Genomic DNA, 70,484 nt, shown 5'->3' with positions numbered 1-70,484 from the left:
GGTCTGTGGTCTCACATTTCTGTTGCGCCATTTGATTGTGATGCATTTATATACAGGAGGTGCTTGGCTGTCTTACACTGTCTTAACTGTTTGTATTTTAACTTTCTTCCAGCTTTTCCCCACAGTCCACATTCTTAACATCTAGTCCTTAATCTTAATCATAGGAGTGTTTCTCTGATAAGCTCAGTTGGTTAAAAACCAAAACTGAGCCTGAGGGGCTCAGGCAGTGAAGTGTCTGCCTTCAGTTCCGGTCATGATCCCAGGATCCTGGGATCAAGCCCCACACTGGGCTCCCTGCTGAGGGAGTTTTTCCCTCTCCCTCTGCCTGTACCCCTACCTCCCTGTGCTCGCTTATGCTCCTTCTCTCTCTCTCAAATAAATAAAATCTTTTTTAAAAAGCCAAAATTAGGGCAATTCCACTCCCAGATGCTTATTTCCAAGAGAATTGAAAGCAGATCGAACAGATACTTGGACACCAACGTGCACGGTAGCATTATTCACAATAGCCAAAAAGTGGAAACAGCCCAAATATCCATCAACAGATGAATGAATAAATAAAATATAGTCCGTCCATGAAATGGAATGTTATTCAGCCATTAAAAAGAAAGAGATTCAGGATGCCTGGATGGCTCAGCAGTTGAGCGTCTGCCTTTGGCTCAGGGCCTGATCCCAGAATCCGGGATCGAGTCTCACATCAGGCTCACTGTGAGGTGCCTGCTTCTCCCTCTGCCTATGTCTCTGCCTCTCTCTGTGTCTCTCATGAATAAATAACTCAATCTTAAAAAAAAAAAAAGAAAGAAAGAGATTCTGGTACATACTGCAACATAGATGAACCTTGAAAATGTTAGGCTAAGTGAAGTAAGCCAGACTCAAAAGGACAAATATTGTATGGTTCCACTTATATGAGTTATCTAGAACAGGCAAATTTCTTCCTTTTGTAAAGATTTATTTATTTGTTCATGAGAGACTCTGAGAGAGAGAGAGAGAAAGAGAAAGAAAGAGAGAGAGAGGCAGAGACCTAGGCAGAGGGAGAAACAGGCTCCCCACAGGGAGCCCGATGTGGGAGGACTCGGTCCAGGATCCTGAGATCATGCCCTGAGCTGAAGGCAGACACTCAACCACTGAACCACCCAGGGGTCCCGAGAACAGGCAAATTTCTAAAGAGAGAAAGTAGAAAAGAGATTCCCTGGGACTGAGAAAAGGAATAAAGGAGAAGTTATTGTTTAATGGGTACAGAGTTTCTGTTTGGGATGGTGCAAAAGTTCCAGAGATGGATGGTGGTGATGGTTGCACAACTTTGGGAATGTACTTAATGCCACTGAATTGGACACTTGAAATGGTTAAAATGATAAATTTTGTATTATGTATGTTTTACTACAATTAAAAAATTTTAAGTCAAAGTTAGGGGCAAAATCTAAGTAGGGGTCTGTTAGCTTCATTCTGTCTCATAAATCCCCTCAGCCCTTTCCCAAACCCAACTGATATTTAGAAATTAGTGCCTTTAGGGGCCCCTGGATGGCTTAGTTGGTTAAGTGTCTGCCTTTGGCTCAGGTTATGATCTCAGGGTCCTGGGATTGAGCCCCCGTCAGGCTCCCTGCTCAGTAGGGAGTCTGCTTCTCCCTCTCCCTCTGCCTGCCACTCCCCCTGCTTGTTCTCTCTCTCTCTCTCTCTCTCTCTGTCAAATGAATGAATTAGATCTTGAAAAAAAAATCAGTGCCTTTGGCCAGTAGAAAGTTTGACGCAGAGCAATATCTTCCAGTTGATAAGAATACGATTCATCTGGTACTTTACTAGTGGGTTAGGAAAGTTGGCCATGACACTGAAGGTTACACCCAGAGATGTAAAAAAACAAGACATCCATATTATTCAAACATTAAAAATAAAAGGCAGTAAAAAGTCTTCCTCTTACACTTTTCCCATCCACTTAGTTCCTTCCAACTGATGAGTCTGTTTTTAGTTTCTTGTTTATCCTTCTGAAAAGATGTTATGCATACACAAGCTATTATGGATATGTTATTTTTCCCCTCTATTTTTTGTTTATTTCCAGTATAGGGAGGCCTGGGCGGCTCAGTTGGTTATGCATCCTTCTCTTGATTTCAACTTGAGTCAGGATCTCAGAGTTGTGAGATCAAGCCCCAAGCTGGGCTTTGCACTGTGTGTAGAGCTGCTTTGGGATTCTCTCTCTTTCCCTCTGCCCTTCCCCCCCCCCCAATTTAAAAAAAAGAATTATAGTATAGTTAGTATACAGTATTATATTAATTTCAGGTGTACAATACATGATTCAACAATTCTATACATTATTCAGTGCTCATCACGATAAGTACCCTGCTTAATCTCCATCACCTACTTCCTCTGTCCCCCTACCCACCTCCCCTTTGATAACCAGTGTGTTCTCTATAATTAAAAATCTGTTTCTTGGTTTCTCTCTCTCTCTCTTTCCTTTGCTTATTTGTCTTGTTTCTTAAATTCCACTTGTAATTGAAATAATATGGTATTTGTCTTTCTCTGATTTACTTATTTGCTTAGCATTGTACTCTCTAGTTCCATCCATGTCATTGCAAATGGCAAGATTTTATTCTTTTTTTCTGGCTGAATAATATTCCATTGCATACAATACATTTATTACTACATATACATATATATTGTATATATAAATATAGTATGTGTATGTACATATTACCTCTTCTTTATTCATTCAACTATCAATGGACACTAGGGCTGCTTTTATAATCTGGCTATTGTAAATAATGCTGCAATAAACATAGGAGTGCACGTATTCTTTTGAATTAATGTTTTTGTATTCTTTGGGCAAATACCAAGTATTGTGATTGCTAGATCATAGGGTAGTTCTATTTTTAATTTTTTGAGGAATCTCCATACTGTTTTCTACACCAACAGTGCATGAGGGTTCCTTTTTCTCCACATCCACATCCAATCCACATCCACATCCACACTTATTGTTTCTTATGTTTTTGATTTTGGCTATTCTGACCAGTGTGAAGTGGAGTCTTTATGGTTTCCCCTCTTTTTTTTTTTTTTTTTTCCACACAAATGGTAACACTCTGTTCTGAACCTTGACTTTTTTTTTTTTTTAAGATTTTACTTATTTATTCATGAGAGACACAGAGGCACAGAGGCAGAGACACAGGCAGAGGGTCAATTCCATGCAGGGAGCCCGACATGGGACTCGATCCTGGGTCTCCAGGATCACTCCCTGTACCAAAGGTGGTACGAAACCGCCAAGCCACCCAGGGATCCCCTGAACCTTGACTTTTTAAAATTAGAATGTATCTTGCTGAGATTTCCATAAAATATGTAAGGAGATTCCTTAGTCACTTTTTACAGCTGTATAATATTCCAACATATGAAAGTAACATAATTTATTTAACCAACGTTTTGTTATTGAACATTTAGCTGTTTCTTATCTTTTGCCATTACAATTAGAATGAATAACCTGATATGAATGCTATTTATACACATGTAAGGATATTGGTAGAAAAGAATTCTGAAAGTAGGTACTGGATCAGAGGATATAATGCATTTGTAATTTTGATAAATACTAACAAATTGCCCTTGATATAGGGTGTCAGTTTACCAGGAATGTATGAGAATGTTTGTTTAGTAGTCCACAGAGTGTGATACCAAATGTTGGGATTTTTACTAGCATAATGAGTGAAAGATGACATCTCAGTGTGGTTTTAGTTTGCATTTATCATGACTAGGGTTGAGCATCTTTTCATAATAAGAATCGTGTCTCTTTTCTGTAGACCATCTGTTTATATCCTTTGCCCATTTTTCTCTTGAGCTATAATCTTTTTCCCATCAATTTTCAGGAGCTCTTTAAATATTAGGAAAATTAACCCTTTGCATGTAATATAAGTTGAAAATACATTTCCAAGGTTGTCATTTGTCTTATGACTTTGTTTATGTTTTTTGCCTTGCAGAATTTTTTATACAGCCAGATTTATCAATGTGTTTTTAGTAGCTTTTAGATTTTGTGATATAATGAGAAAAGCCTTACTGCCTTCAGAGTTTATAAGAGAATCCTCATACTTTCTTCTATTACTTTCATGATTTTATTTTTCCCCATTTTAAATTTTAATCCAATTGGAATTTATTCTTATATGAAGTGTAAAGTATGGAACCAACTTTGTTTTTCCAGGGGCTACCCAGTTGTTCCAATACTATATATTGAGAAATGAGTCTACTCCCCCAGAGGTTTTAGATCCTATCCGAATTAAATACTATAGGATTGGGGTGCCTGGGTGACTCCCATCAATTAGGCATCTGCCTTCAGCTCATGATCTTGGGGTCCTGGGATCAAGCCCTGAGTCAGGCTTCCTGCTTAGTGGGGCATCTGCTTCTCCCTTTCTCTCTGCTCCTCCCCCCAGCTTAACAGGTTCTCTCTCTAGCTAAAATAAATAAATAAAATCTTTAAAAAAAAGTTAAAATAAAATAAATACTATACGATGGAGTAGTTTGCCAGAGTCCCTCCTCTAAATGGATTCCATCTTTTGTCCCCCATCCCTGTTGGACTGTCCAGGGTACGCTTTAGACTCTCAGCAAATGTTTCTGGAAAAAGTGACCCCAGTGCTTTGCTCACCAGTCTGCATTCCTGCTTCTCTCAGATCTCATCCAGTAATTATTCCCTACTTTGTTAACTCTTTGATGTTTTTAAAAAATTTTATTGTACTTTGTCCAGCTTACAGTTTTTTCTTTGTGAAGAGGAGTGTTCTAAATTACCCAGTCCACTACTACCCAAAGAGGACATTCTGGGTTTTAGTAGTAGCATTTATATGCTGAACCCGACTTGAATTCCTGGAATAAACCCCATATGGTCATGACATATTGATTTAATATGCTATATTTTATTTACTAAAGTTGCATTTAGACTTTTTGCACTAACATTATTGAGATACATGTATCTATTTAGTGAAGTCTTTTACTGGTTTGGCATCAGTCTTGTGATCATATTTTTTTAAAGATTTTGGAAATTTTTCTTCTTTTTCTATAATATGTAACAGTGTAAACAGCTCTGTGATTATCTTCTTTTTTTAAGGTTTGGTAGGATTCCCCTATGAAACCATGTAGTGCAGTGGTTTTAATTGTAGTCATTGGGACTCTTGCTGAGCAGCTATGGAGGGGACAAGTGTAATCTAAATGACAGACAGTATTTGATTCACACCAGCGCACACAGCTGGAGCTGGAGCAATTGTGTGATTTAAAACATTATAATTCTAGTAAACTTTAATACTATGAAAGTATAAATATTAAAATCTTTGTTTTTGTTGTTGCAAGAGTCAGAAAGCTTTAAAGTTTTTTCTTTTACTCATTTCATGCTCTAGCCTTTTTCAGAGATCAAAATGTATTTAACCACTTCCCAAACATTTATTCTGCTTTTCTTGGCTATCAGAGCTCTAGAGATGCGTCTGGTTGCTCCAGGCCATAATGATAACCCTCCCTCCAATCCCCAAAGTTAATCTCCTATAAAATTTGACATTTGCTCCTCAAAAACCATTCCTCTTTCTGGGCTGCTTATCTGTGCTGTTTTCTCCCAAAGGGAGAGGGTTTCATCTCTTTGATTAATCCGATAAGTGGAGTAAATGTGATAATTAGGAATAAAGATGAAAGCAATATGGAGAGGTGGAGCATCAAATCTACACTCTGAAACAGAATCAGAACAAAATAAACAAAATCCCAATAACAGTAAGAGCTCAAAACCCCTTTAGGAAACAATGTGCTATTTATTAATAGGCTTTTTTCTCATTTCCCCTTCTGAGGGAAAACTCATATAGAGAGACCCTGATGCAGAGCCAAAGGGCCTCAGGTCAAAAGTGACCTTTCTGAGGTGGCCTAGTTTCATAGGAAGTATAGGATGTAGAATGTAATTTAGGGCTTTGAAGTAATAGGAGACTGAGGGCATCTGAATTGGAACCCTGCCCTGCCCTCACAACCCTGGAAAAGAAGGTGGGAGTCCATTCACAAGATCAAGAAGTGCTTGAATTTCAGGATATTGCCATGTTCAGTGAATATGTATATCAACTATGGGACTGATGTGATTTTGCCGGCTAAATGAAGTTAGTTAGCTACTAATTAGAGGAAGCTACAAATTGTTGTTGCCCACTCTCATGTCTATCTTGTGTGCATATTGTAATCTCCTTGAAAACAGGGATTTTATATATATATATATCATAAAATATATATATATAAAAATATATATTTTTTATGATAGTCACACAGAGAGAGAGAGAGAAAAGCAAAGACATAGGCAGAGGGAGAAGCAGGCTCCATGCACTGGGAGCCCGACGTGGGATTCGATCCCGGGTCTCCAGGATTGTGCCCTGGGCCAAAGGCAGGCGCTAAACCGCTGCGCCACCCAGGGATCCCTGGATTATATTTTTAATCTCTGATTTCCCAATGCCTGGCAGAGTATATGCTCAGTACATAAAGAGAGAATAAATTTATTTATTTAAAAGGTTTTATTTATCCACTCATGAGAGACAGAGAGGCAGAGACACAGGCAAACTCCATGCAGGGAGCCGGACGCAAGACTCGATCCTAGGTCTCCAGGATTACACCTTGGGCTGAAGGCAGGCTCTAAACCGCTGAGCCACCCAGGCTGCCTGAGAATAAAATAATTTAAATAATGGTTTACATGAATTCATTCATTCGTTCGTTCGTTCATTCTCATTCATTCTTGCGTATGTGGGTGGGTTAGGCCCTATGCTGGGTGTTGGTAACAGATCAGAGGACATCTCTGGTCTCCGCCCTAATGGGGTTTGTGGTCCAATGGCACAAGATGTCCAAGCGCCAGAGATGGTCAGAGGAGGACCGGTGAATGTGGGCTCAACCCATGTTCTAGAAAGGTTTCCCACTCGCTGTCCACGGGATCCGCGGGGCGCAAGGCAAAGGCGTCTTGGGAGAGAGGACTCAGATGCTGGGGGCCTCTCGCTGCCTCCGCCCCTGTGCAGTGAATAGCGATGCTCTCCTAGAGCAGGAAGAAAGGCAGGGCGCCCACCTCGACTGCCGTCACAGCCCGAGGCCATAGGCGCCGAGACCGTAACCTGCACCCGGCTGTTACAGGAAAAGGAAGACCCTGGAAGAAAGACTGCCGCCTTGCGCAGATGGTGGGGGTGCGGTTTCCCGAGGCAAGCTCTCAAATCCGGCGGCGGCGCGCCCCCTGCTGGATCCAAGGCCGTACTGCAACTAGCGCAGGATCAACCCAGCCAGGTGAGAGGAAGGCCGCTCAGACTCAAAGTCAGAACAGGGAACTTTCCTTGTTCCTTCTAAAGGCGGAAAGCAAATCCCCAAAGGGAGAAAATCAAGGCTGATTCAGGGACCCCCATCTCCCCTACCTCCTGGGAGAATCAGAAAGAAATCAGGACTGGACAAGTGGTGGTAAAAAAAAAAACTCCATCTGTAGCCCTGGCTACCCACTCTACCGACCAACTCATTACCACTTCAATTCCATTTTAGGCTCACCCTGAGAAAAGTTACATGAATTGTTATAAAACATCTGTCCCCCTCCTTTTCTGCAAATAAAAGGACCCTGGGTGTGGGTAATGATACAGATAGCACCACTTGTAAGAGGTATGTGTAGCTTACTGGCATCCCCCGCCAAACCCCCCAACAGTATATAATTTGAGGATTTTCTTAAAAGAAAGACTTTAACGCCCCCAACTAATCTTTTCCAAACAGCGATAATTATAAATTCCAAACAAAATTTCAAGGCATGTGAGCCTCTCTCAGGCTTTTCATTTCAATAGATCTGCTAATTAAAAGCTATAATTTAACAAATAATGACCTAACCATCTCACATTGAAACCAAACAAAAACCTACCACTAAAACGTTGGACTAGATAAAGATAATGATTCCAGGCGCAATTCAGACTCCTGCTGGGCCCATGCTGGCCTCCTTCCAGCAACAGGCCTGACGCCTTTGATTAGAAGCAATAGTTTTCCAAACCATTTGGAGCAAACTCACTACAGGGAGGATAAATGAGCAATTTGTGAGGCTAAGTGTTTTTTTGGACCAACTCCCACTGCTGATAGGGCAGGATGGAATATTTATCCCTTCCTTGCCCTCATTCATTGTCACTTCTCTTCTCCCTGACCCTTCTCCAGCCCTTGGGGGAGAAGGTTGTTTCTGATGTAACAAGCAGGAAGGAATTGGGGGAAATGGAAACCTAGCGGTGAAACCGGGTGATGCTCACTGCACACAGCATCCTCAGTGGTTAATCAAATAATAAACGATGAAAGCAAGATCGCTTCCCACCTACCACGCCCCCTCCCTCGCTGGGAATTGGGCATCTGTGCCAGCCTAAAAATAGCCTACTGTTCTGGAACCTCCCCCGCAGCCCAAGCCCACATCAGTCACCCGCGTGTGCCACGCGTCTGCTCTGGGGAGCGCTCCTTCTCCATCCTTCTCCAGGACAGGAGGGCCACAAACACTGGCCCCTTCCTGGAGTCCCGGAAAAGGGCAAGCTTGGACACTGAATCTATCTGTAGATGTATGGGGGACGGTGTGGTCAGGTGTATGCACATCACACTCCCACCTCCAGGACCTCATCCGGGACTGTTATACCCCTAGGAACTGCTCCTGCTTTGAAACCTTAAACCTAATGTCCCTCTCTCTTGAGCACAACTCCTGTCCATGTTCTCCCTCTCCCATGATTCTACCTGTAGTTCGTGAGCCTTACGTAGACCTGATAACGGCTGTCACCCTCTCCCTCTTCCTCCTCAAGGCTATATCATACATTGAAGGCTTACAATATATCTAGTATTTAGGCCAAGTCCTGTATGTGGATTGATTCAATTAATTCTCACAAAAACCCTATAGCAATAGTAATAGATTGTTTTAATCCTTTATTGCTGCATTTTCTTCCTCTATTGTCTTTCTGTTCAAACCAATGTTATTGAATGAATCAAACAGTTCTGCATGTCAACTACTGCCAGAGTCCTGCTCTGAGGAATGTGGTGACTTTCTGGGGATTTCTTGCTTTGCTCTAGGTCATGTGACTGAACTACTCCTCTGGCACTCATAGGTTGGTTCTGGAAATGGGGCCCAAGCTCAAAGTGGCTATAGACAGGCTGGACACAGAACAACCACCCCCCACATATGAGCCTGTGATAGTCTGTCCAACAGGGATGCTGCATCCCTGCATCATAAGGGGTTGATGCATCGTACATTGATGCATCGTAACAACATCAGCCAATCAGATTTCTCTTGGAACTTGCAATGTCAGGTGCACGCCGGGACAAGGGAGGCTACTTGCTCGGAGGTGACAATAACCACAGTGACAGTGTGTACTCGGATATGTGCTTACCAAGTGCCAGGGGCTCTGCCCAATACTTCTCAAGTTTTACCTGATTTAATCTTCCAGCAGTCTTATAACATAGACACTATGTGCAGCCCCAACTTTAGAATTAGAAAACAGAGGCTTGAGCAGGTTAATCAACTTGCCATGGGTCATCCAGCCCTGGTAGGGAGGAGATTCAAACCCAGACATTATGGCTTAAGAAACTGTGTTCCAGGGGCAGCCCAGGTGGTGCAGTGGTTTAGCACCACCTTCAGCTCAGGGCGTGGTCCTGGAGAACTGGGATCGAGTCCCACGTCAGGCTCCCTGCATGGAGCCTGCTTCTCCCTCTGCCTGTGTCTCTGCCAATCTCTCTCTCTCTCTCTCTCTCTCTCTCTCTCTCTCTCTCTCTCTCCGTTTCTCCCATGAATAAATAAATTCTTTAAAAAAAAAAAAAAGAAACTGTGTTCCATTCTTTAAAATAATGTAAAAATTTTAATGTAGGGGCACCTGGGTAGCTCAGTTGGTTGGACGTCTGCCTTTGGCTTAGGTCATGATCCTGGGGTTCTGGTGCTGAGCTCCAGAGTCAGGCTCCCTGCTCAGCAGGGAACTTGCTTCTCCCTCTTCCTCTCCCTGCTGCTCCCCCTGCTTGTGCTCAATCTCTCTCTGTGTCAAATGAATAAATAAAATCTTTACAATTTTTTTTTAATTTAAAAAAGGTGGTTGCCAGGGGCTGGGGGGTAGGGGATGAATAGGCAGAGCAAAGAGGATTTTTAGGACAATGAGACTGCTCTCTGTGTGATACTATGATGATGGCTACATGTCATTATACGTTTGTCCAAACCTGTAGAATGTACAACACCAAGAATGAACACTAATGTAAATTGTGGACTTCGGGTGATTATTGCTCTATCAGCCTAGGTGCGTTGACTACAACAAATGTTATCGCTTCGGTGAGGGATGGTGTTAATGGGGGAGGCACTGCATATATAGGGGCAGGGGTATATGGAAAATCTCTGTACCTTCTGCTCAATTTTGCTGTGAATCTAAAACTGCTCTAAGAAAATAGTCTGTTAAAAAAAGATAATAGAGTCACATGATCCAAATGTTTTTGATTTTTTAAAAAGATTTTTTAAAAATTTATTCATTTGAGAGAGGGGAGGATTAGAGGGAGAGGGAGAAGCAGACTACCCACTGAGTATGGAGCCCAACACGGGGCTCGATCCCAGGACCCTGGGATCATGACCTGAGCCAAAGGCAGTCACTTGACTGACTGAGCCACCCAGGTGCCCTGATCTGGATGTTTTTTACAAAGCATAAGCAAGGGGGCTCCTGGGTGGCCCGGTGAGTGAGCATCTATCTGCCTTTGGCTCAGGTCCTGATCCTGGGGTCCTAGGATCTAGTCCGCATCAGGCTCCCTGCATGGAGCCCACTTCTCCCTCTGCCTATGTCTCTGCCTCTCTCTCTCTCTGCATCTCCATGAATAAATAAATAAAACCTTTAAAAAAAAAAGCATAAATAAGTATTCAATAAAAGTTTGCCTCCTACCACTGTTTTCCAACCTTCTAGTCCTATCCCATCCCTGCCTCTGAAACCACTCATATTAATTTCTCATGTATCTTTCGAGTACTTCTTTATACTTGCAAATAAATGCAAGTATGTGCAAATATATATTCTTCTTTTCCACCTTTTACACAAAAGGTACATACTCTACACCCTGTTCTGTGCCTTGCTGCTTTCACTTAACAAAATGTCTTGGAGAAACTTCTACATTGGTTTGGTCTTTCTCTTTTTTATTTATTTTTTATTATTTATTTATTTTTATGATAGTCACAGAGAGAGAGAGAGAGAGAGAGGCAGAGACAAAGGCAGAGGGAGAAGCAGGCTCCATGTTCCGGGAGCCTGACGTGGGATTCGATCCCAGGTCTCCAGGATCGCTCCCTGGGCCAAAGGCAGGTGCCAAACCACTGCGCCACCCAGGATCCCTCTTTCTCTTTTTTAAAGTTGCATACTATTCCACTGTGTAGGTGTACCATTTGTTTAAACAGTCCCTTACTGATGGATATTTAGATGGGTTCCAATCTTTTGCTTTTCAACATGGTGCTCTCATGAAGAACAGGGGCAGATGTGTGCAGGTATATCTGTAGAATAAATTCCATGAAGCGGATTGCTGGGCTAAAGGGAATATACCTATGTTATTTTGATGACTATGACCAAGTTGCTCTTCATCAGAGTGATTCCAATTTCCCTTCCAGCAGCATGTGTGAAAGGGGTTGGACCCCTGCAGTGGGGCCTGTCTTCTCAACCCTCTGCTAGTTTGCTTTATCTATGGGAGTTTCTTCCATGACTAGAGTGCCAACAAGCTGTTGATCTAGTTCTCCCTGTGTCCGTGAGTCACCATGTGGCTGCCAAGAAAGTGTAACCTTGTGCCTCACTCCCCTGAGGATGGCCCTGACAAAGTCGGTGTTTCTTAGTGTGGCCCTGGGACAGCAGCACCAGCACCACCTGGGAACTTGTGAGAAATGCCCATTCTCAGGCCTGCCACGGACTTCCTGAACCAGAATCTCTGGGAACAGTCCCAGAACTATGTTTTATTTTTACTTTTTTATTTTAATATTTTATTTACTTGAGAGACAGAGAGAACAGGGAGGGGGCAGAGAGAAGCAGACTCTCCATGGAGTAGGGAGCCTGACTTGGGGCTTGATCCCAGGATCTTGGGACCATGACCTGAGTGGAAGGCAGATGCCCAACTGACTGAGCCACCCAGGGGGCCCCCAGAACCATGTTTTAAGCATCTGATGCATGCTCAGGTTTGAGAACCACTGTCCTAAGGAAATTCTTCCTTGCATCCTGGAAAAATACATCCTTGTAATACAGCCAGTACTATAATCCAGCTATCAAGATGGTTGATCATTGTACTTGACTTCTTCAGAGCCTTTGGTTCAGGCCTGTGGCCGCCTTCTCAAAATGTTAGCCACTGGTTTCTGTGAGTCTTCTCTTGTGGTTTTCCTCCCATATCCCTGACCTCCTTCTTCAGCTTCCTTTGAGGGCTCCTCCTCACCCCCAAAACTACTCTGCTGTTAAGAGATCTTTCTGACACCCACAGCTCTCCTCACTCTACATGTTTCCTCAGGCAATTTCATCCACTCACCTGGCGTTAGCAGCTTCCAGCGTCTGCTGCTGACTATACCTCCATGCTAAACTCTCCCCAAGCTTCATGCTTGCATAAACTCTTGCGTGTTTTGAATATCTCCACTTGGATGTCCCACAGTCATCCCAAACTCGACTTTTCAAAAACGAGCTCCTTGTCTTCTCAAGACATGTTCCTTCTCCATGGAGGAGGACTGGAAATTCCAAAACTCTGATCCTATGATTGGTTCCCCCTGGCAACCAGCCCTCATCCTTAGAGATGGTCTGAAAGTCAGCTCATTAATACAACAAAGGACACCTTTATTGCTCTCATCACTTAGGAATTTCCAAGGGTTTTTAGGAGCTCTGTGCTAGGAACAGGGTTGTTTCAACCAGTGGGCCATATGCAATTATGTGATGCTTATACAGAAGTTAAAAACACATCTTACATGGGCGAGGTGGGGGTGGGGATGTGCCAATTGGGTGATAGGCATTAAAGAGGGCACTTGATATAATGAGCACTGGATGTTAGGCAACTGATCAGTAGGCAACTGATGAATCACTAAATTCTATCCCTGAAATTAATAATACACTATATATTAACTAAACTGAATTTCTTTCTTTTTTTAAAGATTTTATTTGAGAGAGAGAGAGAGTGAGTGAAAGAGAGAGAGCACATGCACAAGCTGGGAAAGAGGCAGAGGAAGAGGGAGAAGCAGACTCCCCGCTGAGCAGGGAACCCAAATCAGGGCTTGATCCCAGGCCCCTGGGATCATGACCTGAGCTGAAGGCAGATGCTTAACTGACTGAGCCACTTAGGTGCTTCTAAGTTGAATTTAAATTTTTAAAACACACACACACACACACACACACACACACACACACACACAGAGCTTATGGGGTGCCTAGGTGGCTCAGTCGGTTAAGCATGTGACTCTTGGTTTTGGCTCAGGTCATAATCTCGGGGTCATGAAATCAAGCCTTGCATCAGGCTCCACACTCAGTGTGAAGTCTGCTTCAAATTCCTTCTCCCTCTCCTCCCCATCAGTCCCTCTATACTCCCCACATCTCTCTCCGTCTCTCTAAAATAAATAAATAAAATATTTGGAAAAAAATCTTACAAGATTTTTCTAAGAATTATTTGAAAGAGGCTTTCAGCAAAGTGTGATTTCAGTGAGTGGAACATATAATCACTCAGTAGTGCTTATAATTGATGTATTTAAGAACACTTTTTACAAGATGTTTCTAAGAAGTGATCTGAAAAATGCATTCAGCACAACGTTGTTTCAGTGAGTGGAACATATGGCCATTCTCTGATGCTTATACAGATAGGTTTAAAAAGACTTATTTTGGGCAGCCTGGGTGGCTCAGCGGTTTAGCGCTGCCTTCAGCCCAGGGCATGATCCTGGAGACCTGGGATCGAGTCCCGCATTGGGCTCCCTGGGTGGAGCCTGCTTCTCCCTCTGCCTGTGTCTCTGCCTCTCTCTCTATCTGTGTGTGACTATCATAAAAATAAAAAATAAAAAAAAAAAATTAAAAAAAAAATAGTCTAGTTTCAAAAAGTAAAAAAAAAAAAAAAAAAAAAGTCTAGGTTTTGTAAGAGATGGAAGGGCAGGGACTCCCCAGCTCAGCCACAGGTGAGCCTGTGGAGCCCCCACGAGCTGGAGAAGAGGAGACGCAGGTGGGTGCAGAGAGGTATTTTCGTGAGCCCTAGCAGGAAGTTGCGGGTTCACATCTGAGGGCTCTAATTTCTCCTCCTTGACACGGAAGGTGAGGGTAGGTTCCCTGCTGAGAGGCCTATGGAAAAACTGTGGGTTGCAAGTGATGAGATTTGGACAGCCCCTGAGGGGAGAGGAGGAAGAAGCTGACCAGGGCATAGAAAAGAACAATTTCCTGTGCCGTGTCACAGACGGTACCGGTACCGCGCGCACCGTCCTGGAGCAGGGCCTGGAGGCCTGAGCCCAAGGCCTAGATTGAAGGGCTCCTCGGAGTTTCACATCATCACCAGCAGAGAGCGCCAAGACACCACACAATTTTTCTTTCACGTTCTACGTCCCTGGTTTGGTGTGGATTTTCCCAATTTTCTCTTCCAGCAGTTCAAAGCCTTTGGTTGCAGAAGTAAAAAGTTCTTTTCTGAGTGAGCCATGTTTGCAGGATAAGAAACTCTTTGAAATAGCCCAAAGGAACACCTTTGAAGGGAGAGAGTTTGGTTTTGCCTCTGGAAGCTTATTTCTTTTGCTTGCTTCCCTCAGGGGAGAGCGGGCAGTGTCCACCACCGCAGGCCATTCCTGAAGGCCTGGAGCTTGTCAGGTGATGTTCTAGGTGCCGCCTCATTTAATCCTCACCTGAGTGGTTAGTATCACCCCCGTTTTACAGCCAAGTAAACAGAGTCGCGGAGAGGCTAAGGGGGTTACTGGAAGATCGTTCCACTGCATTCCTATTTGGTTTGAACCAGTTAACAATTATTCAACAGATGTGTGTGCTGGGAGACGCTTTCTGAGGAAAGGATCCTGTGTCAGTAAATTTGGCAAAGCTGCAAGCTCTCTCTGTTTCTGTGCATAGCAAGCGGCATAGAGAGTCCTAGGAGGAAGGTAGCGAACAAACCTGCAATGGTTTTGTTCAAACCCATCATTTTTCAAATTTATTTGTCCAGAGAACTTTTGTTGTGGTGGTAAGCACTGCCCTGGTGGCAGGGAGGGGAGAGACCAGACTCGTTTGGGAATGGTGTTTGGGTAGCTGGGTGGAGGGAGAAATGAAGCATAGATAGACTGAGGCCAGATCAGTGAGAGCAGTTTGGGATCTCTTCTCCCATGGGGCGGTGGCCATGAGGGTGAAGAGGAGGGGACAGATTGGAGAGCAAACCCAGAGGTGAAAGCAACAGGTCAGTGGACCATCGGATTGTGCATTTCTGGGAGGGTACGCAATGAGGGTGGGAAGTATGTAGGATGGCTCTCGGGTTTTCAGTTGGAGTAGTCAGGTAAATGAGAATTTTGTTCATTCACCAAGATGAGAAGCCAGGGAGAAGAGATATGTATTTGGGCTGTGATGTCTACAGAATAGTATTCCAGAAGCAAGGAACATGGATCTGCATGTTGGGAGAGAGCTTGCAGCTGGAAATAGAGATTTGATATTTAAGGGGTTGATGGAAGAAGAGCTAACAGAAAAGACAGAAAAAGACTGGGGAGAGATCCAAAAGAGAGGTGTATATCAAGAAGCAAGGAGCACTGTTTCTGGAAGGAGGTGTCAGCTGCTTCAGAGCTCATTGGTCGAGCAAACACGGTGGAAACTGAAGGTGAATATCATGTCAGCCATGTAGTAGGTCACTGATTAATGCAGTTTCTGCAGGGTAGAGAGAAGCTAGTCCAGATTATTATGGGATGCATAAATGAGGCAGGTGGGGGGGTGGGGAGTGAGCCAGTGAGAGATTTCTAGGGTGAAGCAGGATCTAGGGAAGGTTTTGTTATATTCAAGATCACTTCTGGAAGATAGTCTCCCAATGCTGTTGCAAATAATTCATCTAACCCACGGACACGCGCGTCACTCCATCTATCAAGAAGTGGAATCTATTTTCCCTCCCTCTGAGCTGACCTTGGGACTTGTCTGACCAAGAGAGTTGGCAGAAGTGGTGTTTCGGCTCTTCTCACCAAGGACAGTCCTTAAGGGAACCAGCAGTTTCCCTTTTACCCTCTTGGAACCCAGCAGCTGAACTGTAAGGAAGTCCAAGCTATCTTGCTAGAGAGATGGCCCATGTGGAGAAGCCCCTGGACAAGGTGAGAGGGGCCTTCTTGGGCATTCCAGCTTCAGAGAAGATCCCAGATGAATGAAGTCACATCACTGACCCTAGGTGACATCTCGTGAGGCAGAATAACTGCCAAATCAACCCACAGAATCACGAGCAATAACAGATTAGTATTTTAAGCCACTTGGTGGTTGGTCATACAGCAATAGATAACTGAATAGCAGTGTATTTATGGACGGAGGCGAAGGAGCTGGGGGAGAGAGGCTGATTCATGACAGAGGAGGAACAACTGATGGAGTGAGTTTGTCCTGGAGGCTGAAGGCATGGGCCTGGACAGAGGGAAGTCTGCTTCTTTTCCTGACACAAAAGCAAAGGACAGTGTGCACACAGAAGTGTTACAGGTGGGAAGCTGGGGATTTCCCTGCCCCGGCCCCCACATGACTTCTGCTTTCATTGTGGACACAGAGGTTGAGGCCTTGCTAAGAGTGAAGTCCCAGGATGAGGTGGGGGTGTAGGTGAGCCCTGGAAGGTTGGCTCTGTGATAAAACCCATCAACAAATATACCAACCCACACTAGGCACAGAGTATCCAGTAGGTCTCAGCTCACCTGCTCTCTGGGGTAAATGGTGCAGGGAAAAGAGGAATACGGGGGTCTCCGAAATTTTGATTCAAGTCCTGGCTGGTCCTGTGATTTAGGGCTCCCCTTTAGGGTATTGGACTAGATTAGTGATTCTTTTTTTTTTTTTTTAAGATTTTATTTATTTTTCATGAGAGACACAGAGAGAGAGAGAGGCAGAAACACAGGCAGTGGGAGAAGCAGGCTCCAAGCAGGGAGCCCAATGCGGGACTCGATTCTGGAACTCCAGGATCACACCCTAAGCCAAAGGCAGAGGCTCAACCACTGAATCACCCAGGCATCCCAGATTAGTGATTCTTAAACCTTTTTTTGGGTTATAGATTCCCCTGACAATCTGATAAAAGCCTCCAGATGTAACATTTTTTAAAGAAGATTTTATTTATTTATTTGAGAGAGAAGGAGAGAGAAAGCATATGCCTAAGAGCAGAGGGGAGGGGCAGAGGGAAAGGGAGAATCAGACTCCCCTCCAGAGCAGGGGACCAAATGTTTGATCCCAAGACCTTGGGATCATAACCTGAGCTGAAGGCAGTTGCTTAACCTACTGAGGCCACCCAGGTGCCCCTACATGTAACATTTTAGATAAACTATATATTTTATTTATTTGTCTGTTTCCACCCAGAAGACAGGGCTCATTGTCTGTTTCATTTACTGCTATCTAGACTAGTACCGTGCCTGATGTGTAGTAGATGTTCTGTAAGAACTGATTAATGGATTTGGGGGGATGCAGAGGCCACCCCTACTCCCACATCTGAAGTTAGCCAAGGTTCAGGATCTTGAAATAAGATGATCTCTTGGTGGCTTGAAATAAGATGATCTCCTGGTGGCTCAGTGGTTGAGTGTCTGCCTTTGGCTCAGGGCGTGATTCTGGAATCCTGGGACTGAGTCCCACATCAGGCTCCTTGCAGGAAGCCTGCTTCTCCCTCTGCCTATATCTCCGCCTCTCTCTCTCTCTGTCTCTCATGAATAAATAAGTAAAATCTTTTTTAAAAAATAAGATGATATCTTTCTGTCTCAAGATTCTTAGGGTCTATGAAATTCCACCCTGAGTGCTTCTGATGTAGCTCACTCAAACAGAAACAAACTTCTAGCCCTGTACCCTGGGAAGAAATATTTGCTATATAGATCCTTTTTATAGGAGGCCAGAGGTTGTTTTAAATGCATTTTATCTTATTTAACCTTCACACTATCCAATGAGGAGGATTTTATTTTCCTGATTTTTTGAATGAGGAAACCAAGGCTCAGAGAGGTTAAATAACCTACCTATGGTTGCCCAGCTAATCAAAGGTGGAGTAGGATCTGAGTCAGAGTCTGTCTGGCTCAAAATCCATTGAAAGATCTTTATTCCACGTCCTAATGACCCCGAGGTAAAGGTTACACTTATTCCTTCCAGTGTAAATACAATGGTAGGGTTGAGGGGCTGTATATGAAAACAGGCCTACTATCCCACTAGAGGAGGGGCTGGAACTTCACCATGGGCTGTCAGATTCCCAGGAGAGGGAGATCTGGTTGGCCTGTTCATCTGCTGAAGGCCCCTGGAGCCAAAAGCCCCTTTCTTAACCCAAGCCTCCATGAATCCCTGAATAGATGGTGAATTCAGCTGTGCTCCCTTCGGTCCTCATCCAACCCCACAAAGAGAACAGTCCAGATACCTGAACTTCCCAGAACTGCTAATCCTCCAGGAGGCTCTGTTTCCACATCTATGAAAGGGGCTTAAGGATAGTCAAGCAAAGGGCTGTTCTAAAGCTAAGAGAGACATCTGCAGTGCCTGGAGATTGTCTGCTCTCTTTCCCCACTTCCCAGACCCACCTCAAGCTGGTGCCCTTTCTCCACCTGGGCTGTTTCCCTTGGGGGGGGGGGGGATAACATAGCCAAAAGGCCGCGAAAGGGGGTGGGATTATATCAGTCCCCAAGAAGTCATTGAGGATGGTACAACAGACAGCACCAAAGCTTTGGAGTCAGGGCGAATTTCGTTTCCCTGAGACTTCCTTTTCTCTTCTGAAAAACAGGGTAACAGATACCAGAACTCTGCAGGATGTCGTGAAGAATCAGTAATCTCGTAGAACCCCGGCCCCAGAGCCCGGTCCTGGGAGGCTAGGAGAGGGAGACAGCCGGCCCCGGGGTCTGCAAGTCGGGCTTGGACAGGACCTACACGGCCAGCCCACGGGATTTCCGTGGGTGACCACCGGCCTCCCCGGCCTCTGGGCACCCCGCTCCTCGGGCCTCCCGCCAAGAGCCCCTCTCCGGGTCTTGGCTCATAAATCTCCTTCACACAGAGGGCGATAAATCAGGAGGCTGTCCGGGACCCCCCAGCTCCCTGCGCCCTCCCTCCCCCTTCTGCAGGGGACGAGCGCGCAGGAAGCCCCAGGGACACGGTGGGCGGGGCCGCCGCAGCCCCGCCCCGTGCGGCCTGTTAATTACAGGCCCGAGCCTCCCGCGCCTGATTTACTGCGGGGCGGGCTGCGTCCTGCAGCCGGCGCTGGGCACGGCTGGGGGAGCCTGGAGGCCTAGGGACAGGAGACCTGAGAGGCTCCCAGATTCTCAGGGCCTTGTTGAAATGACAATCTTGATAGCAACAAACTGTAATATGTTTGTATATAAATAAAATATAAACAGAATAGCAATAGCTAACATTGATTGAGAGGCTGTGCCAAACCGGGCCAAACATTTTATTAATTCATTCATCAAGCATTTATTGAATGCCTGTTCGGTGCCAGGTATTTTGCATATACTAGCCCATAAACATCCCCAAACAGCCCTGCAAGGTAGTCATTATGGTTCCCATTTTACAAGTGGAGAAATCCCAACAAGAACCAATTAAGGGGCTTCTCCAAGGTCACTATGCTAGTGAGTAGTGGGTCCGGGACTCAGACCCCTGACTATCTGTCCTTGGAACTTAAACTTTTTTGAATAGATAATATTGCATATTTGCTACTACTTGCCTCACTGTCTTTCTGCTCTACTGGGAGCTGTGTGAGCTTGGGAAAATACCTTTGCCTTGCTGAGTCTCATTTGTCTTTGTTGGCAAAAGAGGAACTCTTCCTTCCCTACCTCACAAGGAGTCAGGAGGATCAAACTAAACCAAAGTTTATGGAAATGCTTTTTAAAATTGTCTGGGGGAGTGGGGTGCGCTGGGTGGCTCAAGTGGTTGGGCATCTGCCTTTGGTTTAGGTCATGATCCCAGGGTCCTGGGATTGAGTCCCGCATCAGGCTACCCCCCAGGGAGCCTGCTTATGTCTCTGACTCTCTCTCTCTCTGTGTCTCTCATGAATAAATGGATAACATCTTTAAAAAATCAAAAAGAAAAATAAATAAAATAAAAAATAAAAAAGATAAAAAATAAATAACAAATAAAATTGTCTGTAAAGTGAAGAGAATAGATGTGAAGGAGACAGTGAGAAAGTCTACCCTATGTGTAATTAGAGAACCATAAGAAGAGAAAAATAAAAAGCAACAGAGGCAATATTTGAGAAGATAAGTGTGAGGAATTTTACCAGTCTGATAAGAGATAACAAACCACAAACTCAAGAAGCCCAACAGATCCTAGGAACTAAAATTTTTAAAAAACAGACATTTAAATGTGTCATAGTGAACCATCAAAACAATCAAAACCACCAAAAGCAATGCAAGGCTTTCAAAACCAATCTGGGAATAATATTACCTTCAAAGGAGTAACGGTTACTCTGAAGCTGGCATCTCATCAATAGCAATGGAAGTAAAAAGACAACATCATATCTTCAAAGTGATTTTCTAAAAATATATCATTAACCAAGACTTGTATAGGAGAACCAAAGGTGAGCGAGCCAGCACCAGCAGGCTTTCAGTAGAGAAAATTCTTAACACTGTAATATAATTGAGACAGAAGTAAATGACCCCAGATGGAATGTCTGAGATATAGGAGGTAATGTAGAGCAAAGAAATTCATAAATATATGAGCAAATTTGAATGAACAATGTCTCTTTAAAAAATCCATAAAACACTGTATTGAAAGTATATTAGTTAAGGTGATGTTAGATGCAGCTCTGCTCCAGGCAGGATGAGGAGCCCAGGCTTCTTTTCCCTTTTTATTCTGTGATCTTTAGCTTGTGGTTCCCATGGCTGCCCTCAGTCTTCAAGCCAGGAGGAAGAGGAGGGAGTGTGGAGGCTGCATATGGAAAATTATTATGGACATACTGGGAGTGAGCTGTATCACTTCTGCTCACATTCATAGGAGAACCCAGTCAATTGCAAGAAAGGCTGGAAAATGGTATATCCATTATCTGTTACTTCATGACAAACTACCTCTAGACTTAATGGCTGAAAACAACAATGAACATTATTTCATAGTTCCTGTAGGTCAGGATTTGAATCACTGCCTAGTTGGTGGTTTTCTTGTCCTTTTTTGCATGATGGAGTATGCATGTTACTCCTAGAATTCCTGCAGCTATTTTGCCACCATGAGGAAAGCCACCTTGAGAAAGAAACATACAAAAAAGAGATATTAAAATAATCAGGGACGCCTGGGTGGCTCAGCAGTTGGGTGCCTGCCTTCGGCTCAGGTCGTGATCCCTGGGTCCGGGATCGAGTCCTGCATTGGGCTCCCTGCAGGGAGCCTGCTTCTCCCTCTGCCTATGTCTCTGCCTCTTTCTCTCAGTCTGTCTCTCATGAATACATAGATAAATCTTTAAAAAAATAATAATCATAGAATAATCAGAGGAATGTTTAAACTAGACAAAAGGATTCTAAAATTCCCATGGAAGTATAGAGGGCCAAGAACATCCAAGACAATTCTGAAAATGAACAAGGAGGCCAAGGGATGGCCAGATCTCATGAGGATTATTATTGTGTTTTTAAAGATTTTATTTATTTATTCATGAGAGACACACAGAGAGAGAGAGAGAGAGAGAGAGGCAGAGACACAGGCAGAGGGAAAAAGCAGGCTCCATGCAGGGAGCCCAACGTGGGACTCGATCCCAGGTCTCCAGGATCAGGCCCTGGGCTGAAGGCAGTGCTAAACCGCTGAGCCACACAGGCTGCCCAGATCACATAAGGATTAAACAGAAATGGTTGGAGGTGGCATTATATAGACACATAGCATTACAAATCACTGGAGACAGAATAAGCTATTTACCAAATGGAGTTGGAAGATTTGGTACCTGGGTTCTGATAATAATAAAAATAGAAATCCAATAATGAAAGCAATAACAACAATAATAATGACTACCACTTATTGACACCTGCAAAGTTGTAGAAATATACATTCAATTTCTCTCCTGTTCTCACACCAGTCCCACAAGGTGGATGTTATCATTTAGCGTTCTCATTTGACAGATGAAAACACTGAACTTCAGGAGGGCAGAGAAGGCTCCTTGAGGCCACACCTGGCTCTTGGCCTCCTAGGCACTGCGGGGGAACCCTGTCCCCCCCCCCCCCATAATAGCAGGGCATTGTTCTAGGAATTCCAGGTCAGGGCAGTGGCACAGGGAGACAGAGTCCTCAGTCTATACCAAGCCTGGCCCCAGGATCCAGAATTCCTACCTCACCCCTGACTGACCCTGGGGCAGATCTATGGCTGATTAGAACTGGGCTAAAATTACAGAGGCCCTTTGTCATTGCTTTAATGAGAAGCCAATCACCAGGTCATTAGTGGGTGGAGGTGATAAGGAGTTTGGTGCTAGAGTGGGAGGGGGAGGATGCTCTTAGTTCTTGGATGATTTACAGCAGTAGTGGCCAGACTGGCTGGGAAAGGGAGCAGGGCATCAACAGGAGGAGAAAGTTAACATTCATAGAACACCTTACAAGAGCCAGGTGTTGAAAGCATAACATCTAATCCTCACAACAAATCTGATGAAGCAGTTCTTTTTTTTTTTTTTCATTAAAGATTTTATTTATTTATTCATGAGAGACACAGAGAGGCAGAGACACAGGCAGAGGCAGAAGCAGAAGCAGGCTCCATGCAGGGAGCCTGACGTGGGACTTGATTCCAGGTCTCCAGGATCACACCCCGGGCTTAAGGCAGCGCTAAACCACTAAGCCACCCGGGCTGCCCATGATGAAGGGCATGTCTCCACTTTACAGACAAGGAAACTGGGGCTCAGATCGGTTAATTAAGCATCTTGCCCAAGGCTATACAGCTAATAAATGATGGTCTTATTCCAGAGCTCAAACAAGCACTCTGCTGTTAAGCATTACAGACATACCAGAGGTGAGTATAAGTGAAGAATCCAGAAATATTCTAGCTTTAGAGCAAGAAGAAACAAGCTGCCAGCATGTGTTTGGCTGAGTTACTCTGTAGGCTGAACCTAGGGGCAGGGTAGAGGGCCATATGCCTGCATGAGCTTGGAAGAAAGAACTCCTGGGTGGTAAGTCTGCCAGAAAGAGGATAACAATCATAATAACAAAATTGTATTAAGTGCCTATGTGCCACGCACAGCACCAAGGGTATTCTGTGCATGCTGTCATTTACTTATTACAATCTGGTTAGGAGGCAGTTATCAATTCATTTTATAGATGAGGAAACTAAGGATCAGAGAGGCTAAGTGACCTGGCCCAGATTTCAGAGCTGGCACACCATAGGTACAGGGACTGGCTTGGGAATTTGTGTTGTCAGGATTCTTGGTTGTAAACAACAAAACCCAATTTGGTTCACTTAAGCGGAAGAGGAACTTACTGGGTAGCTCTGAGGCAGCTCATAAGGTCAATGGAAAGAAAGACTGGGGATCAAATTAAAGAAACTCATAGGAATTACAGGAGACCGGGTGGCTGGACCCTGCCTAGACAGTAACCTCCTAGGGATGCCCCTGCAGGACACTGGAGGCTACTGGCCCAGGTACTGGCAGAGTAATTTCTCCTGTCTTGCCTGTTTCTTTGCGACACCTGCTCCTACATTCAAATCAAGACCCCTGTCTGTCTCAGCTGGGAGGAATCCCTCCCACCTGAAATCCCACCAGGGAGGTGCCCCTCCCCCCAGGTAAGAAGACTATTGGAATGTTACTTAGCAAACAACAATGATAACAAAAGCAGGCATGGGAATGCCCCAGTCTCCCAGGTCTCCCGGCTACCCCCCAGAGGTGACCATAACGCCATCAGCTCTCTGCCCTACCTGGGCCTTCTCCAGGTAGGTCTACAGTTGGACCCTAGAGAGCCCATCACTAGAGTCTTCTCAGAAATCCCAGGCTTCTGGTTCTTGAAGGAGGATGGGGAGATGCTCATCTGCCACATCCAGTTGGTGGCCCCTGTGCCAGTTCTAGTTTCCAAACAGGGGTTGACTCCAGTTCCCCCATCCCACCAACTTGCATATCTCAGGCCCCTCCCCTGTCACCTGGACCCCTGCAGTAGCCTCTTTTTTTTAAAGTTATTTTTTAATTTAATTTTTTAAAAAAGATTTTATTTATTTATTCATGATAGACATAGAGAGAGAGGCAGAGACACAGGCAGAGGGAGAAGCAGGCTCCATGCAGGGAGCCTGACGTGGGACTCAGTCCTAGGACTCCAGGATCGTGCCCTGGGCCAAAGGCAGGCACCAAACTGCTGAGCCACCCAGGGATCACTTTTTCTTTTTTTTTAAGATTTTATTATTTTATTCATGAAAGACACACACAGAGAGAGAGAGGCAGAGACATAGGCAGAGGGAGAAGCAGGCTCCATGAAGGAAGCCCGATGTGGGACTCCATCCTGGGACTCGAGGATCACCACCTGAACCAAAGGCAGACACTCAACCATTGAGCCACCCAGGCGTCCCATCCCTGCAGTAGTCTCTTAACTGGAGTTTGCCTTAAATCCATTCTCCATACTGCTCAAGGAGCTATAGCTACAATCTGTATATGACTGTGTCACTCATCAACTTAACTTCCTTCTGTGGTATTCAGGGACCTACAATAACCAAAACCCAAGCTTTGGGGCATGATTCCTAGTAATCCCCAGCCTCCCCTCCCACTTCTTGGTCTCTCATATCATGGTTTGGAAAAGCCAATTTACTGCGTTGTCCTCATCATACTCTGATGGCTTAAACTTCTGGGCCCTGGCACATGTTGTTCCATTGATCTTCAATGTCTTTCTACCCCTTGTCTGCTTGGCAAATTCCTCTTCATCCTTTGAAATCTAGTTGAGGCATCACGTGCCCTGTGAAGCCTTTCCTGACCCCTCAGAGAAACTCATACTCCTCTGCCCTACTTCTAAACCTTGAGTTCTTGTTTTGTGCTATTGAAATAACTTGTTTATGAGATGGTATCCTGCACTAGATGGTGAGCCCTATGAGGATAGGAACCCTGTTCATTTTTTTCATCATTGTATCCTCAGTACCTAAGACAAGACGTGGTAAATAGATGCTCAATAAATGTGTAACTGGGGAGATGAATGAATAAGAAGAGGGTTTTAGAAGACTGGGGGTTGGGGTGGCAAGAGCCAGACTTGGCTTATGAGGAGTGAGAATTGATGCTGGGAGATGAAAGGAAGAAGATAATCATTGCAGTATGTAGAGAAAGACTAGCTCAGAGAAGGCAGCCTGAGCACTTTTCTATTTCCAAGGAAAGAGCCAGTGAAGGGGGGAAGCTATGAAACCAAGGGAGGAGCAACTGATGAGCCAGGAGATGTGGAGGGGAGGCAGGAGAGAAAAGGACACGCCCCAGAGCACTGGTAGGGGAAGGAGGACACTAACATGAAGAAATGAAGTAGGGTGGAGGGAGTCTTCATCCAACAGTCAGGGAAAGAGAAAGCTAATGTTTTTTCTATTTAAGTTTTTTTTTTTAAGATTTTATTTATTTATTCATGAGATACACACAGAGACAGATAGAGAGAGGCAGAGACACAGGCAGAGGGAGAAGCAGGCTCCATGCAGGGAGCCTGACGTGGGACTCAATCCCGGGTCTTCAGGATCACACCCTGGGCTGAAATCCATGCTAAACCGCTGAGCCACCCGGGCTGCCCTTTTCTATTTAAGTTTAATTTTTTTTTAATTTTTAAAAATATTATTATTATTTTTAAAGATATTGTTTATTTATTCATGAGAGACAGGGAGAGACACAGGCAGAGGGAGGAGCAGGCTCCATGCAGGGAGCTGGAGTGGGATTCAATCCCGGGTCTCCAGGATCACGCCCTGGGCCAGAGGCAGGCGCTAAACCGCTGCGCCACCCAGGGGTCCCTGCCCTAACATATTTTTAAAATGTAATTTCTACACCCAACATGGAGCTTGAATTTATAACCCTGAGATCAAGTGTTGCAAGCTCCCTGGACTGAGAGCCAGGCACCCCTGTTGAAAGCTCCATGAAGTGAGGGGAAGGAGATGAATGTTTAATGGCTTCCCTCTGTCGCCCAAGTAAAACTGGAAGATACTGCGGTGGCCTACATGGCCATGTCACCAACACAAACTGGCTTCTTACTCTGCCCCACCCTTACTGGCCACCTTGCTTGTCCATACTCTCCTGCCTTAGGGCCTTTGCCCTGTGCTATTCCTGCGGCCTGGAAGCTCTTCCTCAAGAAAGCCACCATGCTGTCACATTCAAGTCTTTCCTCAGATGTCACTTTCTCAGGTGAGCTCTGCTTTACCCCGCTGCCCGCCCAGCCCCTGAACCTATACACACTCTCTGCGTCCTACCTTTTCTGCTGTTTTTTTTCTTTTCCCCGGGGAGCATTTATTACCTCCTAATGTACTTCTAATAGTGCTTATTTATTTCATAAATTCCTTATTTTCGTTATGATTTGCTCTCCGCACTAGAACGTGACTTCCAGCGCATGGGTGGCTCCGGTGGTTAAGGTCTGCCTTCCACACAGGTCATGGTCTCGGAGTCTTGCGGTTCAGCCCCAGTAGGGCTCCCTGCTCGGCGGGGAGTCTGCTTCCCCCTGCCCCTTTGCCCCTGCTCTTGCTCTCTCTCTCCCTAAAATAAATAAAATCTTAAAAAAAAAAAAATGTGACTTCCATGAGGACAGGTTTTTGTTTTATTACTCTACACCAGTAACGAACTCCTTAGGCAGTCAATGCACTTCAGTTGAATGAATGAATGAATGAATGAATGGGCAGCGCCTGAAACCCAGCCCAAATGTGCCAGGTTCCAAATTATCCCTCCACGATCTCGGAGCGGACCTGGAGAGGGTCCCGCTGCAGGCGAGGGGAGAGGCAGGCCTTCCGGAGGTCGCTTTCGGGCGCTCGTCCGGTTCTCAGGACCCCGCGGGCTCCGTTCTCTCTCGGGTGGGACTTCTGTTCTCCCCTGGGGGGGGCGGGGAGGCGGGGTGGGGGTGGGGGTGGGGGGAGGGGGGGTTGGAGGTGGGGGGGCGGGGGGGGGGACGACGCCGGAACTTCCAGAGGAAGAGCAGGAATTTCTGACATCCCGGCCCAGCCGAGCGGTAATAGGCACCTTCGCGGCCGCCAGCGGAACCGCCTGGCCCTAAATCACGGCGGCGGCCCCTCCTCCCTCCGCGCCTCGCGGGCCCGGGACGCGCTGCTCCGAGGCGGGGGCGGATCCAGCCGCGCGGCGGGAGGCCCGGGCGCCCCGCGGGTGCCTCGGAAATACTGGCCCCGCGGCCCGCCTTTGAAGGGCCGGCGCCCCCCGCGCCCCCCGCGCCCCCGCGCCCCCCGCGCCCCCCGCGGAGCAGCACGCCCCGGGGACCGAGCCTCGGCGGACTCCCGCGGTTGGGGGCCGCGCGCCGAGGGAGGCGGGGGCGCTCCTCTTGGGCGGGGCGCCGGGCCATTTGTCGGGAGAGTGTGGCTCAGAATTATGAATGTGGAGCCCGGGGCCATGTCCTGATCTGTGCAGGGGAAGGGCGTGGGGAGCTGGCCTGGAAAAGTCCGGAACGCGGGAAAGAAGAGCCAGAGCTGTATGGGGGACCCCGGGTGGGGAAGGAGGGGTTGGAGGGAGAGCCCCTTCCCGGACCTGGGAATGGTGCTGCTTGGGCATTTTCTTAGCTTTTCCTAACGTCGTCTTAAGGTCGATTAGAGGGTTCATGTTAGGGGACCCGAAGAGAAGTCGGTGGTTCAATCTCATTTATTTTTTTCCTTGCTGATTTTCTATGGCCACTTTGTTCCTTTTGAGACCTACAGTTGTCTCTTGTCATAAACTTTCCCTCCAACCAACGCAGGGGTAGGGTTTTCTAAAGTTAACGTGCAAGAAGAAAATTGCGTGTAATCAAAACCATCCTTGAATAAACCCTACGATATAGCATGCAAGTATGATGTAAATAACCTCAACAGTCATTCCTATGCACGCTAGGATTTATTTATTTATTTATTTATTTATTTATTTATTTATTTATTATTTATTTTCAAACTAGAATTTAATAGCCACTGAGTGAGACTCTGGAGAATCAGATACGTCTTTCTGAGCATTCCAACTACTTTGCTGTTAAGACAGAATTTTGAATTCAGTGGATCTGGGATAAGGTCAGAGGTACTGCTGCCATTAAAACACAATATGAGAACCACAGCTTTTTCTTTTTTTTATAAGATTTTATTTTTATGGGATCCCTGGGTGGCACAGCGGTTTAGCGCCTGCCTTTGGCCCAGGGTGTGATCCTGGAGACCCGGGATCGAATCCCACTCGAGCTCCCTGCATGGAGCCTGCTTCTCCCTCTGCCTGTGTCTCTCCCTGTCTCTCATGAATAAATAAATAAAATCTTTAAAAATAATAATAATATTTTTAAAAATTAAAAAAAATTAAACTTAAATAGAAAAGGGCAGCCCGGGTGGCTCAGCGGTTTAGCATGGATTTCAGCCCAGGGTGTGATCCTGAAGACCCGGGATTGAGTCCCACGTCGGGCTTCCGGCATGGAGCCTGCTTCTCCCTCTGCCTATGTCTCTGCCTCTCTCTCTGTGTGTGACTATCATAAATAAATAAAAATTAAAAAAAATTTATTTTTATGTAATCTCTACACCCAACACAAGGCTTGAACTTACAACCCAAAAATCAAGAGTCCTGTGCCCTACAAACTGAGCCAGCCAGGCATGCAGAGAACCAGGTTTTGACAACTGTCAAATTACCCCCAGGGAATGAGGTGGGTGGGGGATTCTAAAGTATTTCTATTTGGCTGCTGGGTTTTATATCCTTCTATTTTAATCCTGAGCTTCTAGACTTAAGTTAATACAGGTTTGCAGCTTCAACACACATGAGAGCCTATAGCACTGGGCCTGGTATTTGTAGATGCTCAATAAAGGTTTCCTGGATTTGAATATAGAGTTTGTTTCATCAGACCAGTGTGGAGTTTCCAATGTTTCATGAAATTCTTTTTTTTTTTTTTTTTAATTTATGATAGTCACACAGAGAGAAAGAGAGAGAGGCGGAGACACAGGCTCCACGCACCAGGAGCCCGATGTGGGATTCGATCCCGGGTCTCCAGGATCGCGCCCTGGGCCAAAGGCAGGCGCCAAACCGCTGCGCCACCCAGGGATCCCCATGAAATTCTTAATATCAGGAATCACACCATCTATTCAACATTCAGGAAATATTTCCTTGCACCTGCTATGTACCAGACACTGTGGTAGGACTGGGACCTAAATGTGAACCCAGCATGAACACAAGAATACAATATGATCTGCTAAATTCTGAGTTGGAGTTTAATAAGGAGAGCCCTCTAGTTCCTTTTTTTTTTAAGATTTTATTTATTTATTCATGATATATATATATAGAGAGAAGCAGAGACACAAACAGAGGGAGAAGCAGGCTCCATGCCGGGAGCCTGATGCGGGACTCAATCCCGGGACTCCAGGATCACGTCCTGGGCCAAAGGCAGGCGCTAAACCGCTGAGCCACCCAGGGATCTGAGCCCTCTAGTTCCATTAACGTAGTTGCAAATGTTAAGATTTCATTCACGGTTTCCATATATGTTACATGGAATATATATATATATTCCATATATATATTCCATATATATATTCCATATATATATATATATATATATATATATATATGTAACATCTTCTTTATCCATTCATCTGTTGATGGACATCTGGGCTCTTTCCATATTTTGGCTATTGTGGACATCGCTGTTATAAACATTGGGGTGCAAGTGCCCCTTTGGATCACTATGAGGGTATTATGCTAAATGAAATAAGCCAATCAGAGAAAGACAAATATATGACTTCACTCATATGTAGAATTTAAGAAACAAAACAGAAAGGAAGGGAAGGGAGGGAAAAATAAAATACGACGAAATCAGAGAGGGAGACAAACCATAAAAGGTTTGTCTTTTATAGTTAAGGTTATCTTAACTATAGGAAACAAACTGAGGGTCACTGGAGGGAAGATGGATGGCGGGATGGGGTAACTGTGTGATGGGCATTAAGGAGGGCATGTGATGTGATGAGCACTGGGTATTATACGCAATTGATGAATCACTAAATGCTGTCTGTGAAACTAAAAATACACTATATGTTCATTGATTTTAAATAAAATTAAAATTTAAAAAAAGAAGGGGAGCCCTGCAGGGAAGGGCTCAGGGCTGGCTTCACAGAGGAAAGGTTAGCAAGCTGTGGCAGAGCCTAGTGACTCCCTGCAGTCCACTGAACTCCATCCAGAACTCCGGCCTAGAGCCTTCCCAACCTGTGTACCTAGGAGGCTACAGGCTGACCTTGAATCCCCTCAAGCTATACCTGGGTTGCTGGGCCCTTGCTCACCTGCGGTAGGGTAAGCAGGTGGGCACCGGTTTGTCACTTCTGCTCTCTGTGCTCTCCCTGGGGTCCCAGCATTCATCAGTTCGGCTGGTATTGGAAATAGGATTAGCCAAGGAAACTCTAGGTAACAAATGTCAGCCCAGGAGGAGGGCAGTTGGGCTTATTGGGACTTTTCCTGGCTTCCAGCCTATAATCTCTATTCTTTCCTGCTTGTCCTTCTTCATTTAGGGGACCTTCCCTCCTTACCCCAACCCTTCTCTATGTCAGCCAAGCTCTTTTTAATTTTTATACTTGGTTGAAACTATTTGAGTATCTTTTTCTTTAAAAGATTTTATTTATTTATTTATGGTAGACATAGAGAGAGAGAAAGAGAGAGAGAGAGAGAGAGGCAGAGACACAGGCAGAGGGAGAAGCAGGCTCCATGCAGGGAGCCTGATGTGGGACTCGATCCTGGGACTTCAGGATCACGCCCTGAGCAGAAGGCAGATGCTCAACCACTGAGCCACCCAGGCATCCCTAAGTATGTTTATCACCTGACTGGCACCCTCCCTTTAGCTCCTACACTGCCCCAGGCAGACTGTCCCCTCTGTGAGGCTGCCCTGGGGATCAGTGGGAAGGGAAGGATTCCTCGGGGAACTCATGTCTATCCTTCATGAGGGGGGCTCTGGGCTTGCCCATCCCTTTCCTCCTGATCATGTGTTATGCGCTCCCTGGAGACAACATGGGGGAGAGGAAACCTGTTAATGGTCATACTCAGACTGAGGTTACCCTCAAGATAACCAGGCATGGTGTTTCTTGAGGCCGACTCTTCACCGGGTTCCACCTCGCTGAGTCCTCTGAGGCAGGTAGAGGACTGAGGTTCCGAGCCTTTCCTGAGGTTTTTATGAAAGAGAAAAATACCAGGGACACCTGGGTGGCTCTGTCAGTTAAGCATCTGCCTTTGGCTCGGGTTATGATCTCAGAGTCCTGGGATGGAGTCCTGCATTGGGCTCCCTGCTCAGTGGGGAGTCTGCTTCTCCCTCTCCCTTTCCCTCTGCCTCTTCTCCTTACTGTGCTCTCTCTTTCAAATAAATAAAGAAAATTTGTTAAAATATATATATAAAAAAAGGAAGAGGCAAATATTGGATGAGTTTACATCCAAAGCTTGTGCTCTTTACCACTACACTACTGTGTCCTATACTCAAGGCCAGCTTCATGGACTTGGGACCTGTGCACCCTGCCCCCCCTCCCCGCATAGAAGGGCCCCAAGCTCAGTTTAATGCTCTGCTGTCACCATCTTCAAATCTCAATAGTTTTGAATAAGCAGCCCCATATTTCCCTTTTGCACTGGGCCATGCAAATTATGTAGCTGGTCCTGCCTACCTTCTTTTGTAGAAAGGATGTCTTCTTTGCAAAGAAAAGGAAACTGAGGTACCATGACTGGTACAAAGTCATGAAGCAAGTGGGTAGCAGAACTAGACCTGGGTCTCCTGACTCCCTGTCTGGGGGAATTCTCTGGAAACACTCATAGGCCCCAAGGTGCCATGGATGGGGGACATTTCATAAGGGGACACTGGCTGGGGGAAGGCTAGAAGAGGGCTTCCACTTACCAAATCACCTATTCTACCTGGCCCTTCTGGGACTAAAATGTCCACCTGCTATCTCCTGACACTCCCACCTTTGGCCCTAGGGGCCAGGCTTTTCTGAAGGGCTGGGCAAAGCCATGAGCAGGGCAATGACTCCATTCTTTGTAGAGTGACATTGAGGCGCTAAGGGACATGAATTAGGGTGGGAGCAGAGGTGGCCATAGAATGTAACACTCAGGAATCAGAGTCTCTGGTTTGTTTTTGTTTTTTTTTAAGATTTTATTTATTTATGAGAGATACAGAGAGAGGGGAAGAGACACAGGCAAAGGGAGAAGCAGGCTCCTCACTGGAAGCCTGATGCAGGAATCGATCCCAGGACCCCGGGATCACGACCTGAACCAAAGGCAGACACTCAACCACTGAGCTACCCAGGTGTCCCAGATTTCCTGGGTTTTGACTCTCTCTGCCTCTCACTCTGACATCCAGTGAGACTGACATCCTGTGAGACTGACATCCTGTGACTTGAGCTGGATGGGTGGACTTGGGCGCTCAGACATCTGTGGCCTATGCTCTGTGTAGAATCCTCCTGGAGGTGTATATTTTTGTGTGATCATGTGTGCATATGTGTGTATTTGTGGGGTGATGGGAAAGAGATTGAGAGGAGAAAACATCCAGTTCTATCTGCTTTCATTCACTTTTTATTTTCATAGATATTGCAGATTTGGGGAACAGAGCCCTAGGAATACAAATATCCTTAAGGATGCTTACAGTCTAGTGAGCAAGACTGACAATAAAACAAATTATCACACAGATACATATATAATTTGTTTCCTAGTGCCCTGTTCTCTTTCACCATGGAGCAATTAACAGTTTGAAATAATGGGATTGTTGGTATGGTCTTTGGTGAGATGAATGTGAACCCCATGGCCATCCCAGCTGATGCCAGAGCAAGCCTTTCCATTTTGAGGCATTTGGACTATGGCTGAGAATGAGATTGACCTTGGTACTCCAAATAACTCACTTGTGGATGCCTGAAATTCCATTGAGGGTCTTCCTCTAGGACTAGTATTATTCTATTTCTGAGACTATTACAAATTCAAATCCCCAGGAATGGGTGGGTGGGGTGGGTTCTCTGAGTTCACAACATGGCAGCTCTGTGTCATGGGACACAAGGGCCCTGAATACCAAGAGATGCCCCTGATGGGTACCACAAGGGGAGCCAGAGAGACATCACCCTCTGCTGCTGACTCAGTCCAGCTCTGCCTTCAGAAGTAGGAGCCAAAGGCAAGGGAGAGGGAGAGTAAGGCCCATTAAAAGCCCAAATCCAGATCCCAGCCAGCCTCACTCAAGTAGCTGAAAAAGCAAGAAGCTCCAGGTCCCCTTTACCTGCAGGGCCCTTCTGTATGGTCCCCCTGGGACAGTCATGCTTTCCTCAAGGACAGCTCTGTGGTTGTCCACAGGCCTGGACAAGAACTTTCCAGGTTCTTGAAACACACTCAACTACCATTGTGACCCTTCTGTGCACCTACCAGCACTCCCGCCCAGAGGCCAAATTTGGCGGTGTATTTGGGGGCTGCAGGTGTAGAAGGTTCAACCTGGTCACCCGAGAGAGGCCCCCCAGTGAGGCAGGGCGGGTTCCCCCTGGCGGCTGGAGCACTGCCCCGGGCGTGGCCGGGCCGCCCCGTCTGGTCCCCTAGTACAAGAATCTGCATGCTTCCTCCCCTCGTCGTTTCCTTCCTCTCGGTTCCTCCCTCGCCAGCCTACCTGGAGGCAGGTAATAAAGCAGGAGGAGGGAGATGGATGGATGGGGAGGGTGGAGAGCCACGTGGTGCCATAAAGCCCAGCTAGAGAGGGCCCGTCCGGGGAGTGTCCAGCCCGCAGGAGTCGAGGCTCCGGAGGTGGCCTGCCAGCCCAGTGGGCTGGAGCGGGGGGCAGCGAGGCCCGGGGAAGGCCATGCACCGACGCGTGCCGGGACCAGGCCTCAGGGGCCTCCAGGGGGCCGAGGGCTCCTCCGAGGACTCGGGGGGCTCTCGCCCGGAGGCCGGGAGGCGTTTGGGGGTGCTGAGGGAGAAGGGCGAGGCCGAGGAGGCGGCGGGCGGCCGGAAGCGCGCTCGGCCGGTGCGCTCCAAGGCGCGGCGCATGGCGGCCAACGTGCGGGAGCGCAAGCGCATCCTGGACTACAACGAGGCGTTCAACGCGCTGCGCCGGGCGCTGCGGCACGACCTGGGCGGCAAGAGGCTCTCCAAGATCGCCACGCTGCGCAGGGCCATCCACCGCATCGCGGCGCTCTCCCTGGTGCTGCGCGCCAGCCCCGCGCCCCGCTGGCCCTGCGGGCACCTGGAGTGCCTCGGGCAGGCCGCGCGCGCCGCCGCGGGGGGCAGCGGGGAAGCGGGCTCCAGCCCCCCGCCGCCCGCGCCGCCGCCCGTCGGCCCCTTCGCGCCGCGCTGCGCCTCGTGCTCCCCGCGCACGCCCCCCGGACGGCCCCGGGCGGCGGCCGAGGCTCAGGGCGCGGCCCAGGCGTCCGCGGGAAGCTGGCGCCGGGTCCCAGCGGCTCCCTCGGCCTGGCCGCGGGCCCACCTGCGAGCGGGCCCCGGGCTGGGCTCCCAGCGCTCCTGACTGGCTCCCGGGAGCTACCGGAGGCCTGGAGGGAGGAGCCAGTGGCCACGGCTGCAAACGGGCAGACTGCCCCAAACCCCCGGGCCACAACGGAGTGGCTGAGGCCTGAGAGAGAGAGGAGGCAGCCTGGCCAGTGGGAAGGAACTCGAGCCCAGGGCCGCACTGCCCGGCACCCCTCTCGCCGCCCGGATCCCAAGCAGGGGTGGCGGCTCCAAGAAAGGTGCAGGATCCTTCCGTTTGGACTTGAACTCTTCTCTCAAAGTGATCTTTGCAGTCCTGTGCCTCTGAGTCCTGTGTTCTCTTGCTGCTCTATAGGAGAAAGGGGGCTTTTGGACAGGGGGACTTGAATGTGGGAGGGCGGGTGACCCCTGGTGTGGTCGGATGACAGTGTGCTGTCCACATCCCCTGCCTGTGCTGATACCCCAAGTCTGTGAGCTGAGAGAGCCAACAGAAGGAGCCAAATAAAAAGGAAAAAGTTGCCATCTCTGTCTGCTATAAGGTGTCCACTGGGCTTAGTGGCCCAGGGTGGCAGGAAAGCCTGAGGACTGGGAGCTCACTGCGGAATGTGGGGACCGGGCCTGATGCCTGGAGGTAGGTACCTGGGGCATTGATTCCTGGCAAGCCCCCAGGTGTGGCTGAGCACTGTGAGGAGCACTGTGGGAGAGGACATTATTTGAAGAGGGGGAGCAGCACCAAGAGACTCAAGCTGGGGTCAGCCTCACCTCTGGACGGGATACCCTGCAGAGCCGCTGTCTGCAGTGACCCACTGCCAGGGCTGCATCAGAAGCAAAGTCTGGGCTAGTCCCAGGAAAGGAAGCCTACAGCAGACCACGGACTGGGGGGTCAGTAAGTCCTGCCTGTACCCTCAGTGTGGGTGCATGGAGCTCCCAGGGAAAAGTGGTCTGGTGCAGCCAGAGCCTCTCTGATGAGGGGCAGAGGTGGAATCAAAAGATTACGGGGAAGATGCTAAGGGAATTAGGGCCTGAGGCCGAGTCTGCTGAGAAAGTGGGAGGCATGACTGGCCCTCCCAGAGAGGTCTGGAGAGCTTTGGGATCTAAGGTGAGCACTCCCGAGCTAGTGTCTGGCCCCACTCCTGCTGACCAGGCTGCTGCTGCAGTTGCTGCTGGCGGGGGTGAGAACCCAGGTGTGCCAGGGGAGGGGCTGGGGGCTCTCTGGTCTCCTTGGAGAGCTGGACACTCTCCAGCTGGGGGAAGAAAAGTTACACAACTCAGAATTGGGGGAGCATCACAGATGAAGTTGGAGCTATAGACCCCGAGATGAGTGAGAGATCCCCCAGATAGTCAAGGTGAGGCTCACTGCTGTAATTAAAGATATCTTTGCTTTCTGCAAGCAAGACACTGGCTGGCACACTCAGCACCCTGTCCCGAGCCCACAGGTATTAGGACTCCCAATTTTACAGGGCAGGTGGCTGCAGCACAGATCACAAAAAGGCTTTGACTCTGGGCAGAGGAATCATGGGATCCAATCAGGAACCAAATGTGGGAATCTGGCCCCAGGCTTGCCCACTGAGCCTTCCATCTGTGGAGAGGTGGTGCCACCGTCTGATAGTGGAAAGGAAAGAGCCAGACCTACGTGTGTTCTGCCACTTACTACGTGTGTGACCCATGGCATCACTTACCCTCTCTAAACCTCTAGTTCCTCACCACTGACACAGATGATTCCACCTCAGGGTGGCTGTGAGGGTTAACACTGGTTCATTATGTGCAGTTTCTGGCGATTAGAAGGTGTTCCATAAATTGTTACTGTTTGTATATTCTTATAAATCTTATGATAAGTTTGGACAATGCTTCTGCCTTGCTTCGGCTCCAGGTTTTTATGCCCTGGAAACATAATAAAATGACCAGTAAGTCCTGCTTTCCTAAGTTCCAGGATAGAAAGAGGTGAGAGTTCTGGCTCAGTTGCACTCTCAGCTCAGGAATGGTGAGGGTGCCCCCTGCAGGTGGAAGTGTGAGTGTGCAGCAGATGTGTGAAGTCAGAGGGGAGGATGTGAAAGTACTTCGCAGTGTCTTCATTTTCCAGCCGAGTGACCTTTGGCAAATTGCCTAAGGGCTTTGAGCCCCGGTGTTTCCCTCTGTATAATGGGCTAAAGGTGAGCATCATAGGCTGTTGTGCAGACTAAATGAGATAATGCATTTCAAGCACTTGGCATAGTGTCCGGCCCTGTGAGCGCTCAATGAGTGAAAGCTATTAAGACAAATTCTATTCACAGGTTGTTATAAAGAGAGAATGCGTGGGAAGCTGTTTTATAAATGAAAGCTGAAAACACATTAGCTATTGTCTTATCAGGACCATGTGTTCGAGTGCATTTGTGTGTGTGTGTGTGTGTGTATATACACATATATATTGTTAAGATTTTATTTATTTATTCACGAGAGACACGGAGACAGGCAGAGAAAAGCAGGCTCCTCATGGGGAGCCTGATGTGGGACTCGATCCCACCACCCCAGGATCACTTCCTGAGCCAAAGGCAGGTGCTCAAACACTGAGCCACCTAGGCTCCCCCATACTTGTGTATATTTGAGTGCTGTTAGGTGTTTTCCTAGTATTCAAAGACCTTTTTTTGTCGCAAAGGTTCTCTGACACCCACACATCACATGAGTGCTTATATAGACATGTGGACGTGTGAATGTTTGTGTGTGTATATGTGCATTTATTGACCTAACAGGTACTCCCTACCTCTCTCCCTGATGCATTAGGGTCTCCTGGGCTCGAATACCTTTAAACATGTGCCCTCCAAATTTTCTGGAACCCTTGTTTGATTTTTTTAATCTGGATCCCCAAACCATATCCATCCAAGATGACTGGCTTACTGTGAAAGAAGCTAAATTTGTGATTATTAAAGAAATGGACATTATCAACGGAGACCAGATAGGTTTGTCCAAATACAGAGAAAAATGGTTTGACAATAGGTATGAAGCAAATCTAAAGAGGAAAGTGCTAGAAAGAGAAAACATGTAGGAGAGCTGCTAAAAGTTATGGCTAAAAGATACGAAGTGTTGGGGCGCCTGGGTGACTCAGTCGGCTGAGCATCTGACTCTTGATTTTGGTCAGGTAACCATCTTGGGGTCATGGGATGCAGCTCTGAGTTCAGCAGGGAATCTGCTTGAGATTCTCTCTGCTTCTCCCACTGCCTCTCCCCCAGGTCATGCTCTCTCTCAAATAAATAAATAAATAAATCTTAAACTTATTTAAAAAAAGATTTTATTTATTTATTAATGAGAAACACACACAGAGAGAGGCAGAGACATAGGCAGAGGCAGAAGTAGGCTCCCTGCAAGGAGCCTGATGTGGGGACTTGATGGGGGATCCCAGGATCACGCCCTGAGCCTGAGGCAGACGCTCAACTGCTGAGCCACTCAGGTGTCCCAAAATAAGTCTAAAAAGAGAGAGAGAGAGAGAGAGAGATGGAAGACTGGTATATCTAAAGACAGAAATCCTCTATCTATAAGGTTGATCGCAACCATGCACTGGAATAGTGGAATAGTGCAGGAAAGAGGGGGCACAGAGAAGAATGGCAGACCCTGGTAGCAGCTTCACAGCTCACGAAGGGCTGATACACGCAGTCTTTTGGCTCCTCTTAGGAAGTCTGAACCTTCCAACCCCTCCCCTTGTATTCATTGCCTCCATCACAGGGACCAGCACCTTGTCTGTCTAGCAATGAGAGAGACACACTGGCAGAGATAGATAACAAATGTGAGACCGATGTTGTCAGGGATGGTGAGGAAAGGGCACATTTCCAGATTTCTAGTTGTCCTGTGGATCTGTTCCTTTTCTGATATAAAACAATTTGGCCAAATTGCAATTAAAGTACTCCAAGGGAGTAATCCGAAAAGGAAAAGCATATTTGCAAAGAAGGTGGTCCCAGAGGCACTGGCCCAGTGAAAGATTTGAAAGAATACCAAGGCCCAATCCTAGAGACATGGTGAAGAGCAAAGGCTGGTGTTCTAACAGAGGGAAAATCGTGAGTTAGAGGAGCAGATCACACAATGGTCTGTGCCCACTGATTATAACCATAGACAAACGTGTAGGTACATGAACGATACCCTAAGAGAATTTGGAGAGATGCAAACAGTTAGTATCTATTAGGTTCTTCACACTTGCTTTTTAAAGGTGCAAGATTTGTTTCTTTAGAGAGCCTTCCAAAGAGGGGTAGGGAAATGTTTTGAGCAAGCACAGCAAGGACAAAGTATCCCGAGTGGATCCTTTGCAGGGAGTCCACTTCACTGGATGTGAAACCTGGATGCTTGCTGATAGGAGTGGGATTACATCAAGTTTTTCTTACATTGTGTGTGTGTGTGTGTACATGCATGCTCACACGTACCACAGATACCAGAAGGCTGCAGTTGCAGGGTGAGCTAAGCCCAGGAGGGCCTCAGTGAGAAGAGGAATTGACTTCATTATTCCTGCCCCGTCAGCCCCAGAGGGTTTCCTGACACCTGTGGGGCATGGATCTGAGAGAGTTCAATTACCTCTACCCTTGGATTGGGGTCCAACTCCCCCATCCTTCTGAGGTTTGCTCCCCTGCCCATCCTACCCCCAAAGGACATCCCCACAGCATGCAGGTCCCTTTCCCCTTCACTGCTAACATCTCGCCATCTTCCTTGCTCCGAGTGCACTAAGGCTGGGGCCAGGCAGAGAGGTAGGAATTAGCGTCCATGTGGACACACCCTGGGCACTTGGTTGGTGTCTTCAGCCAGCCAGACCTTCACTGGGCCAGGGTCTGGGCAAGGAAGGGGCAGGGCATACCTGGGAATACCTTTCTTCAGCAGCCAGTGGAACAGACAGGCCAGTCCTTCTGTCTAGCTGCAGGGGCTCACAGCTCCAATCCCCCGGGGAAGGCCAGCCTCCTGAAGGTGGAGCTGCAGGAGCTCCATGCCTGCAGCTAGCCCAGCACCTTGCTGTTTTGCAGAAAACGGGCCCAGAGTTCCCAGATCTTCATGTTAAAAGTCTGGTGCTCCATTTCTATGTGAAATGGATTTTTAAAAAAGCACATATTGAGTTAACACTGTGCAGACCAAACCCACTCTGTATGCTAAGTATGCCATGGGCCTCCGTTTAAGACCCTACTTGGGGAATGCTTGGGGGGCTCAGTGGTTGAGCATGTGCCTTGGGCCAGGTCGTGATCCCAGGGTCCGGGGATCAAGTCTCGCATTGGGCTCCTTGTGAAGAGCCTGCTTCTCCCTCTGCCTATGTCTCCGCCTCTGTGAATCTCATAAATAAATGCATAAGATCTTAACAAAAGAGAGACAGAGAGAGCCTAGTTGGGAGTGGGGGAAGTGCGGAGGCGGCACCGCACACTGGAGTGGGGGCAGCTGGCTGCACCGGATTACCCGCCCTGGAGGGACCCCCGACCTGAGGCTCCTCCCTGCTCCTCCCCTTCCCCGGGCCCCAGCCCTACCTTTGGTCTTTCCCCTCATCACTACGAGGCCACTAGATGGCACTGTGAGCCCAGCATCGCCCTGTGGCCTAGTCATCCCAGGGTGGGCAGGGGTTGGGGGGGCAAGACCAGGAAGCCAGCCTGGCAGCCCCACAGCCACCAGTCACCCTGGGGGCTTCTTGGCTTTTTCTTTTCTCTTAGAGTTTTAAGTAAGTAAAAAAGACCCCTTTTTTATTTTTTTATTTTTATTTTTTTTATGATAGTCACAGAGAGAGAGAGAGAGGCAGAGACACAGGCAGAGGGGGAAGCAGGCTCCATGCACTGGGAGCCTGACGTGGGATTCGATCCCGGGACTCCAGGATCATGCCTGGGCTGAAGATGGTGCTAAACCACTGAGCCACCCGGGCTGCCTACATTCCTTTTTTTTTTTTTTTTTTAAAGATTATTTATTTATTTGAGAGAGAGAGAACACAGGGGGAGAGGCAGAGGGAGAGAATCCTCAAGCAGACTCCCTGCTGAGGATGGAGCCCAACGTGGGGCTCAACCCTAGGACCTTGAGATCATGACCCCAGCCAAGGTCAGACGATTAACCAACTGAGCCACCCAGGCGCCCCTTACATATCTTTTTGTACTAATTATTCGAAAGTGTGTTTTATAGTTAAGCACATTTCACTTTATTTTATTTTTTAAAAGATTTTTATTTATTTATTTATTCATGAGAGAAACACAGAGAGAGCTAGAGACATAGGCAGAGGGAGAAGCAGGCTCCCTACAGGGAGCCTGATGCAGGACTTGATCCCAGGACCCCAGGATCACGATCTGAGCCAAAGACAGATAGATGCTCAACCACTGAGCCACCAGGTGCCCCAGCACATTTCACTTTAGCTACGTTTCAGGTGCTCAATAGCCACGCTGGGCTAGAGGCTATGGAACCTTTGGGCCGGGCAGCTATAGGGCGCCCCCCCCAGAGGGGCCCAGGGTCAGCTTCCACATGTAATACGGAAGTGCCTAAGTCTGATACTGACTTAGAGTATAGGGGTCTCAGGGACCCAACTTCCCACCCTCTGCGGGAGATCTCCTGTTTAAAAAGGCATTAGCACATTCTCGGAAGTTCCTGGGCAAGGTAGCCCAGCTTATTCTCTTGCCCCACCCCTGGCCTGAGGGTGAAAGAGCTTCCTTAAGAACAGAGATAAGGAGGAAGTCTCTATCCCCCACCCTACCTGCTCTTCCCCACAGAGAGCAACAATCTCATTGCTTGCCCTGGAGGACAGCCTTTTGCAAACAATAATGGGTTTCCTTTATGGAGCAAAAATTCTTAATTTAGTATAGTCAGATTCACCAAACTTGAAAATTTGTGCCAAAGTTACACACTAGGGCAGCCCCGGTGGCGCAGCGGTTTAGCACCGCCTTCAGCCCAGGGAGTGATCCTGGAGACCCTGGATCGAGTCCCATGTCGGGCTCCCTGCATGGAGCCTGCTTCTCCCTCTGCCTGTGTCTCTGCCTCTCATTCTCTCTCTGTGTTTCTATGAATAAATAAATAAAATCTTTAAAAAGAAAATAACAAAGTTACACACTATTTTCAAAACTCATTAGTCTCCAGGTGCCTTTTCAGCTCCCCAGACTTCCCTTGAGCCCCTAGCATGTGGCTCTTTCCTCCCTCCACTCTGTTATCTGGTCACATTACCACCCTCCAACCCCCCACCCCCATCCCTTGTCACAGCCCTTGCTGGAAGCAGCATTTTTTTTTTTAAGATTTTATTTATTTATTCATGAGAGACATAGAGAGAGAGGCAGAGACTTAGGGAGGGAGAAGCAGGCTCCCGGGACTTGATCCCAGGGACCCCAGGATTATGACCTGAGCCAGAGGAAGACTCTCAACCACTGAACCACCCAGGTGCCCCTGGAAGCAGCATTTTTGAGGCCAGCTTGACACACAAACCAAAGCTACTTCTTTTCACTACAGTGGCTCATCTTGTGCCAAGCTGGGCCCCAAGCCCGGACAAGGGAGTGATATCTGGTTGAGATGAGTGTCCCTCCATTTCCGGCCTCAGTTTTCTCATCGGGACTATCAGAACCCCACAACCTCTGAGGTCCATCCCACCTCTACCTTCCCATCCCTGTCCTGCATGACCCTAGCTAGGGCTTTAGATTCTTTCCTGTACCCTCTCCCACCACCCACTCTGAGACACACACACATACACACACACACACACACACACAGAGTGATTCCAGGTGGTGCTTATGAAAGGAGAGAGATATTGGGGACACAAAAGAGATGAGGAGCATGGAGGAGGAGGCTGAAACAAGGGGAAGACAGGGGAGGGAATGACGGGAGACCGCAAGAATCAGAGAGGACAGGCTCACCCGGTGAGGGCTCACCAGGATCGAAGCCCTTCAGAACTGGCATCTGCCCCCAGGGAGCTCGTGAACAGAAGTGTCTTTGCTGCTCCTTGAGAGCACCCCAGAAAGGCCCTGATGGGCATGAGTTAGAACCTTCATGGAACCTTCCTCCCTAACACCCCCACACACACACCCTGAGGAGCTCAGAACCCCATTGAGGCAGGATCCTCAGGCGATGCTTAGTCCACCCTCCCCTCCTGGAGCCCGGAGCCAGGCTGTGGCCTGGACACCTCAGGGGGATGGAGGTGAGGGTGGAGGTGGGCTGCCTAGGTCCCTAGGTCTGGGGCTCAGCGTTTCCCGACAGAGGGGAAGGAGTGTGAGCCTACTCCAGCAGAAGAGAAGCGGAGGGCTCCATTTCCCAGGACAGTTGAAGACACCCCCACACTCTGTGACCCACTTTGTCTTTTTCCCCTACCTGGAGCCCCCAGCCCATTGAGGCAGGTTCTGTGGCTGCAGTGGAAGCCAGAGGCCCACCCCAGTCCCTCTGGGCTGCACTGGGCTGCGCTGGGGCAGAGGCAGTACACCGCTTGGCAGTTCTCAGGGGAGAGGGGAATTAAAAAGGAAAAGCATCTCTGAAGGGGGAGGGAGGGAGCTGTGTGTACACACATACTGGCTCCCTCCCTCCCCGACTTAGCCTGAGCCTCACCCAGGAGAGGAGCGTCTTCTCTCTGCTCTTGGAGCTGCCTCTGTTACTTCCCCGCCCATCTGTGCTGTTAGCAGCACCAGCAAAGTTGGCCTCCAACTTGAACAGAGCCCAGGGCTCCAGCTTCCCGAAGCTCCTCGGGGGCATCAGACAGGCCTCAGCCTCTGAACTCGGGCTGCCTGGAGAAGCCGACCCTGCCATCTAGCCCTGGCTTCCCTGGGTGACACTTCTGCCCCTGACCTGTAGACCCCTGGATCTGGGCTGAGGAATGGTGTGCTGAGGTCCCTCTGGAGCCGATCGTCTCAGCCTGAAGCCCCAAGCCAACATGGCCAACCCTGTGCAGCCTCAGTTTCCCTTGGCTCAGGAGCCCGGCACTGCCTTACCCCTGGACCTGCCAGAGATGGAGAAGCTCCTCACGAAGGTGGAAGGCAAGGATGACAAGCCACTGAAGCTGTCCAAGTCCCTCTCCGGGGCCCTGGACCTGGAGCAGAATGGTCATGGCCTGCCCTTCAAGGTGGCTTTTGAGGGGCGACAGGAAGCCACACTGCCATGGTCTCCCTCTCGGGCCAGCTCTAGGAGGGCATCCTCCGTTGCCACTGCCTCCTCTGCCCAGGACCAAGAAGTCCCCAAAGATTACCTCATCCTTGCCATCGCCTCCTGCTTCTGTCCCGTCTGGCCCCTCAACCTCATCCCCCTCATATTTTCTATCATGGTAAGTGCTGCTCTTTGCTCCAGGGCAGAGACTGGGCCCTGGGCTCAGGAAGCATGTTCCCCTGGAAGGCACCACTCTGCCTAGGGTGCAAAGGAGGGAGAGCTGGGGGCTGGGAGCTGGGAGGAAAATTCCCTTTCTCACCTGGCCTACTACCGCCCCCCCCCAACAGAAGAGGGGGCCAGGGACCAAAGACCTTCTGTTTGCTGCCCTCCCTCATCTCGGCTTTTTGTCATTACAGCTTGACTTTGCACACATCCCTGCTAGGGAAGGGACCCCAGGGAGCCACATGGAGCTCAACTCCACATTGCAGAGAGGCAGCCAAGTTGAAGTTGGGAGGGCTTGCCTTTTTTTTTTTTTTTTAAAGATTTTATTTATTTATTCATGAGAGACACAGAGACACAGAGAGAGAGAGAGTCAGAGACACAGGCAGATGGAGAAGCAGGCTCCATGCAGGTAGCCTGATGTGGGACTCAATCCCGGGACTCCAGGATCACGCCCTGGGCCGAAGGCAGGCACCAAACCGCTGAGCCACCCAGGGATCCCCGAGGGCTTGCCTTTTGTTGGAGGGGGGAGTGTCCCAAGGAGTCACCCTGAGTGGGGCCGTGGCTGTGTGTTAGTAGAGGTTGTGGCCAGTGTGGGCTCTCAGGACCCTGAGTTCTCAGGAGGGGAGCCAGCTGCCCCCACCCTTCACCCCAGGCCACCTGGGTGTTCTAATGGCCTTTGCCAACTCTGGTTTCCAAGAGCCAGCGTGGCTTCCTTGACGCGCACTGAGGGCCCTGGGGCCTGACTCCCCCGAGGCTGCTCCTTGGAGGGGGGCTGTTTTTGCTGGAGCCCCTGGGCCTCAGTGCTGACACTGATTTCAACATCTGTCTTTAGTCTGTCTTTTTTTTTTTTTTTTTTTTTTTAGTCTGTCTTTAGGTTAGGGGAGGTCTGGGCCGTGGATGAAAAGTGTGTGTCAGAGGGCATGGCTGGCCTTGCCAAGGAGGAGCATGTGGGCTAGTCTTCGCTTCTCACACACTTGTCCTTAGGGTTCTGAGTAAACTTAGGTTGTCCCCAAACCAAGCCATTTGATTAGAGCTACTTACAGAAGATCCACAGCAAACATTGGTAGATGTTGGCGAGTGACTTTTGAGGTCCAGGAAGAGGGGGGACGGAAAGGGTGGTGAGAGAGACACGGGGCAGGCACTGGCTTTCAGAATGCAAACAGAAAACAGGAGTAGTAAAGCACTGGCCCCACGCTGATCAGGGCTGGGGGACAGGGCAGGGAGATGCTGTCTGCTTCCCTGTGGAGGGACTCCCTGCTGAGTCATCTGTCACTGAGTCCTTGAGAGCTGTGGTCACTCCTGCTGCTCCTGGGCTGTCTTCTGAGAAAGCCCCTGACCCCTCAGACACCTCCTTCCGCCTTGCTAAGGCCCAGTGTCCATCCAGGGATGCCTTCCCTGACCCCCTGGCAGATCTAGCACAAGATCCAGGGCTGAGTGGGACCCGACAGTGGGGGGGGGGTGTCTTTGAGGAGCTTCCTGTACCTTTCTGCACTTAGGGGCTGCTGGGGCAGAACCAGGTCTCAGAGGTGCAGCCAGGGGCTCTGGGCAGGGCCACCCTCTTGGTTATAGGGAGAAGCCCCAGAAGGGGAGACAAGCTTTGGTGAGGAAACCTTACAAGGGCCCAGGAGAAAACAGGTTGTTGGAATCCATCTCTTTGTGGGGGTGACAGGGTGCAGGCTGGGAAGACATTGTCAAATGCCCCTGAGTCCAAGACTGTGAGACCACTGAAGCCACCCCCAGGACATTTGTACATCCTCCTCAGGTTCCTGAGTCCATTCTGAAGGTCACTGGGCCAGAGGCAGGGAATATGGTGCTAAACCAGAACCAATTCCCAGGAGCCTCCAGTCTAGTGGAGAGAAACTTGTAAACAGATCCTGTAACATACTGCAAGAAGTGCTCATGCTAGATGGAACCACGAGGTATCATGGGGCTTCGGGCAAGTGACTCAAATCTCTCTTCTCAGTTTTCCCATCTGCAAAATGGGTGTCACACAACACTTACATTAGAGAGCTGTGTGAGGGTGAAGTGAGATGAGCTGCACAAAGTGCTTAAGTACAATACCCAACACACAGCAAGTGCTCTTACATGGTAGCAATAATTAAGTGGAACCTGAGTGTCTCCCTGGCCAGGCATGGGATGCCATCATGGGTTTTTTGGGTTTTCTCGGAGCTTTGAAATATAATACACATATCATACAATTCACCTGTTCAAAGTGTACAATTCAGAGATTTTTAGTATGTTCACAGATAAATGCAATCATAACCACAGTCAGTTTTAGGACATTTTTCTCACCTCCAAAAAAGCTCCATGCCTTTTTTTATCACCCCATCTCTCCCATGAGCCCCCTCAAATCTAACAAACCACTTATCTTTCTGTGTCTATGGATTTGCCTCTTCTGGACATTTCATATCAGTGGAATCCTACAGCATGTGGTCCTTTGGGTGTGGCTGCAAGCTTCAGCTGGGCTGTGGCATATGTATCACACGGTTTGGAGCCAGAGAGAGGTGTGGTCAGATTTCCATTTTGGTAAAGCTGGCTGGTACAGGGTAAGAGGGGTGGAAGGGGTCCCTCTGAGCCTGGCAGTAGGGAGAAGGAAACTTTGCAGGAGCACAGGTGAGAGATGAAGAAGCCTGGACCAGGGCATAGTGAGAGGCAAAAAGGATTCCTGGAAACCTTCTAAGAGTTGTTAACATTTATTCAGTTGACCATTCACTTGACTGGCAAGTTGCTTGTATGGAGACAACTAAGTAGTAGAGAATGATTGAGCCCCCCATGAATGACTATGCCCCCTTTACCAATGAGGAGTCATGCTAGGCATTTGGGAAGATGGAGGACACGGTCTATTTGACATGGTGGAAGGATGCAAGAGTATGGTGATGGAGAGAGGTAGGCAGGGACCTGCTCTTGGGATTTAAGTTTTATCCTAGTGGCTCTGGGGAGCCCCTGAAAAATTTTAAGCAGAGGCATGATGTGGTCTGTTCACATTTTAAAACTAACACCCAGGGATCCCTGGGTGGCACAGCGGTTTGGCGCCTGCCTTTGGCCCAGGGCGCGATCCTGGAGACCCGGGATCGAATCCCACGTCGGGTTCCCGGTGCATGGAGCCTGCTTCTCCCTCTGCCTGTGTCTCTGCCTCTCTCTCTCTCTGTGACTATCATAAATAAATAAAAACTTAAAAAAAAAATTTAAAACTAACACCCAACTGCACTGGGAAATGAGCTTGAGCAGGCAGGACTGGGGGGAGGGAGACCCTGTAGGACACTCTTGAGTTAGTCCAGATGGGATGATGAAGGCATGGGCCGAGCAGTGGCTTAGGAAGGAGGGCACCGATGAGAGAATTGGAGAAGAGAAAGCAGTGGCAATTATTTCACACTCTTGGTTATCTCACTCCAAGGGAAGGGGACAGGAAAGAGTTTTGAAAAGAAGATTCCAGGGGTGGAAGGTAAACTAGAAGAGAGGGAGAGACACCCAGGGAGGAGCAAGTTTGAGAGGAGGAGGAATGGTCCAATGCAGTGGAGAGGTCAGGCCCAATACAGATGTGAGTGTCCAGTGGCTGGGCCACTTACAGACCCCTGGGGACCCTGGTGACGGAGAGGGTGAGGCAAGAAGGAGAGGTGACTGAGGAGGTTCATGGAGGGTGCAGAAGTGGGATCCCAAAGAGGGACCCCGTCTCTGGGAGCCTGCAGGAAAGGCCATGAGGGCAGCAGCAGATAGAAATGCTCAAGTGAAAAGGAGCTGGCTCATGCTGTATGGGCTCCATGCCACCAGGGGCACACACAAGGACGTTTGCTGAGAAAAAGGGCCCGGTGACAGGGGATGACAAGAGAGGTGACAAGGGACAGAGAGGTCAACGACCTAAGGGCCTTGCTGAGGCTGGACATCAGGATCCTGAGTGGTCAACAGCCTGCGCGGTGGTGCATTTTTTTTCTCCAGCTTTTTGGGTATAGAGTCACACATGGGACATTGGATCCATCCAAGGCTGGGGATGGCAGGGTTGCCATGAAGGCAGACCAAGTGTCACAGAATGATGCTGGCGAGGATGGCAAATGTGGGACAGAAGGATCAGGCTGGGCTGGAGGGAATGAGGCTAGAAAGGTGGTGATGACTTTGGAGGAGAGGGCGGGGTAACAGGTAGAGGCTCAAAGAAGTCCAAGAGCAGGTGCTGTGAGAGAGAGGGCATGAGAGAGGTTCTGGGGGCTGATATTTCAAAGCAGGGCCATATGGGGTGGCAGCGAGGTGGAGTAGAGCTGTGGAAATGAATTTCCAAAGAGAACTGTGAGAAACCAGAAAGAAGGAGCCTGGGGGAGCCCTGTGTTGAGGGATATCACTTGCTAAATGTCGGGCACAGGTCCACATTTTTTACATACATTATCTCATTTAATCCAGGCTATAACCATATGAGGTCCAGGTATTGGTATTATTTTCCCTTTTATAGCTGAGAAAGCTGAAGCAGAGCTGTGGAGTAACCTGCTGGGATTGAGGAACCCAGGATTAGATGGCTGGAGCCAGAGCCCCTGTTCTACCCAGGACACTAGCCCACCTCGTGGGAATTGGGGGAGCCTGGCCAGGATGGGGTGTTATTGGGTGTGCCCACCATTGTCTCCCTTCTTTTGGGAGCCAGCTAGTTCACAGGACCCTCCCAGTCCCCAGGAAGGAAGGGGTCAGTTATTCATGGAGCCATGAGACGTGGCCCCACCCAAGCAGGGGTGAAGGAGGGACAGAGAGTACAGATAGTAAGTCTCCTGTGCTGGTATCTCTAGGTCCTGGGGACAGACTCCAGAACTCCTTACCTGAGTCCCACTCTAGTTACCAAGTAAAGCCCTTGACCCCAGCGGGGAAGGAGACCCACAGCCCTGATGGCCTTTCCTGAGCTTAGAGTCTGCAGAGCATGCCCTACTATGAGGCCGACAGTCTGGCTAATTGTTCTCATTTACCACATGAGGTGACAGAGACACTTGAGCAGTGCCTTGCCCATGGTCACACAACTGGTAAGAGGCATGTCCGCTGGATGCTGAATCTTTCTCCATGCCCCTGCCCTGCATCTACCTCTGGGGACAAAGATGGTGTATCCCTCCCAGGAAAGCCAGACCTTTGGGGGCATTTGTGCAGGGATGATGTGATGATCCACTTCCTTCCCTCTTTCTCTCCACGCTCCCCCTCAACATGTCATCCCTCTCCACCCCTACTGACTCTATCAGTGGGAGACTAGTGGACCAGCAGGGTCCTTTCCACTGTGGCTGTAACAACAGGATCCCAGGTATTCAGACCTAACCCTGCAGCCTCCCGTGAGCCTCCTGAGGTGGCCAGGACTGGCTTCATCTGTTTTTCTCCTGGGTCAGGCTGACAGATGACCATGTTCCTCCTCAGGGCCAGCAACAGGGGGACCTGAACCCCAGGCAGTTGGGCCTTCAGTTGACAGCAGTGCTTAAACAAGCATCAGACAGACCTGGCTGTGCATCCCAGCTCTGGGCATTAAAAGCCGCGTGACAGCTTGGGGGACCGTGTCTAAATCCCTCAACTTCCTTCCTTCTGTAGCCTCAGTTCTCTCATCTATTAAACAGGTTTAATAAGACTGTCTACCCCATAAATCTGTTGGGAGGATTAACTGGGTTAATATGTGAAAACACCTACCACAGAGCCTGGCACATAGTAAATGCTTAATAAATGGCAGTGGTTACTGTTATTAATACTAAATGAAATTTGTAATGTCAGAGGAAAGGGCAAATCCCTAGTGGGCAAGCAATTCTGACTTGAGCCAGTTTGGGGGATACTGGAGTGTCAGCCCTCGTGACGCCGTCTGGGAGAGGGGCAGCCCTGTCCATGGTTTTGTTGGAAGCCTCTGATCAACCACTTTTCTGTCAATTCCTCTTACCACATGTGGGAAGCATGAAAGAGGTCCAGAGTGGTTCAATATTCCCTTTCTCAGGCATTCTGGATGACCTGGTTATTTAACTGACCAGTTGTAGACTCCCTTTCATTGCATTCACTCCCTTTCATGCATTCATGCATTCACCCAGCAAGAGTGCTGAGCCCCAACCAGTACTGAGGGTCAGCTGGCACAGACATATGGCTTAAAGTATTGAAAATATTGACATACTTCTGAATGGTTGGCAAACAGTTGCTGTCTCAAGGTCCTAACCATCTCCAACCACTCCCACTCCCACCCCCCATGGGAGCTGACTGGAGTCCTTCCCCAGGAGCCCCCACCCCACCCCATGCCTCTCCACTCTCCAGCAACTGAAGTTAACCCTGTAGTTAGAGCATTCCAGAAAGAATTGCACTGTTGTACAGAGAGGGATGCGAAAGGGGGCATGGGGAAGCACATCCCTTAGCTTTGACCTGCCAGGAGTTTCTTGATCTCTGTGGAAGAACAAATAGCTGGTCAGCGATCGATCAGCTGATCACATCTTGTCAGTCCTCCTCAGACCTGCCGGGGCTTGGCCTGAGCCTCATGAGTGGAGGAAGCTCATTCCTGATAGGTTCGGCAGCCACCCTCCTCTGGCGGTTTCAGCTACGCACCCCCCCGCCCCCCCCCCCCCCCCCGCAGCTCTCCCCAACACTTCCCCTACCCCATCTGCTTCCCTCCCCACCCCCTACCAGCTCTCAGGCTTTTTTCAGTGTCTTTCCTCACTGATCTATTAACCTGAATTCATTTTCTCCCTTACCATTCCCACAGCCGTTGCAATCACAAATGATCTATTAATTCACTGTCATTACAACCATTACTGCAATTATTATTGTGCCTTCAACTTGAGCCATTTGGTATAAAGGGGAGAGGATGTCATTAAGTGGGGTTTGATATGCAGCTGGTAAGTCACTCATAAAAAGTAATGAAGGATCTTCTTCCATTCCTGGAGTCAAGGGATGAATTTTTCATTTGGGAACTAATGGAAGGACTTCAGAAATGAGTGCCAGCTAGTGGTAAGGAACTTCTATATATAAAAGTAGGGCTCTCCTCTTCAAGGCAGCTATTCCCTCCATTTTACAGATCAGAAAACTAAGATTTACAGAATAGTCGTGAGGCTTACGTTGCACAACATATGACAGCGTATGATCCAACAATGGCTTATCTGGCCATTCCCAGTGCATGTCCCTGAACACTGTCTCTCAGGCTCAAAGGAACATGCATGAGAGGGATGCACAGGCTGATGGCTCTGTGGATAATGAAGAGCAATTGAGTTTAGAGTGAAAAATTCATTTCTCCCTCCTGCTTCCCCTTCCCACCTCTTATACCCAAGCAACCACACACACGCGCCTCCACGGGTCCTGAATCATTGCCAAATGCACAAAGATTTCTCTGGCAAGTGAGGAGCAGGACTCATCCCAAATCCTGTGCCCCTTCCCGCTGCATGCCACGCTTACAGCTGAGAATGAGTCTCTTGGTAATGATTCAAAGTAGCTTCAGAATTTCTTTTTTCTTTTTCTTTTTCTTTTTTTTTTTTTTTTAAAGATTTTGTTTAGAGACACAGGCAGAGGGAGAAGCAGGCTCCCTACAGGAAGCCCCACATGGGACTCAATCCTGGGTCTCCAGGATCACACCCTGGGCTGCAGGCGGTGCCAAACCGCTGCGCCACCGGGGCTGCCCAGCCCCAGAATTTCTAAGGCCAAACTTCCTGGAAATTCCTGAAGCATTTCTGTATGTTGCCCCCTCTTCCTCCCAAGAGGGAAGAAGGTGTTGCCTTGATGTTGAAGTCCTTCGTGCAGTGACCTGGGCTGGCCATGCAGAGAGCTGGAGGTGGCGTGAGTTACAAAACCCAGATAACAGATATCTTTCCTGTGGGACCTGTTGCCTTTATTTTATTCATGAATCTTCTATTAACTTGGAGCATTCCGCTGGCTAAGTTCAGTAGTTGGAAAACAGACTCTTCTCTCATTCTTTTTCTCTTCTTTTATCCTTTACTTCCTCAAATGCTTACTGAATGTCTCTTAGGGCCAGTCCCTAGGTTACATAAGAGGGACACCAAGATTGAGGCTGCTCGGTCCCTGCCTTCAAGTCTAGGGTAAGAGATTGACATGAAAACTAATGATACAAGATGGGAAGGGAGGAAGAGAGCATGGTGTAAGATGCTATGGGAGCCCCAAAGAGGGGCTGATTGATTGCTTTTGGGCACCAAGGAAAGTTTTACTGGAGGTGATTCTTGAAGGGTGAGGCTGGTGCAGTCTCCAGATGAAACATATTGCAGGAGTGGATAGGGCAGTGGAAACAGCTGGAGATGTAGGGGCAGACTTGAGGGACGTTAGAAAGGTCAAGAATTCATACCTGGTGATATTTGAGGATGAGGAGAGACAGAGAAAAGCCACTCATCCAGGGTCATGGAGCTAGGAGAGCTGTAGAGGGTGGGGACAGGCACGCAGGAAGTCTAATTTCAAAACCTGTGCTCCCCTCCAGGCTGCCCTTGCCTTGTAGGGGGCTGGGAGGCTGCACCTGCTTGCCAGGTTTAGGTGGGCTTGTGAGTCTCAGGATGGACTGTTGCCTGAGCCCCCGCCCATGCCCCCTCCTCAAACCAGCCCCACCTCCTCTTAAACCTCTTGCTGGATGACACTTGTCCATTGTCACTGGGCACCCTGAGGTCCAGAGGCATGAACACTCACAACATTCTGACCAGACCCTCCTACAGACCTATTGAAGTGTGAGACCACCAGTATCCACATTTGTCCTGTCTCCAAGACAGCGGTGCTCTCCTCTGCTGGCTGTGCTCAAGTCTAAATCTCTCTGTTACCCTGAGTTCAGGACACTGGGGTTCAGAACTCAGGAATACTCAGGACATTGGGGCACCAATCACCTCTGGGTCTTTTCATCTTCTCCCTCTGACTGGATCTTTCTCTCTCCTGTTTTGATGAAATCCTCTATTTGTCTTACTCAGTTGTAGGACGCCCAGTACCTGCAAGACAGAATCCAGATTCCATTTTGTGATAGTCAGGGTCCTTGCTGACCTGGCCTCTCTTCTCTGCTCCAGTTGCTTCTCTCACACCTGCGTGGTGCTCTGTGCTCCAGCCTCTCATTTGTAAAATAGTCTAATAATACTCCCTAACTCATAGGAGTGTTAGGTGCTCTAATGCTCTGCTGGATGACAAGGACTTAACATGGTTCTCGGTACAAGGTAGATGTTTGAATAATGATAGGGATTGTTATTCTGGTGGAGGTGGAGGAGCCTTGGTGGGCTTCACAGAGGGGGTGGCATTGGGGCAGCCATTGAAGGATGGAGACGATATGGACCAGTGGTTGAAAAGGTGGGAATGCTGGCAGGAGAGAGAGCACCGGCAAAGGCATGTGAGAGTTGGTGCTCAGACCTGGAGCAATTCAGATTGGCTGGGTCCTGAGGTTGTGGAAAGGAAGAATAGAGGATAAAATCTGGAAGTGCAACATTAACCTGGGTTTGGACTTTGTTCTGTGAACAGTGGAGAAGCCATGGAAGATGCTGGGCAGGGTCACTGGCTAAGTCACCATCTTCTTAAACTTGTGCATCAGCTTCCAACTCTCCACTTCCTCTCTCTCTTTTTAAAGATTTTATTCATTAATTCATGACACACACACACACACACACACACACACACACACAGAGAGAGAGAGAGAGAGAGAGAGAGAGAGAGGGGCAGGGACACAAGCAGAGGGAGAAGCAGGCTCCACGCAAGGAGCCCGATGTGGGACCCAATCCTGGGACCCCAGGATCACGCCCTGGGCCGAAGGCAGGCGCTAAACTGCTGAGCCACCCAGGGATCTCCTCCACCTCCTCTCTGATCCCACCCTACGACCACATGCCAGGGGTCTAGCACAGGGTCTGGCATAAATCTCTGTGGAGGGGAATGGTCGTGTGGGGAGTGGCACGGAGAGGAAGAGAGTGTAGAGCTGGGGATGGATCTTCAGGAGGCCATTGTGCTGGCTTGGGTGGGAAGTGAAACCGGACCCAGGGCAGGTGCAAGGCAGCCAGAGAAGACTGCAGTGGAATTGACCAGGAGAGGAAACCTCTTGGTAGGATGGATGGGACAGGCATTGTGACCAACTGGGATGATGGACTCCAGGCTGTGGCCAATAATTGGACAGAGGAGCACAAGGCCAGGAGCAGATCTGAGGCAGAGCAAGTCTGATGTCAAACACTGTGGCAGGCAGGTGGTACCGTCCTGGAAGGAGCTTGAACAGGGAGCCATGGTGTGGGGTGGGAGATTGGTTAGGTTTCTGAGAGGAGAAAAAGACAGGACCTGGGGGAGGGAGGGCACCCTCATGAAGAGAACAGAGAGGGGAGGGGTATCTTTGCTGAACTTCAGCTTCTTTAAAAGTGGGCAACATTGCCAAGTTCATGGGGTGTTCTGAGCCTAAATGAGATTCAGGTGTAGTCCTTAGCAACCTGCCTGGTGCAAAGTAAGGTCTCAAGACATCATCACCACCACCACCACCATCATCAAAGGACTCAACTGTATTTCCTGCTGAACTCAGGAGCCTCAGATATTTGGATAATAAAGTAACCAAATAAGTGGCCTAATACCTTGAAAGCAGTCACACCTCTAGTGGACTCCTGCTTGTATCTGTTCTTTCTAGAAGTCCAGGAAGCCTCAGAGACTTCTAGAGCTGGAGGAGTCTGGAAGTCACAGGCCAGCCTTGGTCAGCAGGCTGATTCTTAAACCATCATGGATGGGGTGTGGGGCCTCCATGGATACACTTGGGACACACCTCCTACTGAGCCCCTGTAGGACCTCCCAAGAGCTGGCCATCCCCACACCACCCACCTGCTTTCACTAAATTAAATAAGGCTGAGAAAAACCAAACTCACTGAGAAAGAGTGAGGTATCAAATGGACCCCTGTGAAGCCAAGCATGGCCTCCCCCAAGCCCCAGCCTCTCCAATTCAAACCCAAGATGCCTGCCTTTCTGGTATGATTTGGGAAGTCAGCTTAGTTGAGGAAGCTCGTGGTTTCTGGGTGCGAAATAGGAAGAGGGAGGATCAATGATATTTTTTCCTGTTGTGGAAGACAGGGTCATAGAGGAGCAGAGGCAGGCCCTCGGGCTACAGAAAAAGCCATAGGGCTTTGTTAGGGTGGCCATAGCAGTGAGCCTTGGGCAGGGCTCTAGAGGGGGGGCTTACCTGTCCTGCCAGCTCAGCATGGCCTGGACCTGGCCCACCCTCCCAGACTCTCGGTCCCTACTATGCCACCTGCCACTGTGACTGTGACTCAGCACTGCTCTGGGAGGAAGTGCCCTGCACTGCTTGGTTCTGTTTCCAGTGAGGGGTGGGCTCCGTTGGGGGTTCCCACAAGAGATGTGAGCCACTTGAGCAGGAGAAGCCTGCTTCCTGTCCTCAGGATAGGTGCTGGAATGTGGGCTGCAATGGAGGCTGGGTGGGTTCTGGAGGCCCAGGCCAGGGGCCCCCCCACAGGTCTGCTGGGAACAGCTTTCCTGAGGTCTCTGCCACCCTCTCTTTGCAGTCCCGAAGTAGCGTGCAACAGGGGGACCTGGATGGGGCTCGGAGGCTGGGTCGCCTGGCCCGGCTGCTCAGCATCACCTTCATCATCATGGGAATCATTATCATCATCGTGGCCATGACCGTCAACTTCACAGGTGAGGCCCCGTCACAGGGAGCCAAGCAAGCCAGCTTGCTCGGGACTACGGAAGGGTGCAGCCCAGCTCCCTGGGGAGGGGGCAGTGGGAATGAGGTAAGAGCACATGGGGGACATAGACCGATCGTCTCTCAGAAGTGACCCTATCCCCGGTGGTGCCCAGCTGAATGAGACTGGCTTCTGACTTGCCTTTCACCCGGGTCATTAGGAAAGGGTATGGGAAAAGCACAGGCCTGGGAGTCAGAGGCGGCCAGCTCCAGTCTCAGCTCTGAGGGACTTGGGCTGGTGTCGTGTCTGGCTGAGCCTTGTGAGCATCACCCAAGATCATGGATGTGATGCTGCTTGGTGAATGGTGGGCCCGCCCTGGAAGCATTCCTGTTGCGATGGCCAGCACATACTGGGAATAAACAATGCATGTGGTGGAAGTCTGGGGGGAACACTCTGTGAGCCCCCAGAGTTGGCCCAGGGAAATTTTTTTTTTCTTTATTTTATTTTTATTTATTTATGATAGTCACAGAGAGAGAGAGGCACAGAGACACAGGCAGAGGGAGAAGCAGGCTCCATGCACCGGGAGCCCAATGTGGGATTCGATCCCGGATCTCCAGGATCGTGCCCTGGGCCAAAGGCAGGCACCAAACCGCTGAGCCACCCAGGGATCCCTGGCCCAGGGAAATTAACCAAGTGAGGGCACCATTTTGAAAGGTGACCCTCAGCTGCTCAATGGGCCAGCACAGCTTTGAGTGTCTGGGCTGTGCAGGGCAGCGTTGTCACATGCTCGTCTTGGGAAGCCCCCAACCATCTCTGCCTCTTGCAGGGAACAGCCTAAGCTTTTCCCCTAAAGACTTGGCTACTCCAGATGCGCCATGTGGACCAGCAGCAGTGGCTGCTGACACCAGGAGTGTGTCAGAAACGCAAAGTCTCAGGCCCCAGCCCAAACCCACTGCATTTCAGCTAAGGGTCTGCATTTCAGTAAGATTTCCAGTCCAGTCATTAAAGGAGGCACTGATTTAGAACAGGAGGGTTCAACCTGGGGCAGAAAGCCTGAGATTCGGCGGTGGGGTCATGGGCAGCCCTGGCCACTTTGGAGAGGGAAGAGTTCAGTTTGTGTTCAGCCTGCTTGGGTTTCAAATCCACGTCCTCCACTGTCCAAGTGTTTGAAATGAAGCACGTTCTATGCTGTCTGTGGGGCTGGCGGCCGCACAGGAACATGAGGGGCAGGGGCCTGCTGGTGTGAGCATTAGCTGGGGAGCCCCCTGTGCACCTCAGCCTCCTTTGTCCTGTGGCTGCTTATCACGTTTGCCATGACTTTTTTGACGGCAAAGGATGAGTATTGAACTCAAACTGGCAAAGGGAATTGTTTGAAAAACTCAGGCCTCGATGGTTCTATGTTTGGGGGTCCTCTGGCGCTGTGAACTGACAGCTGAGGCTGCAGGTGGGAGTTTAGACACCCCAGTCAGAGGACCCTGTTGCCTCTTCCCATTAGGAAACAAAACCCCAAATCCTCCAGGCAAGGACTTGAACGCCTGTTCTGAGCTCTCTTCTGCCGTGACTGTTCTCTTTACAGTTCCAAAGAAATAAAACCAACCGGGGCACTGCGCTGGTGGAGGCAGCCCTGGCCGGCTGGAGGCCTCCAAACTCACACACCCCACCTCCCGCGGGAGCACAGGACAGTGACGTCCCTGAGCCCCCAAAGCACGAACTTGGAGGGAAGCCCCCAGGTCTCCCCACTGTCAGCCCACATTAGATGCAAAAAGCAAGAAGAACGAATAATGTGGTTTAATCTGATGGACACGGCCCGGTGTTTGGCCTCGGTGTACTGGCTTGTTTCTTATCCCTACGATCTCCTGACTCACCAAGCAGCACATATTGCCTGTCGGAAGGGGAACCAGCTCCGCGGAGGAGATGCAGAGGAGAAACAGCACATTCCCTGTGTGTCTGATGAGCAGGAGCCAGGACGTGGGACTTTCTCTTTTGTATTTTTGTGGGCGGGGTGGGGGGTGCCCGGGTGTAAAAAAGATTATTTGCATGCCTTGTGCCACATGCTTGCTTCGATCCCAGCTCAGAGGCTCAGCTGCCGCCCAGCACACACCCTGGGACCTCCTTGGGCACCCAAGATGTGCAGGTGCCTGGAGAGAGGTGACGGGCCCCCTGCATCACAGGGCGGAGGTACCAGAAGGAATGCTGGTGAAGACAGGACTAGGAACTGCACCTCTTCTCTAGCTTTTCAATTTCAGGATCATCTCTGCTGAGAGCTCCGGTCCCAACACGTCTCCCCGGATGACCCAGCCTGCCTCTTGCTCCCTCCCTACCTGTGCCGTTGCCTGGGGTCTGACCCCAGACCTGCTCAGCCCATGAGGAGCCCAGACCTGAGCTTGCCTCCTGCGATGGCCTCCCTGATGGTCTAGGGTACAAACTTGGGACCCCATGCAGAGTAGTTCCCAGCCCAGAAGCCCCTGATGCTCTGTGCTTTACCCTGTGTCCCTGGCCATCCACAGACTACAAAGGCTTTCCCTAGAGGGGGTTTTGGGAACACCTTTGGTGGGGGACTTCCCATGGGCTCCCAGGCTATTAGCAGGGAATGGGTTGGAGGGTTTGATGAAGGTTTAGTGTTGATTTGGTCTAGAGAGTTCTAAGATGGAGGGAAGGGCCTGGCTGTAGGGGCCAGTCTGGGAGAGTGGGAGGCCCTGGGCTTGGGAATACACTCATGTGCCGGGAGACAGGGAGTGACACTATGGCTTCTGTGTCAGGACCTAAGTTGACAACTGAAAGGACTGAACAGGGTCCTTTGACCTCCTGCCTGGTTTCTTGCCCTGGGATTCTCCCCAGACTTCTACTGGCACAGGCTCTGCCCACAGGGGCTTCTCCTAGGCCCACCTACCTTGCTGGCTTCAGCTCCCAGGCCCTGCCCAGTAGCCGGTGGGCGTTATGGCCCCTGATGGGAGGGCCTGTTCCCAGCCACAGCCAGACTAGCCCCAGGCTGGCAGACATGGTTTCCCCTGCACCCATTCAGAGCCCTCGTGCCTTCTCTCAGGTCCCCTGCCTGTCTCCCCGACGCTCCTCAGAGCTCCTGGGAGGGAGCCTGTTAGCACAGAGGCTCTGTCTACCAGGAGGAGTCCCAAGAGCAGCTCTGAACTTTCTAGAAGGGCCTTGGTGGCAGGGGAGGGATGCAGGGCCCAGGGGCACTGGGCGGATCCCTCTGGGGCCCAGCATTCCTGTTCCAGCGTCAGTTCCTCAGTTCCTCCCCTGGGGAGCAAACTCCGGAAGGAGGGGCTGGCTTTGCTTTACAGGACCTCTGAGGCCCAAATAGAGATGCCTCTGTTGGGGGAGGGAGAGAGGGAGCCCAGAGTATTTGTGTCACTTGCCAAGTCAGGTTGGGCCAGGAGCTGTCATGACATCTGTGGAACTGGCCGCTCATGAGTTGGTGGTCTCCTGGCAAGCCCTGGGGACCACAGCTTCAGCACCCCAGGGGGAAGAGAGAGGGTGACTAGCTGGTTTAGGCATGGTCCTGTCCGGAAAATGATGGCCAAGGCGGGGCTGGTGCTGTGACTGGCGTACACACCCAGACCTGCCCTGGATCTGCACAGGCACACACTTGTCCACACTCAAAGCCCAGAAAAGAGAAGCCACTGGCAGACAGCCACAGGACAGCGGGGGCGTCCTTCCGTTCAGGAGAGGACAACTTGGGAAACTTGTAGTTGTACCAAGGACGGAGCTCAGAGGCTCTGAGCATTGTGGAGGCAGAGGCCCCTGGAGTCTGATCCCTCTGGCCAGAGGACCAGGAACCCTGCAGAGAGACTGGGGGGGAGGGTCCCCTGACGCCTCCACCCACAGGCAGCCTGGCACCCCGAGGCCTCACCCCTTGCTGTCCCTGCTCCACTGGAGGTCCAGCCGCTGGCCACATGAACCCTCCAGCTTGGGGCGCTGACGCAGCCTCTCCCTGTGTCCCAGGGGGAGAACTACCCCCACCGCCACCCGGCAGGTGGCCCCTCTGTATCGCTTGGCTTGGGAAGAAATAAAGCTGAAAGTAAACATGCACCACGGGCCTGTGTCTTTGTGCCGCCAGGGCCAAGGGGGTCCAAACCACGGGGGCACGAGCGGAATTCACTCAGCCTGTGGGTTCCAGGGTTCCAGGGCTGGGGCTGGGAGCTGGGCAAGGGGAAACACTGGGACTGGGCAAGGGAAACACTGGGAGCTGGGCAAGGGCACACTCAAGGTGGTCCCCTGGGCAAGTCTGTCCTCCCTGGGCCTCAGTTTCCCTAATGAGGAATGCCAGTCCCATCCTTCCTCAGCTGTTCTTTCTGCATCTGGACAAAGACCTCAGGAGCAGAGAGTAGAGAGCAGGAAACCGCCACCTGCTGACAGCCCGGCACCTGCTGGGCACTTCATGTACATGGGTAAATCCTAGGGGCTACGAGTGTCATCCCCTGGTTCAGATTGGTAAACTGAGGCGCCAAGATGGTCGGGGACCTGTGCCAGGTCACACCATGCCTGGCACATAGGAGGTGCTGAATAAATGTTGGTGAATTGACCCTTTCCCTAGGGCTGACCCCAAAGTTGGCATCTTGCTGCCACACTTTGCTACCCAGAGAGGAAAGCCCTATGGAAGGAAAGGCAAGGTAGTCCCAGTGGGGGAGGGGAGGGGGGAGGGGGGCCACGCCTTGCCTGCAAGAGGGCAGGCTGAGCGGGGAGGTGAGTGTGGGCAGAGTGACAGCCCCTCCTCTTTCCTTCCCTCCCCCTCTGGGGGTTTCTTTTATAAGGGCGCTAATCCCAGAATGCTGTTGACCTCGGCCCCTCCCAAAGGCCCTACCTCCTAACACTCACCTTTTTTTTTTTTAATTTTTATTTATTTATGATAGTCACAGAGAGAGAGAGAGAGAGGCAGAGACACAGGCAGAGGGAGAGAAGCAGGCTCCATGCAGGGAGCCTGACGTGGGATTCGATCACCGGTCTCCAGGATCAGGCCCTGGACCAAAGGCAGGCGCTAAACCACTGTGCCACCCAGGGATCCCATCCTAACACTCACCTTGAGGGGTAGGATTTCAACATAGAAATTTGGGAGGGACACAGCAAGCAGATACTGAGAGAGCCATGAAGGGAGCAGCCACCTTTGTCCCAGAGTGGGAGGGAGGTTCCCCAAAGGACCCTGGGCTAGGCCCCCTCCCTCTCTCCTTCCACAAACCTCTATTAAGTGTGGAGTGCTCTGATCAGATGGCAGGTGGCACCAAATGTGGGGTGTCCCAATCTTTTGGGGGCTAGTGGTGCGGGTGGTAAAAGGATTCACCCAAGGCAGGACAAAGGAGATAGAAGTCTATTGAATACACTGTAAGGGAGCAGCGGGCAGGACGGGGAGAGACTGTCTGGGACGAGGTGGTGGTGAGGGGGGGTCACAGTTATAGAGCAGAGTGAGGGAGCACAGGAACTTAGGGAATTTGTTCTTTTTTGGTAATCGTAGGAACTGTGCCCGGTTGTAATTGGTTAATTAGGGCCTATGGTTATTTCAGGTTGGGTCACCTGATAGGTCTGTTTGCACTCAGCCCGGTTGTCCCTGTGGCCCTCTTACCTCACTCAGCTTCCAGTGCTCACACCTGCTGCCTAGAAGCTGCCTCCACATCAAGCACCGACTACATACCAGGCCATGTACTGGACCCTGAGGACACAAAGATGAAAAGGACAAGTTTTCTGGACCATATGACCTTTGACCTAAAGGGAAAGTTCTGGAAGGAAGGAGAGAGTTAAGTTCCTGAGGGCAGGGTAAGTGAATGTGCCCTGGGTAGATGAGGGCCGCAGGGAGGGAACCTGGGGCAGAAGCCTGTCCTGGGAGGTCAGGGGAACCGAGAGCAGGAAGGTGGCCTCCACCAGGAGCCTCTCATGACATTTCCAAAGATATTTAAAACATTACCCACGGATCCCAATGAAGATGAGATGCTACCATTGTAATGCTGCCAATTTAAGGTGATGGACACTTCCTACCCAGGGGCACTGCCGGGAACAATCACATCGCCTGAGTGCCTGGCTTGGTAGTCTGAAAGCATCATTTGTCAGACACAACCCAATTTTAGAAACTTTGCACGGGAAGCAGGTAGTACACGTGTCTTACAATCAGTGAGGGAAAAGTTAGAGCTTCCACAATGCACAGGCCTCAGATGACAGATGACGGTACCCTGGGATGAGGGATCTGGCCTCTCTGAACCCCAACTCACCATCTGTAAGTGGGGTGATAATCTGCTCTGTGAATCCACAGGGCTGCTGGAAGCCTGATGGCAGGCTCCTCCAGGTGAAGCATGAGAGCTTGATACATGTGGGGAGCACAGCCTGACTCCAGCCTGGAGAGCATCCCAGAGTCTGGGCAGTTCTGGGCACCCTGTCCTGACCCTTGAAGCCCCAATGTCCTCCATCCCCAGTCCTATCTGCCTCCTCCCCACTTCCCGGCACATGATAGGAGACAACCCTGTGTGCCCTGGAAAGCTCTCTGGCTCAGGCCCCCAAAACTTTCCCTCACTGTCCATGTCACTGTGAGCAGACCCCTGGCCTCTCTCTGGGGCTGTGTCCTCAAGTGAAGGAGTGAGCTGAGCTGGTGTCAAGTGGGCTTCTCAATCCTGGCTGCACCACGGAATCACCTGGAGCTTCAGGAAATGCTGAGGCCTGGCTGCCACCCTTAGAGAATCTGGTTTAAATGTCTGGGGTGTGGCTGGAGCATCTGGATTTTTAAAAGCTTTTCAGTGGTTATTCCAATGCTCTTTTGAGGTTGGGAGCCACTGGGATAGACTCTTGAGCCTCGCTACTCAAAGCGCGGTCACTGGACCATTAGCTTGGCCATCAGCAGCAACTGGCAAAAATGCAGAAACCCAGGCCACAGCCTAAACTCTAACAAGATCCGTGGGGGGTTTATCTACAGGTTACGTTTGGGGAAGCTCTGGTTTGGATGCCTGGAGAGGTGCTAGCTGGTCTCACCTTAGGTGCACCTTCTCCAACGGGGCTCTGATCTCCCCTCCAAAAATAACAGTCATTTTCCTTTCCTTCTTATTACCAGGATCTACTGTAACAAACTGAGAAAAATCTAGGCAATACTGAGACACAAAGAGAAGGACAAAGAGAGAAACCCCAGATAAGTTTGGCATTTCACAGCAGAAGAAGTCTGCACTCCTCTCCCCAAAGTGTTTGCCAGCAAGGCTGTGGCCTCTGTGTAGGGGGCACATGCATGTGGGTGGAGGTCAGAGGGTCATCATGGAGGGTGTGCCCCCAAAAGCACCATTCCCAAGGAAGCATGAAACTTCCCCAGCCTCTGCCCCATGCACTATGGACCTGATGGAATCTGCTGGAAAGTCAAACAGGTGTCTTAAAGCTACTGCTTGGATGAAAACTTCTTGTAACCAGAATGAACTCTCTGGCTCTCCTGACTCTCTACCCTCCAGACTCTGGGCCCTAGAGGGGATGTCTCTTTCACCTTCATCCTGAGGTGGGAGTTCCTACTCCAGGGGTTGGATCTGTACCCATAGTTTCTTTGTGCTTAAGGACACACGGGCCCCTCCAGGTGGAGGAGGTTTGGAAATTGTACAAAGGTCCCTTCCTGGGTATGTTTGCAGCCCAGCTCCCAGTCTGGAGCCCTGAGGACAGTGCCCCCGGCCCAGAGGCCTGCCCACACCGCAGAGTCCCTCCCTGGAGCCCAGGGCAGAGCCGGTCTGCTGGAAGCTGGGCCTGCCAGGGCTTCTGCCTCCTGCATTATTGATCTGCTGCCTGGCCGTGGACATGAATAATTCAGCAGGGGAAGGAAGCACTGAGGACTACAAATTGGAGGCATCCAGGCTCCTCCCACCTTAGTGCTCAGGGGTTATTCCTCTTTGTTTAATGGGCTTCCTGAATCTCAAGTGTCTCCTCCTGCCCACGGGTAGGCCCAGTATAGGTCCTGCAGGCTCGGGGTGGCTCTGGATCCGGCCCAGCTGGTACAGAACTGCCTGCAGCTGCAGGAGCCAGGTGACCCATCCTGGCCATGCTTCCTTCTGCTCACCTGGGACTCTAGAGTCACTGGGCCTGACTTCACTGGCTGAGCCTTTTAACTTCTCTGACTAGCTGGGTCCTTATGCCTGAGAAGGTCCTCATGTCATCCTGACCTGCGGTGCCTGCTCTGTAAGCAGGAGCCAGTAATGATGTCGATGTCATTTATGATACATGGTGGCTTCTTTCATTGGTGTCCAGGTCTTGGCCAAGGGCTGAGGGCACTGGCTGGGAAGGGGTGAGTGCTGGATGATGGAGAAGCCTGCTTGGCGTGGGGTGCAGTCGGAGCCTCAGGGGTGTGGCCCTGGCAGTGAAGGGGGCCGTGGGGGGACATCACAAGAATTATTCAGGATTGGATCCCTGGGTGGCGCAGCGGTTTGGCGCCTGCCTTTGGCCCAGGGCGCGATCCTGGAGACCCGGGATCGAATCCCACGTCGGGCTCCCGGTGCATGGAGCCTGCTTCTCCCTCTGCCTGTGTCTCTGCCTCTCTCTCTCTCTCTGTGACTATCATAAGTAAATAAATAAAAATTAAAAAAAAAAAAGAATTATTCAGGATTCCTCCTGGGATTTTCTTTCTCTGACCAAATGTTTCCAAACGACAGTCTCAGGGGCCCCAGAGCCACCTGGGAAAGGCAATGGGACTGCAGGTTTTGGAGTCCATCAGCTCATCCTGACACTGTAGATCTCGGGCCCAGTTCTGTTCCACGTTTCCATTTAACTCATATTTATTAAGGGTAACGTACAATGTATAATCTCAGGCCAAACTCGGGTGTGCAGGAAACTTCATTTCTCTTTTGCCCCGACATGGCTGGTGGCAGAAACGTAAGTGTGGTCGGTTCAGATGGCTTTCCCTTTTCCCTGCGGATTGCAGCTGGCTGGGGTGTTGGGGACAGAGGTGGCAACAGTCTGGTCCTCATTCCATTGTCCTTAGTCCCTGTAGAGGGCTGCGGAGTCAACCTTTAGTTACCCCGTTGGTCTCCGCTTTGGCTCCTCTGCTCCTCCACCCTCTCCTTTGCCTGAAGATGGCTCCGTTGTCTCCTGAGTCCATCCCTTCTGAACACCAGTGCACGCAAGATAGGGTTCTTTTTTCTCATTTAACAAGAAGTCCAGAGGTAGGCAGCCAATGGTGAGGTGCAGTGTGCCCATGGGGTCATCAACCAGGTGCCTGCAGTCTGCTCGCTTCACCATCCAAGCCTAAGGCTTTTGCCCTTTTGCCTTCTGGCATTCCACCTTAGGCATGGCCCCAGGATGGCTGCAGGGCTCCAGCCATTCCCACTAGGGAGAAGGAGGAAAGGGGGAGGGCAGAAAGGGCCAACGAAGGCTGAGTGGGCTCCATTTAAAGGGCTTTCCTGCAAGTCCCATCTAGTGACTTCTGCTTTCCATTCTTTGACCTCAGCTGTGTCACATGGCCACCACTGGCTGCAAAGGAGGCTGGAAGTACAGTCTTCTCACCGGGTAGGCTGCTGTCCCAAGGAAAAGCAAGGTTCTGTAAGGAAGGAAGGCAGGGAAAATGGACACTGGGCAGCACCAGGGCTTCCCGCCACGTTGGCTCTGTGGGCTGTAGATGTTCCGTCAGGCTGCCCCACGTGCTGCCTGCCCAGACCCACTAGCAGTGTTTGTCTTCTCTGGGGCCCTGCTCTCCTTCTACCTGCTTAACCAGAGGAACATGCTCAGAGCCCCTCTGTTCCTGCATCTTATAAACCCACCAAGAGCTGCATTGTATGTCCCCCTCACCACCGCCACCACCACAACTGCCATGGGAGCAGACAGGCACCTCCCCGCCTTTCTCATTTCCCTTCTGATCGGGGAGTCTTGGGGCAGGAGCCCTGCTCTGACTCCTCTTACACATATTCTTCCAAATCTATTTCTTAAGCCACTAGTTCTTTCAAAAAACTAGGCTTTTGAAACTCAAAAGCCAAGAACTGGCTCCTTTTCCTTCCTGCTTTTTCTTGGGTCTTTCCTACCTTGAGATTAAGACTGAGTGAATGGAGGAAAGGATGATTCAGAGAAATACGAGAAAAGGAAAATATGTGGTTAATATTTCAAAGCAATACTCTGCCACAAATACACTGCACTGAATGCTTTTCCTAGTGGCCCGAGCCTCGGTACAGGAGCAGAGCAGGTGTGGTCTCTGCTCACAAGCTGCCCACAGCCTAGGAAGGCAGAGAGACACACAAAGTAGACAGAGCCCGGGCTGTGTGAAGATGGGGATAAGCAGAGGGCATCCCAGCAGTGCTGAGGAGGGGTCAGAGGGCTCCCCGTGGAGCTGAGCTGAGTGAATGGTGGGAGGAAGAAAGGGTGAGGAAGGGCATCTTAGGAGGGGAATAGCCTGAGCAAAGCCCCAGAGGTCTGGAGGGGTGTGGACTGTGCCACAGAAGACACCATGACATTGCACAGCCTAGGAGGGGTGGGAGCAGACAGGTGGGGAGGACCCCGCCAATCACAGGAGGCCTGGGAGCTACTGCCTGGGTCCAGGACTCCATGCTTGGAGACGTTTCTTGTTTCTGTCTTTTTATCTTTTATATATATATATATGTATATATATATATATATATATATACATATATATATATATTTTTTAAGATTTTATTTATTTGAGCAGAGAGAGAGAGAACACAAGCAGGGGTAGCAGGAGAGGGAGAAGCAGGCTACTCACCGAGCAGGGATTCTGATGTGGGGCTCGATCCAGGACCCTGAGATCATGACCTCAGCCAAAAGCAGATGCTTAACCCAATGAGCCATCCAGGCGCCCCTCTTGCTTCCGTCTTAAGTGGATCCTGTCCCTAACTACGCCGTCTTTCCAGAAGCAGGGCCTTACTTCTCACTGAGCTATCTGCTCTTCATGTTGCCATATCAGAAGCAGATGTTTCCTTCTTATTTATTTATTTATTTATTTATTTATTTATTTATTTATTTATATATATGTTTCCTTCTTATTGCTCACCTGCCTTCATCTTCCTGAGGGCACTAAAAGAGTTAAGCTGACCAACATGAAAATCAGCATTATTATTATTCCTACTAATATGTGCAGCTAGTTGTCAATAATTGCTGAAGAGTACAGCTTGCGCTTTTCTTGCTTTGAAACAGCATTAGCAACATACTGTCAGGCTTGACACTTTTCCTTTCCTTGTCACCCAAGGTGAATCATAAATAAAACTTAATTGAGAAATCCTCTAAATTGGAGATTGGCAAACTTTTTCTGTAAGGGGTCAGATAGTAGCCCTAAAGGAGCCATTGATAATACAAAAATGAATGAGTATGGCCAGGTTCCAATAAAACTTTATTTATAAAAACATGTGGACTGGAATAGCCCCATGGGCCATACATAGTCTGCCCATCCTCGTTCTAAACCCACTCAACATATTAGTTTCTGTAGCAGAGACTAGCTTGCTTGCTTTCCTCCCCCCCGCCCCCTTTTTTTTGGCATGGGCCAAGGTCCAGGTGGGAAAGTGTTGGGCTCATCTCACAGCAATGTCAGGAAGGCTGGTTAGTGCACCTGGTTCCTGCCTAGTAGGTGATTAATCTCTTATTATAGGTAAATTAATGACAGTAGAAGAGTGAATTGATTGCTCATCCTATGATGATAAAACCCATTATAAACACCAGTTAAAGAAGGAAGAGTCAGATCATCAGTATCAATGCTGGAAATAAACATGGACTCTAATTCCAAAAGGCGTTACCGCAAATTCCCATAGGCCATGGGGTGGGAACTAGGGGTGAGAGGAAGAGGAAGGAAATGCAACCTCTGTGTTGAGGAGCTCCTGGGGTGTCCAGGGAGGCATGTGGGAGCCAACCATCTGCTGAAGACATAGAGACCACCTGATCGGGAGACAATGGGACAGGCAGGGTCACACACCTTGGCCCCATGGCTGGAAAAGGGGTCTTGGGAAAAGAGTTCTATCATCAAATAGATCAGGAAAACATCGAATTAAATACAGCTAAGTAGAGCGCTGGACTGGAAGACTTCTCAGAGCCTTGAATACACCACCATGCAACATGAATCTCCAAGAGAGAATAGAGATGCGGCATTTCCTAAAATCAATGCACCGCCAAGCCCTTTCTTTGAGGAGCTTTTTTCTTGCAAACCTACTTTAGATTTGCAGAGCCGAACATTTCCCCATATTAATAGAGACTCTTTGTGAACATCTTTTTTAGTGGCTGTATAATATGTATAAACCATCACTTATTTATTTGCTCATCTCTTCTCCTATTGCTGGGCACTTAGGGGCCCAGTTTTTCTGTCCTTTTTTTTCCTGCCTATAATTTAAAAGCAGGGCTTAAGCACAAGGGGAGCAAAGTCTGAAGGTGTTCCAGGAGCAGCTCTTGCCCTTGAGGACTTACTGGATTCCAAGGCTCCTGAGAGCCAGGGACTACGGCCCTGGTCACCATGGCAACCAGAAGGGCTGGGAAGTGGGAAGATGCTGGCAGATGGGGGCTACACGAGGCAGCCCCTGGAGCCAGGTGGCTGGGAGCCTGTGGCGCTGAGGCTGACCACACCTGACAGTCTTGGGGGATCTCCTGGCAATGATGGACGGGCCTCTAAGCTGCCTTGACTTTCTTTACGGTTCCTGGCACTGCCAGGCCATTAGGACTCACAGCCAGAAGACTCTTTCTCCTGTGGTATTTGCCTGTTGGGGCAAAGTGGGCAGCAGAAGTCAGGAGTTGGAGAGGTGGGTGGCTGGGGGTCAGTCACCCCACACTCTTGCCTCAGTCCTCTCCCATGTCTCCAAGGTTTCTCCATGTGTTTTCCCTGGATGGAGAATTTTCTTCTATGCATGTCTTAATTTACTTTGAATTCTGGGTTCCTCAAGGACTTTTTAACAGGGATCCCCTCTGTGCCTCAGACCCAACTGTGTCTCCACAGTTGCCTGTCAGAGGCTGAAGTTTCTGGGTCAGAGAGGACTGGTCTCCCTAGGACCCTCCAAGGAATGCAGTGAGCTACCGTATGGCGCAAGGATCAAGCACCCCAGAGGCCTCTCAGGCACCACGAGTGCTGTCAGCAACTTTCCTCAAGAACTTGGTGCTCCCTGGCCCACTCAGTCTTCATTCCTTAACATTTTTTAACAGGAAAACAGTACAAGTTAGATGCCCCCAAGTGAAATCAACAGGCACCCACGGGGTGGGGGAGTAGCCCCAGGGAGGGGACAGAGTGTTTTAATCCATTGCCCTTGTTTCTTCAGACTTTCACGACAAGCATTCACTTCCATGGTACTTACACAATTTATAATCTAATTTTTAAAAATAGGAATGTAGGAGGGAGGAAAAAATCTTCCCCATAATCCATTAGCTGAAGCAATCAATGTGAATACCTGAGCATTTTGCTTCCAGGCTTCCAGAAAGGAATTTGTGTTTAATACACAGCAAGTTGCTCGATAGTAAAAGGGCTCATCAGCTAAGGGCTCTTGGCGCTGTTGCTGGAGATTAAGTAGCAGCCCCCTTTGAGTTCCCTCAAAACTGCCTCCTCAGGCATGCCAGCCTCACCGGACTGAAAGGACACACCACACGGCACAGCATAGGTGGGAGGGAGTGGGTGTTTTCAGAGGGGCTGGAAGCCCAGAGCAGCTCTCTCTGTCTCTCCTTGGACTGGGCTGATCTCCAGAAAACCTCCCTCCCTTGGCATGGGCATCACCTCCAGGGACCTCCCCAAGGTTTACTTCTTTCGACCTTTGCTTTGGATTCAATTCTTGCTCTTGGCCCTCACCCTAGGACTGGATGCTTCACTCTGGCTCTTGTCTCAAATCTTCTCCCAGCCCCTGCCCCAGTTTCCCTTTGCTAGAAGCCTGCCCTCCCATTACGCCAGCCGGAGGCAGATACCTCCTCCTTTCCCCTATTGAGGTCAGAAGACCTTTGCTATTTGTTTTTTTTTTTTTTTTTAAGATTTTATTTATTTATTCATGAGAGACAGAGAGAGAGAGAGAGAGAGAGAGAGAGAGAAAGAGAGAGAGAGAGAGACGCAGAGACACAGGCAGAGGGAGAAGCAGGCTCCATGCAGGGAGCCTGATGTGGGACTCAATCCCGGGTCTCCAGGATTGCGTCCTGGGCCGAAGGTGGCACTAAACTGCTGAGCCACCCGGGCTGCCCTGAGACCTTTGCTATTTGCCAAGCTTTCTGGGGTCCTGTGGCTGTAGCACAATGCTCATGTCAGGGACAACTTGGATGCTGGAAAGTTCATGTAATGGGATTCAGCCATGTGGTTTCCTCCTGCCTCTCAAACCACCTTACAGCTATCCCCAAACCCATCCATCTGTCAGGGGCTTTGGGAAGCTGAGGGAAGTCCTAGGCCGGGCTCCGTCTAGGGTCTCAGGACATTCCCTGGAGAGGGAGACACAGGGTTCCAGATCAGACCAGCTCACCCTCCCAGAGGAACCATGCCTGATGAACTCATGTTTTGATGATGGCCTGTGGGAGCTGCTCTTGTGCTGGTTAAACAGGCAGGAGGTAAACACACACCAAGGAGACTGACTTCAGCTCCCCGTGCAGCAGGTTTAATTGTAATGACAACAGCGTAAAAGGTGGGGGGAAATAGGGAAAAACCCCTTACCAGCAACCCTAGCCCCACTGCTCAGTGTGTACGGGCTGGGCTCCCTTGTGTTCCCCCAGCTGACATCTTGGGAGTGTGGAGTGGTTCCTTCCTTCCTTCACTTCATTCTGATCACAAAATTAATACAATTTTATTGTGACACACTTGGAAAATGCAAAAAACTGTAATGAATAAGACAAAAATGTCCTGAAATTATATACTCTAGACATGCTCACATTCAGCAGGCTTACTGTCAGTATGGCACTAACCATCCTCTGAACTCATCCTATTGATTTACTTTACTATCTATTTCTCCCCCCACCACAATCTGAAATCTTTTTTTTTTTTTTTTTTTTTTTTAAGTATCTGCTGTCGGGTTTTTGTTTGGTTGGCTGTGTATACATAGTGTATTTGAGTTGCAGAGAAGCCCAAAGAGTCTGTTATGTACCCAGTTAATGTCCAGGGCCCAGGAAAAGGCTGGGCACGTAGGAGGTGCTTTATCGTGCATCTGATGAATGAATGAATCCAGGGCAACATGTACATGTTCACTCGCAGGAGATGGTAATAGGCAGGAGATGGTAGTAGTTCATCAATTGTGTTATATTCACCACTTCAAATGAACTCTGTCAATTGTACTTGCTAATTAAAAATAAAATCCTCCACCTCTTTGG

General features: G+C 49.4%; 2 protein-coding genes and 1 long non-coding RNA gene across 4 annotated transcripts; all 3 read left to right on the top strand.

Annotated features, from left to right (window-relative positions):
• Positions 1-23,754: 23,754 nt before the first annotated feature.
• On the top strand, positions 23,755-26,672 carry LOC112677110 (uncharacterized). Its single transcript, XR_003146843.3, has 3 exons — positions 23,755-23,894; positions 26,206-26,304; positions 26,490-26,672. It is a non-coding gene; the product is annotated as an uncharacterized LOC112677110 (long non-coding RNA).
• Positions 26,673-33,566: 6,894 nt separating this feature from the next.
• BHLHA9 (basic helix-loop-helix family member a9) lies at positions 33,567-35,037 on the top strand. Its single transcript, XM_025474978.3, has one exon. The coding sequence runs from the start codon at positions 33,893-33,895 to the stop codon at positions 34,553-34,555; it is 663 nt and encodes a 220-aa protein (XP_025330763.1). The 5' UTR covers positions 33,567-33,892; the 3' UTR covers positions 34,556-35,037.
• A 7,848-nt stretch (positions 35,038-42,885) lies between these two features.
• TRARG1 (trafficking regulator of GLUT4 (SLC2A4) 1) lies at positions 42,886-59,336 on the top strand. Of its 2 annotated transcripts, none has more exons than XM_025476222.3 (3): positions 42,886-43,708; positions 55,170-55,397; positions 56,866-59,336. In XM_025476222.3, the coding sequence occupies exons 1-3, from the start codon at positions 43,322-43,324 to the stop codon at positions 57,043-57,045; spliced, it is 795 nt and encodes a 264-aa protein (XP_025332007.2). In that variant the 5' UTR covers positions 42,886-43,321; the 3' UTR covers positions 57,046-59,336. The 2 variants fall into 2 exon arrangements, with proteins under 2 accessions (XP_025332007.2, XP_025332008.1); XM_025476223.3 differs by having other exon boundaries at positions 42,889-43,708; positions 55,170-55,302.
• The last annotated feature ends 11,148 nt before the right edge of the window (positions 59,337-70,484 follow it).

The sequence above is a fragment of the Canis lupus genome, chromosome 9 (genome assembly GCF_003254725.2).
Source record: "Canis lupus dingo isolate Sandy chromosome 9, ASM325472v2, whole genome shotgun sequence".
In the NCBI taxonomy this organism is placed as follows: domain Eukaryota; kingdom Metazoa; phylum Chordata; class Mammalia; order Carnivora; family Canidae; genus Canis; species Canis lupus.
Note: the sequence above shows the minus strand (reverse complement) of the source record. Positions and strands in the feature narration are given on the sequence as shown.

Bases quoted from the DNA above. Each gene is read 5' to 3' on its own strand.
- BHLHA9 (XM_025474978.3), top strand. From the start codon at position 33,893: ATGCACCGACGCGTGCCGGGACCAGGCCTCAGGGGCCTCCAGGGGGCC.
- TRARG1 (XM_025476222.3), top strand. From the start codon at position 43,322: ATGGCCAACCCTGTGCAGCCTCAGTTTCCCTTGGCTCAGGAGCCCGGC. The intron at 43,709-55,169 runs GTAAGTGCTGCT...CTCTCTTTGCAG, and splicing joins CCCTCATATTTTCTATCATG to TCCCGAAGTAGCGTGCAACA. The intron at 55,398-56,865 runs GTAAGAGCACAT...TTCTCTTTACAG, and splicing joins GAGGGGGCAGTGGGAATGAG to TTCCAAAGAAATAAAACCAA.